Source organism: Notolepis coatsorum (assembly GCF_963971535.1).
Source record: "Notolepis coatsorum genome assembly, chromosome: 18".
Taxonomy (NCBI): Eukaryota; Metazoa; Chordata; class Actinopteri; order Aulopiformes; family Paralepididae; genus Notolepis; species Notolepis coatsorum.
Window position 1 is genome coordinate 35,812,231 of NC_140182.1, and position 72,089 is coordinate 35,884,319.

The 72,089-nt window shown below is 44.6% G+C and overlaps 2 protein-coding genes across 4 annotated transcripts; both read left to right on the forward strand.

Annotated features, from left to right (window-relative positions):
* Positions 1 to 2,734: 2,734 nt before the first annotated feature.
* Positions 2,735 to 26,131, forward strand: selenoo1 (selenoprotein O1). The gene is made up of 9 exons (XM_084334538.1): positions 2,735 to 3,386; positions 3,920 to 4,123; positions 5,463 to 5,640; positions 7,272 to 7,402; positions 13,690 to 13,967; positions 19,249 to 19,417; positions 21,747 to 21,932; positions 22,599 to 22,755; positions 23,852 to 26,131. The coding sequence occupies exons 1-9, from the start codon at positions 2,842 to 2,844 to the stop codon at positions 24,092 to 24,094; spliced, it is 2,091 nt and encodes a 696-aa protein (XP_084190664.1). The 5' UTR covers positions 2,735 to 2,841; the 3' UTR covers positions 24,095 to 26,131.
* A 2,747-nt stretch (positions 26,132 to 28,878) lies between these two features.
* Positions 28,879 to 57,511, forward strand: mapk12a (mitogen-activated protein kinase 12a). Of its 3 annotated transcripts, XM_084334627.1 has the most exons (12): positions 28,879 to 29,126; positions 32,742 to 32,871; positions 35,087 to 35,145; positions 38,890 to 39,001; positions 39,227 to 39,256; positions 41,965 to 42,012; positions 45,715 to 45,829; positions 47,700 to 47,771; positions 51,181 to 51,260; positions 51,357 to 51,435; positions 51,654 to 51,827; positions 55,942 to 57,511. In XM_084334627.1, the coding sequence occupies exons 1-12, from the start codon at positions 29,008 to 29,010 to the stop codon at positions 56,007 to 56,009; spliced, it is 1,086 nt and encodes a 361-aa protein (XP_084190753.1). In that variant the 5' UTR covers positions 28,879 to 29,007; the 3' UTR covers positions 56,010 to 57,511. The 3 variants fall into 3 exon arrangements, with proteins under 3 accessions (XP_084190753.1, XP_084190755.1, XP_084190754.1); XM_084334629.1 differs by lacking the exons at positions 28,879 to 29,126; positions 32,742 to 32,871 and adding an exon at positions 33,913 to 33,958; XM_084334628.1 differs by lacking the exons at positions 28,879 to 29,126; positions 32,742 to 32,871 and adding an exon at positions 33,976 to 34,016.
* The last annotated feature ends 14,578 nt before the right edge of the window (positions 57,512 to 72,089 follow it).

The window sequence follows — 72,089 nt, forward strand, 5'->3', positions numbered from 1 at the left end:
TCATGTCATATAGACCTTTACACTGCGAGGGAACAGCTTGGACCCAAGTGTATCTCCTCTCATGTCATATAGACCTTTACACTGCGAGGGAACAGCTTGGACCCAAGTGCATCTCCTGTCAGCTATGGATATTAGCACCCCCTACCCCCAGAGGTCCACAATGGAAATAAGCCTTTTGGCTTTATTGTGTTTTTAACCTCGATGATTTTTTACAGCCAATTTTTTTTTTTTTTTTTTTTAATGTATGTATTCCTGCTGGACAGTTTTATATGTATCCTTTATGAATGATCTAATAAATTCAATCAATCAATCAAACACTGCAACAGGGAATGAACTTGGGCCCATTTAGAACGTTTACGTTTGGGGGGGGGGAAAGATTCATCATGTGTGTCGACACTTTGTTGAGCGGCACCTCTGCTGGAGGCCGGACCGCCGAGCTCCTGCTTTTACAAACCGACGCTGTTGGTTTGTGGACACGGTTGTTTTGTACCTCTGTCTGTCACGAGGCAAAAAAGCAGCAGTTTGTGGAATCCCAGCAACGCGGTCCGGTCTCCCCAACCTCCTCCGCTTTCCTGTTGCCGCAGCCATTACGGCTCCGCCGATGAAACGTTTAGCGCCGGTGGCTGTGTATCCTAAAAAAATATCATTTTGGAAGCTTACAGTGGCAAACATTGCTGCAGTGCCCTGCTTTCAAACACACACACACACACACACACACACAATGCCATGTTTGGGCACACAAAGCCGCTTTACATGGTCGGGATTACATAAAACAAGTAAAAACATCACTTTAATAATGATCAAATGATTCAAATAGAGGCTTAAAATGGATTTGTGTCAACAAGGGAGTACAAATATAGGGGGGGGGGGTAATGGCAATTAAGGTGGGGAAAGCCTGTGTGAAGAGGTGGGTTTTGTGGTCCGTTTTGAATGTTGACATTTTCTATGTGGATTGGAAGAGCATTCCACAAAGAGGGGGCAGTGACCTGTCACCTCGGGTTCCACAGAGAGGGGGCAGAGACAGAGACCTGTCACCTCGGGTTCCACAAAGAGGGGGCAGTGACCTGTCACCTCGGGTTCCACAGAGAGGGGGCAGAGACAGAGACCTGTCACCTCGGGTTCCACAGAGAGGGGGCAGTGACCTGTCACCTCGGGTTCCACAGAGAGGGGGCAGAGACAGAGACCTGTCACCCCAGGTTCCACAGAGAGGGGGCAGTGACCTGTCACCTCGGGTTCCACAGAGAGGGGGCAGAGACAGAGACCTGTCACCCCAGGTTCTACAGAGAGGGGGCAGAGACCTGTCACCCCAGGTTCCACAGAGAGGGGGCAGAGACAGAGACCTGTCACCCCAGGTTCCACAGAGAGGGGGCAGAGACAGAGACCTGTCACCCCAGGTTCCACAGAGAGGGGGCAGAGACAGAGACCTGTCACCCCAGGTTCCACAGAGAGGGGGCAGAGACAGAACAACTTGTTGCTTCAAGCCTTTCAACCTGGATCATCCCTGGCCGTAATGCAAAGCTACGCTAGCCAGGCACTTTCACACTAACCAGGCACCTTCACACTAGCCAGGGACCTTCACGCTAGCCAGGGACCTTCACACTAACCAGGCACCCTCACACTAGCCAGGGACCTTCACGCTAGCCAGGGACCTTCACGCTAGCCAGGGACCCTCACGCTAGCCAGGGACCTTCACACTAGCCAGGCACCCTCACGCTAGCCTCCTTCCTTTAAAGTGACATTCTATTTTTTAAAGTGACATTTTGTTTACGTGGTTGTTTTAGCGGTTGCCGCATGAGTGTTGTGTATGCTCATGTGTACTTGTGAGTGGAGAGTTCAGTGTTCAGTGTTCTGATGGCCTGGGGGAAAAAGCTGAGCCGGAGTCTCTCTGTTCTTGCAGCGTGTGACCATAGGCGCTTGCCTGACCGCAGCAGCTTGAACAGGCTGTTGTTGGGGTGGTGGGGGTCTTTCATAATTCTGCAGGCTCTGGATTTGCACCTCCTGTTATATAAGTATAAGATAAACGTAATGGTTTGAAAGCTCGGCGTTGCTAATAAACATTTAAATTTTTTTTATAAACTGGTCAACACAGCTTTATTTCCGGCATTGGGTGCCTGATGCGCATGCGCTGTGATCAGGCAGCTAGAGCCGTTTTGAGCAGTGTTGACCAGTTTATAAAAAATATTTAAAATGTTTATTAACAACGCCGAGTTTTCAAACCATTACGTTTCTCTGTCCAAGACCCTCGTGCAACTGTGAGTACCTTTGACATTTCTCTGTGATACTTGTATAACGAACGGTTCGGGCAGGACCAGCTCTTCATGGTAAATCTAGGTTGGTTTCCTATCGAGGAGCAAGGGACTGTGGATTCACTCGGCCAAACCTTGTTGGCGTGCATCACAGTCACGAAAGGGGCTACTGTAACATAAAAGCTGCATCCAAGTTCGCTGACAACTTCAGGGTTAGTTTTTATTGGGGTCAACATAGCCTATGTATATGAAAATACCAAAACCTACAATGCATTTATTCTACACTCAGTATTCGTAATCTCCTACCACATTATATGCTAAAATCATTAAATACAGCTCGCAAACGCATATTTCCAGCTTTAAATATCCCAGAGCATTATCATGAAGAACAGGGGCATTGCATTGACTACTAGCACACACCTGGTATCAAACACATGAGTTCCGTTGTTAACGTTTCCTGTAGGACCCATAATAGTGCAACACAACACCCCTCACAACATCCGCTGTTATGAAAGCGTGAGTCGGGTTTTAATGTCTCCGTGCAGGTTTCTTTTGCTGCACAAGCAAATCTAAAAACACAAATGGCCGTATTTGAATGGCTTCTCTAGCGCGTCTGACACTACCAAATATCTCTCGCAACGCGGCTTTCAGATTGTTCTGCGCTGTTGGGATGGACGGGATGGGTCTGGCGATGAGTCGTTCGCCGCTGGAACGGCTCGAGTTTGACAATCTTGCCCTCAAGAAACTCCCCCTGGATTCGTCGGAAGAACCGGGCGCGCGATCGGTGAAAGGAGCGTGTTTCTCCACGGTAACACCACAGCCGCTGACCAAGCCCAGGTTCGTGGCCGTGTCCGGTGCAGCCCTGGCGCTGCTCGGGCTCAGCGGGGAGGAGGTGATGCGCGACCCTCTGGGCCCGGAGTACCTTAGTGGCTCCACGGTGATGCCCGGCTCCGAGCCCGCGGCGCACTGCTACTGCGGACACCAGTTCGGACAGTTCGCCGGGCAGCTGGGCGACGGTGCAGCCTGCTACCTGGGGGAGGTGAAGGTCCCAGAGGGGCAGGACCCGGGGCTGCTGCTGGAGAACCCAAGCGGCCGGTGGGAGATCCAGGTGAAAGGAGCTGGACTGACGCCCTTTTCCAGGTACGGTTGTTGCACTCACTCGTGTCAATCACCCTGAGCTGTGTATGAAGCTATAGCCTTAGATTGTGTGATACTTTTGTCCATTGGTTGTGTGCCTAGGCCATGATTCTTTACACCATTTTTTGGAACTGTACATATCCAGTTTGTTATTTAAATTGTATAATATCTACATCTTGTTATCTGCACTGCACACGTTTTAGAACTGTATAGTCATCTTTATTTTAGTCATATTTTATCTTATTTTATTATTATTCTATGCAAACTTTATTGTATTCATATTATTGGAAGCTGCTATGGTCGAGGGACCACAACAAATAAAATTTCAATTTTTTTTTGCTGTAAGGTACTGAAAATACGTGACAATAAAGGAATCTGTAATCTGTAATGTAGTTTTGTAAGCAACCACGCACTGTTTGCCAATTGTAATGCTGAACATGTAAACACGTGTGAAGTGCATGCATTTCCTGTAACGGGTAGAGTAACCATAGATATCTATAGAACACTGCACTCTCTCTCTTCCCCCCCCCCCCCAGGACAGCCGATGGCCGTAAGGTCCTGCGCTCCAGCATAAGGGAGTTTCTGTGCAGCGAGGCGATCTTTGCCCTGGGCGTGCCCACCACCAGGGCCGGCTCCGTGGTGACGTCAGACAGCAGGGTCACACGGGACGTGTACTACAGCGGGAACCCCCGCCGCGAGAGATGCTCTGTGGTCCTCCGCATCGCTCCCACCTTCCTCCGGTTCCTACATCTCTTAACTAAAGTTTAAGATTTTGCACTGTGTGTTTTGTGTTTCATACCACGGAAAGACTATATATAATGGGGTTGTCCTCAAATTCGTAGTCAACTAATAGTCATAGGAATTTGTCCACTAACCCGATTTTGATTAGTTGATTCAATCGACAGATCTGTAAAAATGTGTGTCCCACAATCACTCAGAAGGATCTCTTTTCTAGTGCTTATCAGAGATCTGCTTATAATATCTAATATCTATATATAATATAATATCATTCAGCACGGGAAAAAGCTTTGAAAACTACTCATTTACTAAGCAAGCCTTGGTCGACTAGGACCAAACTGACCGATTAATCGACTAATTGTACATTCAAATGCAATGTAAAACGACGTTTAGAGGTGGCACGAATGCATACAAAGTAGGGGTGTAACGATTCGACCTCACAACGATTCGATTCGATTATGATTCTTCAGGCAACGATTCAATGCATCATGAAATCTCTTCATTTGACCACGATTTGATTTGATTAATTTTCGATAAATTTTCTATCAGTTAATTCCCCAAAAGATGTTGAATACACAAATGTGGCTGGGGGAACTGATTCACTCAGCATGAATGGACTATAGGTCAATAAAAACAATACACACACACATAAAATCGTTTTTTTTTTATTTAATTTTTTTATTTAGATTATAATCTATTCTAACATTTTCAAATCGATGCATCGAATCCAACACATTAGAATCGATGCATTTCGATTAATCGATGCATCGTTACACCCCTAATACAAAGTCAGTTGAAAGACACAAAAGAAGGTGCACACTAACAGACGCAGCTTTGCTCTGGGCGGATAGAACGGTGTTCACTCCAGTTGAATATGTTTTCAACTTGAGCGATAAATTCGCCAGGCGTGATGGAGCAAATACATCCATAAATGGTCTCATTTTTGTAAACGTCAACAATGCTACTGTTGAGACCAAATGCACTAGCATGTCTTCACGCCAACGTTGCTAGTTACCAACTGTCAAACTGAGTAAAGTGAGACAATATTTCTCTGCAAGTTGTATCGGAACGTACTGGAAGTGGGGTTTGTCCTATGACCATCTCTTTAAAACCAGCGTATATGGATCAGAAGTAAAACTATCTCACAGTGCACTGTAAACATGGCAACCACAGGCTCATAATAGTATTTTGACATTCAAGTTTCTTTAAATAGTAGCTAACACCTTATACAACAGCTAGTCCTATTTGCCTTAGTATTCTAGAATTCACCAGCTAATTTTTGTAACATACTATCACCATAACTGTGTGTGTGTGTTTGTGTGTTTGTGTGTGTGTGTAAAGGTTTGGGTCCTTTGAGATCTTCAAGCGGGCCGATGAGCAGACGGGCAGACAGGGTCCCAGCTATGGCCGCGACGAGATCCGAAGCCAGATGTTGGATTACGTCATGGAGATGTTCTACCCCGAGATCCAGCAGAACTACCCAGATAGAGTGGAGAGAAATGTGGCTTTTTTCAGAGAGGTGGGGGTGTCGGATCGGTCCCAGGCTTTTCATGCACAACACTTATGTCTGAGTGCAACATTCAATATAGCACTCTAATAATTATTAAGACTGACATGATTCAAAAGACTTGTCATTACTCAACTCTAAAAAGCACTTTTTAAACTTAGTTTACAGGTATGATTTATGTGTGCATAACTAATTATAGATGTCATACGGTAGGCGGCTAAGTGGCGCAGTGGACAAGGCGCTCGCCACTAACGCAGGAGATGCTGGTATCGAGCCCAGCTCTCGGCGTTGCTACCGGCTTGGCCGGCCGTCGTACTAACACAATTGGCAGTGTTAGAGGGTGGGAAAGCCGGTGGGTGGGGATTGGACGTTGTGGACAGCGACTCCTACAGGTCGGTTTGGTGACGCCGGTGCGGCGGAAGCAGGAAGTAGCGTGGGCAGCGTGAGCCTCCCACGCGTTACTCCTCGCCACTGAGAGATCGAGCTGCTGCGGTGAAAAGATGCGACAGGCTGCCTCCTCGTGTACCGTGATGCAAGGCTTCTGTCCTCACTACAGCCGACCAGTGGGAGGCATAGTCTAGCAACGTTCAAGACAGGGGAGGGAAGAATTGGAAATACGAAATTGGGATGGGAGAAAAAAAATTTAAATGGGGAGAAAAAGTGGATAAAAAAAATATGTCATACAGTAATTCAGTCATAATGCTCTTTAAAGTATTTGTATTTGGGGGCGACAGTGGCTAAGGAGGTAGAGCGGTCGTCTGGTAATCGGAAGGTTTCCGGTCCGAGTTCCGCTCCTCCCGGCAGTGTGTGGAAGTTGTAGAATAAAATAAAACTGACAAAGTGTCCTTGCCTTGAGCAAGACACTTAACCCTTAACTGCTCCAGATGAGCAGGTTGGCACCTTGCATGGTTGCCTCCACCGTCAGTGTGAATGTGAGGCATGAAATTGTAAAGCGTGTTGCATAAAAGCGCTATATAAATGCAGTCCATTTACCTTTTTTTAAATGTTTTTTTAATTAATTTTAATTTTTTTATTATACTTAAACCAACATGTAGGGTATTGCAAGGTTTCTAGCCTTGTCCTTTTTGTTTGGAGCCAAGAACATTGGGATCCTCTTATCCTTATAATCTGCTGTCGCAGGTTGAGGCCGCCTGGCTGCTGCTGTGCTGTGTGACACGCTGAGTCATTCTGTTTGTTCTGTTAAATAAAAAGAAACCAAATCACATAATGTACGTCATGTTATTGCCATAAGTAGTATAGTTACGCATTGTATGGAAAATGTAACATGTGTACGTATTACAAATAAGTACACATTCAAACATTTTGAACCTTTTATGGGGATCAAACCCTAACCTTAACCTTAACTTCATGTCTTAACCATAACCGCTAAGCGGATGTTAAAACTAACCTCAACTCTAACTGTAGTCATAGTTAGATAGTGGTGAGAGCACTCGTCCACGACTGCAATGATTATTGGTTCAACTCCTGGTTGTGGTGTTTGTTTTGGACTTTTGCCAATACTATATGTCAAAAATATGGCTTATGGCTATACCTCCTTTTTTTCCTGTGGTCGATTAGTACTTTAGTTACGTTTTCCGATGAGACCGGTTTGGCCCCCCCCCCCCCCCTCTTTTGTTCTCTAGGTGATGTTGCGTACAGCTCGAATGGTGGCCCAGTGGCAGTGTGTCGGCTTCTGCCACGGAGTCCTCAACACGGATAACATGAGCATCCTGGGACTCACGCTGGACTACGGTCCCTACGGCTTCATGGACAGGTTAGACATTTTGTCAGATAAGGAGTTTCCTTTCCCCCAGTCACACACACACGGAAAATCAACTAACGAAGCCAGAAGGCATCTAGCACGACATAAAACACAAGCAGGCATAGATAGGGTTACACATTAGAAACACATAAAACACAAACAGACATAGACAGGGTTACACATTAGAAACACATAAAACACAAACAGACATAGACAGGGTTACACATTAGAAACACATAAAACACAAACAGACATAGACAGGGTTACACAGAAACACATAAAACACAAGCAGGCATAGATAGGGTTACACATTAGAAATGCATAAAACACAAACGGGCATAATATAATAATAATAATAATAATAATAATAATAATAATAATAATAATAATAATAATAATAATAATAATAATAATAATAATAATAATAATAATAATTGTAACTGAGGGGTTACAAAACCCTGACTGTATTAAAGATTGTGATAGATTAAACCACTGCTAGTTATGTACTTTAATTACTGGCCAGACAGTACATCGAATATAGATGGTGAACACCCACAAGAACACGGCATTGACAAAGAAATAGTATTTGAGGGTAATTTATTATTATTAGGCAACATTAGGTTACAGAATGAGAATTAGGGTCGCGCTTGTATGGCGAAGAATATACGTAAAGTCAGTCAATAGCATGAGTCACTAAGAATAGCAGGAATCCTACGATGGGTCTAAGTTGACACCACTTGTCGTATAGTAGCAACTAGATAGGGCAACACTGGTACCGCCTGGAGACAATGGGTTCCCTCCGGGGGTGTAAGGCCTGGAGGGTAGAGGAATGTTCGGGTACTCCGTCTGATTCAATGAGGAATAAAGAGACTCCAGGTACAGGAGTCGGTCCTTGTAAACTCCCTTGATCAGCAGCAAAGTAATAATTGTAATCCAAATGCTAGATAGCATTGATGACAGCTAGCCAGCCTTCGTCCACGAGGCCGGCCCGAGTTGTAATCCTCACGAGGTTGAATCCCAAACGACAGTGGAAATCAACGATGCTCTTCTCCGGGTACCACGTTCCAAATCAATATAATCCAACCAGTAATGGTTCTGCAATCGCCGACGCCGATTCTCCTGTGTACATGTCCAACGGTTCTCCGCCTAGGACTCCTCGGGTCTGGGCGACGTATTTAGGCCACACACCCTGGCTAAGTACACTAGCTAAAGACACGACGAACCGCTGGGTAATGCTACACACGAACGAACTGTGGCCGCACGATATACAATAAATGAACGACTATTTACTTCACATTAGATTAGGTCGAACTCGACGTTACTTCATTAAACTCTGACACTTTTACTATTCTATTCGCACGTGGTTCTCAATGCTCTGTTAGACGCAAGGTTGCTCACTTCACTGCACGTTGGCTCGTGGTGAAGGTGGGTAAGGTACTGAACGAGGCTGAACTGAACTACTGGTGTGCGCACCTTGCGCTGTATTTATACTTAAGTGAATATCTAGTCCCAAACCGCAGTCTTTGTCTGGTATCAATACGCTGACTCCGGGCATGTTCTGACATGCCTGAACTTGTCTTTGAACCTGCCGTTGGGGGCTTGCGCGCTGGCGCCTGGGGGCGCTGTCCAATAGGAGAGCGAATATTACTCTGGTTTGAACGCAGGTAAAGGGATATTCCGTGTATATATATAAATAATATACAAAGTATATCAAACAATAAAGGTAGATTCTCAGTTTAATCTGGCCCTTCACAACAATAATAATAATAATAATAATAATAATAATAATAATAATAATAATAATAATAATAATAATAATAATAATAATAATAATAATAGATTTAATTTATATAGCACCATTTAAACTCAGTGAGCTCTCAAGGTGCTTCACAGCAGAAGGAAAATTAAATAAAAGGTTTAAAACAAGAAAACATTCAAATGAATAAAATAAAAAGATAAGACTAAAAAGGTTTAAAACATAAAAACATTTCAAATGTATAAATTAAAATAAAACAAAATAAAAAACTAAACATAGGAGCAGATTAAAAAACAGGCCCTAATGATGGGCGGTTAGGTGGCGTAGCGGAGATTGCGTTCGTCACCAACCCCGGAGCTGTGAGCTGGACGTCACCAGCTTGGCTGGCCGTTCACACTAATACAATTGGCAGTATTAGAGGGTGGGAGAAGCTGGCGGGGTGGGTCCGGGTCGTTGTAAACAGCGACTCCTACAGTTCGGTCGGGGCGCCTGCTAAGCGCGGATGGGACCTGAGTGGGATAGTGTGATCCTTCCACACGCTACGCCCTCTCGGAGAATATCCGCGCTGCCAGGTGAAAAGAAGCGGTTGATTGGCTGGACGTGTGTCGGAGGAAGCACGTGATAGCCTCCACTCTCCCAGATGATCTGACTGTGGGGGGTAAGTGCGCAGCGACCAGGAAGGGGATTGGGAATTGGCATAACGACTAACATTGGGATGGGAGAAAATCGGAGAAAAAATGGAGGGGGAAAAAAATATATATAAAAAAAAAAAAAAAAGGCCCTAGTGGAAGGCAGAGTAAAATAAATGGGTTTTATGGAGACTGGGGCCTTTGTGGACCCCGGCAGCTGATTCCACAGGCGCGGCCCCAGTGTGGAAAAAGCACGGTGCCCCATGGTCGACAGCCTAGTGTGTGGGATGGCGAGGAGGTTTTGGCTGCCAGACCTGAGTGACCTGGACGCAGGTTGAGGGGAGAGGAGGTCCTGGAGATAGGTCGGGCCGGAGTGGTTTATGGCCTTATAGACCAGCAGGAGAACCTTGAAGCTGATCCGCTGGTTAATTGGCAGCCAGTGAAGGGAATGGAGGACTGGGGTGATGTGTTGTGTTTTCCGGGTTTTGGTGAGGACACGGGCGGCACTGTTTTGGACGTACTGTAACCTCTGGATGGTTTTGGAGGGAAGGCCTGCCAGCAGAGAGTTACAGTAGTCCATGCGGGAACTGACAAATGCATGGACCAGTTCTTTGGCGTCAGACTGGGAGAGTGAGGGTCTGAGTTTGGAGATGTTCCTCGGGTGGTAGAAGGAGGTTCGACAGACTGTTTTTATGTGTGCATCAAATGAAAGTGAGGAGTCCAACACCCAGGCATAGACCGGGTTACACATTAGAAACACATAAAAAACTGTTCATGTCTGTGGCTTCCGTCTTGTTGGTCACTTTGCAGAATTAAGGATGCTAATGGCACTTGGAATGAAGGACTTCTTGAATATATTCCTACTTGCCAGGGGGACTCTATAGCGCCTCCCAGAGCTCAAGAGCTCAACCTGGCTGAATAAAGGATGGGAGCTGTCTGCCAAGATACTCCTTGCCTTCTTCCATGTTCTTTTTGTGAGGAGTATCTCTGTAAATAAAGTTAGTATTACTGAAGTATCAGGACTAATATGAGGATCCATGTAGAAACTGAAGTAGCAGTCCACTACTAGGACTAATACGCGGATCCACGTAGAAACTGAAGCTCCCAACTAGCTACAAACGTGGGCAGCTTGCCAGCTGGAAACAGAGTCCCTGTCATCCACTGATTGCATTGGAATCTATTCAATTTCAAATAGTAGGAAGCTGAGGTTGCCCTCATTTACAGAAACAATGGGTTTACAATTAAGAAAAGACAAATAAACAAACAAAGTTACATAACACAAAGGCAATTAAAATAAACAACTAAATCAGTTAACGGTCACAAGTTGACACAGTGAGTGGAAATCATACTCTCATTGTGAATGTTGGAAGAACCTCATCAATTGAAAAGGCTGATCTTCCAAGTTCAGAGCTCGTGCTTGAGGGACCTGGCAGCCAGTCGCTAATCCGGTCAAATAGGTTCCAAAATTCCATTCAACAACATTGAGAATAAGGAGGTAGCTTACGAATAAGAGCTTTAAAAATAAACAAATAGTAATGAGTGTTGCACTTGTCAGAAAGAGAAGGCCAACCTATGATATTGAAGATAGTTGTTTATCTACTGTTTATGTGTAGGCTAGTCTGTTTGTGTTTATAACTGTCTATTTGTGTTGTAAAAGCACAGCCCAATGCCTATTGATAATTTCCTATGCTGTAACATAATAGCAGATAAAACACACAATGAACTTGTTAATTCTAAGCACTCTATGCCCTGCTTTCTTGTGGTAAAATGTAAATTTAAATATTTTATTAGATTTTGCCCACCTTCATTCAATACATAGTCTCATAGATGAGTTTTGAGACACTATGCAAATAAAATAAAACTAGTAAATGAAACAACATTGATCTGGGCAGATTGTAGTCAACATCATCGATCCGTTTACAGTTGATGCAATATGCCAAACTAGATCATCACTACATATGTGATTGATGGGTCAAATTAAGTGTTGAGCTGTCCTGTGGTGAATGAATAGGTTCTTGTATCCAATCCATGCCAACACTCAGGGACTGAGCTGACGTTGTCACTTTGTATCCAGATTTATTAGATCATTCATTATGTCCGGCAGGCAGAGTCTCTCTCGCTCTCTCGCTCTCTCGCTCGCTCTCTCGCTCGCTCTCTCGCTCTCTCGCTCTCTCTCTCTCTCTCTCTCAGCCAAATGTTGCACTATTGGGGCGGCTTTGGCTCAGGGGTAGAGCGGGTCGTCCAATGATCGAAGGGTTGGTGGTTCGAATCCCACTCAAGCCCATGTCCATCCCATTGCCGTTGTGTCCTTGGGCAAGACACTTAACCTACTTGCCTCATATGCATGTGAATGAATGTTGGTGGTGGTCGGAGGGGCCGTAGGCGATGATTATTCGCCACGCTTCCGTGAGTCTGCCTCAGGGCAGCTCTGGCTGCAATTGTAGCTTACCACCACCGGTATGACTGTGTATGAACGAATAATGGACTCTGTGAAGCGCTCTGGGTGTCATGAAGAGTGCTATATAAATCCAAGACATTATTATTATTATTATTATTATTATTATTATTATAATAACTAACTGGATAGTTGTTGATAATAATAATAAATAGTTCCGTTCATTAGCTACAGTATATAGTCTGCTAATACGCCAGTGTGTGTGTTCCACGTGGAAGATACCGCTTTTCATTTGCTTTATTAGATCCCTTCCCCCCTCAGCCCCCTGCCTTGTCATAAAGCATCACTGCCTGGTATGGAAACAGCACGGCACAGGACAAGAAGGCCCTACAGAGAGTGGTGCGCTCAGCCGAGCGTACCACGGGTATTGCACTACCACCCCTGCAGGTTCTATACAACAAGAGGTGCAAATCCAGAGCCTGCAGAATAATGAAAGACCCTCACCACCCCAACAACAGCCTGTTCATGCTGCTGAGGTCAGGCAGACGCCTGCGAACACCAGCTACTAGGACAGAGAGACTTCGGCTCAGCTTCTTCCCCCAGGCCATCAGAGCCTTGGCTTGAACACTAAACTCTCCACACACAAGCACACATGAGCACACACACGACACACACACTGTACACGCTCACACACTAGCAGCCACTTTAACATGAGCAAACACACACTCATGCTGCACACGCTCACACTTATGGTCACTTTACAAAAGGAAAGGTCACTTTAAGAATAGTATAGTATAACTTGAGATTGTATAATATTGCATGTACATAAAGATCCAGTGCCTCATCCGTAGCTAACAGTGTATTGCACTACCACAGGACCTAGCATGTCCTACCATGCTCTGTAAATAACTCATGTACATATACCGATATGCCCTACTCTGTTTACTTGTTTTATTGCACAATGTCGTTCTATTGGATTCTTATTATTGTATTATGCACATCGTTGCGGGCAACACCCCCCACATTTCATTGTATACTTGTATGCCGTGACAAATAAAACTCTTGACTTGACTTGACTTGAACCCCATGCAACCCCAAAACATTCTCATCAGATGCCCCCTGCCTTTTCATAACGCCATGCAACCCCAAAACATTCTCATCAGATGCCCCCTGCCTTTTCATAAAGACACTCAACCCCAACATATTCTCATCAGATGCCCCCTGCCTTTTCATAAAGACACTCAACCCCAACATATTCTCATCAGATGCCCCCTGCCTTTTCATAAAGACACTCAACCCCAACACATTCTCATCAGAGCCAGGGAGAGTAGAGCCGGTGTACAACCGGTAATCACATGCAGCGCTACTCTTCTGTGGCTTTAGATTGATGTTTAACATACATCTGCATTATCATTAGGCCATGCTGCCCTTCGGAGATGTGCACTCTACCGAGTGCAGCTTTCTAGTTTAATTTCATTTTGTCAGCACATTATTCACGTCCTCTTCTCGTCTCCCGCAGGTTCGATCCAGAATTCGTCTGCAACGCCTCGGACAACTCCGGCCGCTACTCGTACCAAGCGCAGCCGGCCATGTGCCGGTGGAACCTGGTGAAGCTGGCAGAGGCGCTGGAGCCCGAGCTGCCGCCGGACCGGGCCGAGGCCGTCCTGGAGGAGTACCTGGACCTCTACAACGGCTTCTACCTGGGGACCATGAGGAGGAAGCTGGGCCTGCTGAGGACGGAGGAGCCCGAGGACGAGACGCTGATCACGGAGCTGCTGCAGACCATGCACAACACGGGTATGAGGTGGAGGGAGAGGAGAGAGCTGGGGCTGAGGTGGAGAGAGAGGAGAGAGCTGGGTATGAGGTGGAGAGAGAGGAGAGAGCTGAGGCTGAGGTGGAGAGAGAGGAGAGAGCTGGGTATGAGGTGGAGAGAGAGGAGAGAGCTGGGTATGAGGTGGAGAGAGAGGAGAGAGCTGGGTATGAGGTGGAGAGAGAGGAGAGAGCTGGGTATGAGGTGGAGAGAGAGGAGAGAGCTGGGTATGAGGTGGAGAGAGAGGAGAGAGCTGGGTATGAGGTGGAGAGAGAGGAGAGAGCTGGGTATGAGGTGGAGAGAGAGGAGAGAGCTGGGTATGAGGTGGAGAGAGAGGTGAGAGCTGGGTATGAGGTGGAGAGAGAGGAGAGAGCTGGGTATGAGGTGGAGAGAGAGGAGAGAGCTGGGTATGAGGTGGAGAGAGAGGAGAGAGCTGGGGCTGAGTAACTATGAGGTGGAGAGAGAGGAGAGAGCTGGGGCTGGGTGGAGAGAGAGGAGAGAGCTGAGGTTGAGGTGGAGAGAGAGGAGAGAGCTGGGGCTGGGTGGAGAGAGAGGAGAGAGCTGGGGCTGAGGTGGAGAGAGAGGAGAGCGCTGGGGCTGGGTGGAGAGAGAGGAGAGAGCTGGGGTTGAGGTGGAGAGAGAGGAGAGAGCTGGGGCTGGGTGGAGAGAGAGGAGAGAGCTGGGGCTGAGGTGGAGAGAGAGGAGAGAGTTGGGGCTGGGTATGAGGTGGAGAGAGCTGGGTATGGGGTGGAGAGAGAGGAGAGAGCTGGGGCTGAGGTGGAGAGAGAGGAGAGAGCTAGGGCTGAGGTGGAGAGAGAGGAGAGAGCTGGGTATGAGGTGGAGAGAGAGGAGAGAGCTGGGTATGAGGTGGAGAGAGAGGAGAGAGCTGGGTATGAGGTGGAGAGAGAGGAGAGAGCTGGGGCTGGGTATGAGGTGGAGAGAGAGGAGAGAGCTGGGGCTGAGGTGGAGAGAGAGGAGAGAGTTGGGGCTGGGTATGAGGTGGAGAGAGCTGGGTATGAGGTGGAGAGAGAGGAGAGAGCTGGGGCTGAGGTGGAGAGAGAGGAGAGAGTTGGGGCTGGGTATGAGGTGGAGAGAGCTGGGTATGAGGTGGAGAGAGAGGAGAGAGTTGGGTATGAGGTGGAGAGAGAGGAGAGAGCTGGGTATGAGGTGGAGAGAGAGGAGAGAGCTGGGTATGAGGTGGAGAGAGAGGAGAGAGCTGGGTATGAGGTGGAGAGAGAGTTGGGGCAGGGAGGTGTATAGAATAATGAAGGTACACCATCATGCATCCATGTTCTCATATCGTAAAAAATATATATATTATATATTGATATAGTATATTTTTAAGTTGATTTAAAAAAGTTAAAGAAAATATACTTTTTTTAAATTAAATAGCATAATGACAATTGTATTGTACTACTCCCTATCTCTGGTCACATTATCACCCTGTTAACCACTACTACACCACTCTCTAGTCACATTATCACCCTGTTAACCACTACTACACCCTATCTCTAGTCACATTATCACCCTGTTAACCACTACTACACCCTATCTCTAGTCACATTATCACCCTGTTAACCACTACTACACCACTCTAGTCACATTATCACCCTGTTAACCACTACTACACCCTGTCTCTATCACCCTGTTAACCACTACTACACCACTCTCTAGTCACATTATCACCCTGTTAACCACTACTACACCCTGTGTCTAGTCACATTATCACCCTGTTAACCACTACTACACCACTCTAGTCACATTATCACCCTGTTAACCACTACTACACCCTGTCTCTATCACCCTGTTAATTACTACTACACCACTCTCTAGTCACATTATCACCCTGTTAATCACTACTACACCATGTTAACCGTGTCTGGGCACATTAATGTATTGGCATATGACTCTGTGAGTTGTTGTTACTGCATGTTTTGCTATGTGTTTTTAATGTTTGCTTTGATCTTGTTTACAACACTATCCTGCTCTCCTAGACAGGGCTCCCTGGAATAAGAGACCTTGTTATCTCAATGGGACTCACACTCACGGTCACTCACCTGGTTAAATAAAGGTTACAAAAAGCTTAGGTTGAAAGAATGTCCCAATTGCATCACCTCTATTCAACACAGAAGCTGCTGCTTACCTCTCTTCCTCTTTGAAATCATCGTACACATCTCACCACCACACCTAGTGCTGTAGCTCTTATAGCTCAGTATTGTGAAAGGAGGCTGTCTCACGCAACCTCTGTCTGCAACCAAGGGGCTGACATTTCTTCACTGCGTCTAAGCCAAAAGATTATGTTACAACTTCCATTCCTGCTACTGTATGTAGTAGCGTTTGTGAAATTGTTATCAGGAGGTACAACCGAGTGTATGGATGGATAGAATAGTGATTCTTGTCAAAGGAGGGAAGTTTCATAACACAATTACATTTGATACATACATTGGGGCCAGTTTCATTACAATGTGAAATCTGTTCCCTACCCTACGTCTGGTTTTTAAGGAGTTAATCTTTTTCAAAACGGTCATGTCAATCAGTTTATAACATGTATACAATAATTTCCACGCACCTCGTTTCGGTTTGTCAACTTGATGTTGTCGTACCATTGTACATGGCTAGCTAGCCAAGATGGCCAACATTCGCTAGCTGATTGATTGATTGATTGATTGATTGATTGATTGATTGAAAATGTTATTAACAGATTGCCGAATGGGTACAATACAGTACGGCTCAATACACAATTGTTAAGGGGATGCAGACCAGAGAAAGACTTTCCTCTTGTTTACATCAGGGTCCCCCATTTTCAATTCATCATGACATTTATGACATACACGACATACAGATATACAGGACTGTTACATCCCGACATTTATGACATACAAGATATACAAATATACAGTACTGCGATCATAAAAGAAAATATATACATTTGAGGGGGAAGAAACTGTACATTGGAGGGGGTTGGGTGGGTGGGGGGGTTTGCTAACGTCAGCCTCTCTTGTCAAGAGAAAGAAGCCGATTGTACATAATGACAGATTGACATTGCCGTTTTGAAATGCAAATGTCAATTTAATATATTGTTCGTTTATCACGTCAGTTTGCGCCTGGATGTAGCGTAGGAACAGATTTCACCCTGGAATGAAATTGGCACCACAACACTATGCATCAGCAGACCAATGCCACAGTTTACTATGGAGTTGGAGTGTAGCCTGCTCACCATGTTCCTAAAATGGAAAACCGCTGCGACAGATAACGCTCTGTGAGATTTATGAGCTTTCTGTGTCCCTCTCATCTTTTTACTTGCTAATATAATCAACTTTATTTTATTTGTATAGCACTTTTCATACAGAAATTGCAGTTCAAAGTGCTTCACAGCAGTAAAAAATACAGGCATAAGCGAGCATAAAAAGGTAGCAAGGTAAGGTAAATCACAGTTTTTCACATTAGGATCTAACATCCCAATAGGCCTCTCTGTTTACGGTTTCATTCAGTAATAAAAATAATAAAATAGAATAGACAGAGTAAAAAAGTGCGGTTTGATTCAGTTTAAAAATAGGCAATACTAAAAGATTTTTTTTATAAAATAGAATAGACAGAGTAAATATTTACAACAGAGCATCGCTCATAACACTTAATAGAACAACAGAGCAGTGCATCGCTCTTAACACTTTGAGTTTCTTTACAAAGTTCAGTTCTAAATTACCTTATAGATATAATATAGAACAACAGAGCAGTGTGTCGCTCTCAACCTAACAACAGAGCAGTGCATCGCTCTCAACTTTGAGTTTCTTTTTAAATTACAGTTTTAAATTACAACAGAGCAGCGCTCTTAAAATGACAGTGCATAAGAGGTAGTGAGATCAAATTTGCATAGAACTGACACATGAATTTGATAGGAAGTGAGCACTTCCTTGATCTGTTAAAGGTGGTTATATCAAAGAGGCTGGATATAGGAAGAGGGAAGACAGATGGGAAAATGAATGGGAGGTGATGTTCTCACTGAGAACTCAACGCACGTCATTCATGTCGTTAATGAAACTGACTTGTGCAATACCAATCAACTGTCAATTTCAATATTGTAAATAAAAAAAATCTCAATTTGATGTCAAAACTAGGCAAACCGTTAGTCTGGTTTAACCTAGTTTTTTGTAAATCATCAAAAAAGGTGATGTACATCAGTTTGTACCAAAACTATAACGAAAGTCCAGTTAAAGAAAAAAAGATCTGCCAGGTGCAGCTGGGTAGCGCAGTGGACTAAGCACTCACCTACCACCGCAGAGACTCTGGGATCGAATCCAGCTGTCAGCAGTACCTCCGGCTTGGTCAGTCGTCCCTACTAACACAATTGGCAGTGTTAGCGGGTGGGAAGCCGGTGTGATGTGTATCCTGGTCGTTGTAAACTGCGACTCCTACTGGTCGGTCGGGGCGCCTGTTCAGCAGGGAGGAGATCTGGGGAAAATAGCGTGAACCTCTGCACGCGTTACATTCCCCCAGTGAAACTCCTCGCTGTCAGATGAAAAGAAGCGTCTGGCGACTCCACATGTATCGGAGGAGGCATGTGGTAGTTCTACACCCTCCCCAGGCTGACAAGTGGGGCAATGCACGCAACGACCAGGAAGGGAATTGGCATAACGACTAAATTGGGGTAGGTGAAAAATACAGAAAAAGCCCAAAAATAAATAGAATATATATATATATTTTTTTAATAATAAATTTCATTCCATTCATTTGGTAGAGTCCCTTGCCTGCTTATCTTCCCAGAGCTGGTGACGGAAGCAGCTGGTAGGGAGTGCCACGTCTCGGTTCCTTCCCGCCTCTGCTTATATAGGGTGTACTTTGTTATCGTGCCATTTTGATCCTGGAGTTTGGATCAAAGCACTTAGTTACCTAATCGTATGGACGGTTTCAATGGACTTGTGTTGCTATGGGAGAACAGCTTGGACCCGTGTTCATTTCCTGTCAGTTACTGATATCAGCAAACGCTGCGACAGGAAGTAAACGTGGGTCCATTTTGGAGCGTTTACGTTGTCGAGACGAAACCGCCTGTAGGAAAGGCATTCTATAAATAATAATAATAAACTTTTATTTGTATAGCACTTTTCATACAGAAATTGCAGTTCAAAGTGCTTCACAGCAGTACAAAATACAGGCATAAGCGAGCATAAAAAAGATAAAAGAGGTAGCAGGGTAAGGTAAATCACAGTTTTTCCACATTAGGATCTAACATCCCAATAGGCCTCTCTGAAATAAGGATTTACTTACTTTCAGGCGCTGACTTCACCAACACGTTCCGCAGTCTGAGTCAGATCCCCTGTGCGGCCGGAGGGGCTGCTGAGGGAGAGGAGGGGGTCGTCCAGCAGGCCACGGCGCTGCTGCTGGAGCAGTGTGCCTCCCTGGAGGAACTCAAGGCCGCCAACAAGCCCTCCATGGATCCACGGTGAGGGAATCACCAAGGCTGTGGTGTAGTTCGCTTTTAGTTTTAGAATCCAAGCTGCTCTTATCTGAGACTCTCTGCCGTTTTCTTTTTTATTATAAGATAAATTAAGATAAGATACGATAAGATATTCCTTTATCGATCCCCTTGGGGAAATGCGGGGCGTCATAGCAGCACGGGGGAGGGGGGAGGGGAGGTACAGGTATGGGCATGGTAATAGTAGAAGGACATAACTATAGCCAATACAATATAATTAACTCTGAATATAAGAATATGAGAAAGTAAACGGTGTAATCAAAGTTGCAGATGAGGGTCTGTATATCAGTTATGTTATTTGTTACAATAAATATGGGCAATAAAGAATTAGAATCTGAATATATATATACTATGAGTAAAGTAAACAGTATACACAGGAGCATCAGAAGTCCATAAGATGTCCACCAAAATTGAGAGGTCAATACTTAGATGCAACACTTAGCTTGGCACTGGAAAGAATCTGAGCACAAAGCTCGGTTAATCCACAAGATAAAGAAGAGAGTCGTACGCACAGTCACCTGAGAACCGTTTCTTTCTGTCAGCGTTTTGGTCTAAATTCTTTCTTTTTTTTTGGTGACAGAATAGTGCAGAGCTGACTTTAGATATGGTTTACAATGTATTATTTCAATGGGATCTATTCATGATGTTATGAGGTTTTATTGCCGTGACACACACGTGACCTTTAGACTTTTAACAATGGCTTGTTATGAGATCTCTGTTTAATCAACCTACTGCTACATCCTCATCATAGCAGACACCAGCGCAGTGCAAATAACAAACCCGATCTTTCCACATTTATAATGTCCCAATTGCATCACCTCTATTCAACACAGCAGCTACTGCTTGCCTCTCTTCCTCTTTGAAATCATCGTACACATCCCACCACCACACCTCGTGCTGTAGCTCTTATAGCTCAGTAGTGTGAAAGGAGGCTGTCTCACGCAACGCAGAGCTGACTTTAGATATGGTTTACATTATTATTTACAGTATTATTTCAATGGGATTCAATGGGATCTAGTCATGATGTCGTGAGGTTTATTTGCCGTGTGTCCACACGTGACCTTCAATAATAATAATATTATAATAATAATCCACCTTATTTGTATAGCACCTTTCATACGAACATTGCAGCTCAAAGTGCTTCACAACAGAAAAAATGAGCACATAGAGTGCAGACATATAAAATCAGTTTTTCACATTAGGATCTAACGTCCCAATAGGCCACCTTGTTTATGTTTTGATTCAGTTTTAAAAATAGATAATAATAAAAAGAGTAAGATAGAATAGACAGTAAAATAGTGCAATTCAATGTCCATATGTGTCTTCAGACAGCTTTGCACACCATTGAGTCAGGTTGGGCAATATGTTTATTGGCTTTCAATGCGACTCGCATCCTGATGAAATGAGAGGTTTTGTGATGTCGTGATACACATCTCTGATGTCAACGTTTATTGTAACTGGCAAATTATTAACAAAGATTTCTCACTAAATTAGATCTGAAATCTGAGTTTTGGTTTGATATCACGCTTTATTCTAATTACTATGGAGGTCATTAGGATGAACATCAATTTGATAAGCAAATAGTGAACGTTTTATTAATACCTGGGGAAGAAAATCTTTATAATTATTGCAATATTCATTCATTCCTGTCACCCATTCCTTAGCGTCTGGGCTGTGAAGAAGTATGCTTGCAGTACACTTGAGGATGTGGTCTGGCTCCTCAGATCACAGTGGGAGTTAACTCTCATATGGAGTGTCAATGTGTCCCAGTGTGATCAAATGATAAAACATCGACTTTCGTCTTTACCTTGTGTATGCATCCGACTACCCAGCTGTTTAGGTGAAAATGAGGATAAGTTCCATCTTTGCAGCTTGAACAACAAGTGACGACCTTAAAGGAACACGCCAATATTTTGGGAAATGAGCTTACCGTCTTCTCCAGAGAGAGACAAGAAGATGGATACCAGTTTCCTCTCTGTGCGTTCAGTAGAAAGCTATCTGGCTGCACATTAGCCTAGCTTAGCACAATGAATGGAAGCGGACAGTGACAGGTAGCCTTCAGGAGAGGTGTTAGTTGGACAATGCCTAGCCTAACCGGCACTGTCTGCTTCCATTCATTGTGCTAAGCTAGGCTAACGTGCAGCCAGATAGCTTTCTACTGAACGTGCAGAGAGGAAACTGGTATCTATTTTCTTGTCTCTCTCTGGAGAAGACGGTAAGCTCTTCCAAAAATGTTGGCGTGTTCCTTTTAACAGTGTCTTAATTAACAGTGTGACCTTCCGTGTCGTCTTGGCAGTGAGCTGGCCATGCTGCTCTCCATGGCGCAGAGCAACCCTGCTCTATTCCACATGATCTCTGACCGGAGGAGCGTGGCCCGGCAGCTGGAGAAGCTCAGCAGACTCAAAGAGCTGATGGAGAGCAGCCACGAGGACCTGAGGGCCAAGCAGGCGGAGGACTGGACCTGCTGGATCACCTCCTACAGGTAAGGGGGGGGGGGTCTGTGGTTAAGCTAGCGTGAAGACACTGGTATCATATGAAACTGGAGACCTCGAGGAATCCAAAGGTACCAGTCGTGTCGTGCTAGCTCACTGGCGAAGGGGGTAGGCTTTGCTCCAAAGTTAGCTTAAATTTGATATCTGAATGAAAATGGGCTCAATAGAACCAAGACTCCTCTTTACAGCCAGGCTGATTCATGCTAGTCACATGCAGAATTAGGCCCAAACCAGGCAATAAAACAACAGACAGGACCACAAGGAAGGAGAGAGCAAAGAGAGAAGTCAACTTGATATGTAAGAAAAAAAAGGGGGGGATAAACTGCCAAATGATGACAAAATAAATTAGCCTGCTGGATAGAGAGAGAGAGAGGGAGGGAGAGGAAGAGAAGGAAGGAAGGAGCTGAGTTAGATTAGGATGGACGGAAGTGTGACTGATGTAAGAGCAGACAGATACAGAGAGAGGGGGGAAGAGAAGGAAGGAGTGGGGTTAGATTAGGATGGATGGAAGTGTGAGTGATATAAGAGCAGACAGATACAGAGAGGGAGAGAGAGAGAGAGGGGAGGAAACAGGGTGTTGACTCTGGTGTGTGTTCCCTTTTACCGGTACTTTTACCCTTCTGGCTGGGTCTCTGACTGTGTTATCATTGCCACAGGAAGCGTCTGGCCCGGGAATGCGAGGGCCAGAGTGACGCTCAGGCCCTGCAGGAGGAGAGGGTGAGGGTGATGGACGGCACCAACCCCCGCGTGGTGCTCAGGAACTACATCGCCCAGAATGCAATAGAGGCTGCTGAGAGCGGAGACTTCTCTGAGGTCAGGTTCTAAATGACCCATGTTGTGTTTCTCTTGACTAGCTGGGTAAATTCAATTAGGCCTAGACAGTTACAGTGATTGTGATAAACATGCCATTATATGTAGAAATGGCCATTCCCTGTATATCCCTCTTGCCCCCATGCATGTGATGATGTCATTTTCCTTCCATTTCAGTTGGAAAATGTAATATTAATAATATAAAATTGTATTGAAGATGAAAATATACAGTATAATGAAATCTGATTTAACAACCATATACAATTTGTATATCTATTCAGTAGCTCAACTTTCACTTTGATGGACACCTTAAACCAACATTAAAGGGACATATTCTAGTAAATATGTAGGTCTTTGAGGTCCCCTAAACATCTCTCAGATGATGCATTCTAGCAGCCTCTATACCCTGTACAAATATGGTAATTTTCGTACATCTAGCAGCAGTGCACCGTCGAATGAAATTCAGATCAAACTGTCAAACTAGACATTGCAGATCAAATATGACTCAAGATCCAGGAATAGCGTATTAAACTTTAGGTTCAACTTTAGGTAGAAAAGAGAAGATTTACGAGGAAGCTGCCATTTTTTACACGCCCATTTTTCCAAGATCTCTTTTACTCGCACGTTATTAACTATGGCGATTGTGGCTGCAATTCTTAAGATTTCATGTCAAGAGGGAGGGTTCTTGTCACACCTGAACTGCAGAAACAGCACTATGTACATATTTCACATTTTCTCACTCTTTATGCAAAAACAATGCAACACACAGGAAAATATTTTCACAATAGGTGGGTGAGAAAATATATAATATAATATATTAGATTATCTATTATAATGTAATAGGACATTACATTTTGTCATTGCCACATCGCAGTGGTTGCATAAACACTGACCAACACAACACCATCCTTTTAAATTAGAAGTGCAAGATGACTCAAGAACCCTTCACACCTAGCAATATACATCCTGTTGTTGCTCTGCAACTCCGAGGGCAACTTCCTCATCAACCCTCAACCTGATCCTCTGGTTACTCGTTTCACTTTTTTTTTTACTCTTATTGCTTTCCTCTTTTTTGTTTTCTCTCTATGCTGCGCCGTAGGTCCAGCGGGTCCTGAAGGTCCTGGAGAAGCCTTTCACTTCACAGCCGGGTCTGGAGCACCCCGCGTGGGTGGGCCGAGGTGGAGCCGGGGAGCGGGCCGAGAGAGAGGAGGAGGAGGAGGAAGATGAGGAGGAGGAAGAGCCAGAGGCAGCGTCGGCATTGACGTCCATGGCGGCCGTCAGACCGCCTGTCCCCTACGACAGCAGGCCACCGGTGTGGGCCGGCGAGATCTGCGTCACCTGATCTTCGTAGCGCCTTCCCGCGACACGTCCGCTAGCCTAATCTCAACGCGACGGAGAGAGTTTATCTGTCTTTTCTTTCCTTCTGTCTGTTTCCTAACACCCTCCCCTCTGTTCCCTTCACTGTACGCCTCTCTCTGTCGCTATCTATGCTAGCAGCGTCGCGCGGAAAGGCAGCGCGAGGAGACACTCCAGAGGCAACCGGACGAACGCTAGACGAACAGAGAGGGGGATTCATTGAGACGTATATATAGCGAAATGATGACATCCGTTAAGAATTATTAGATTGTGGAGACGCAGTAGGTGCGGCGAGCGAGACACGCGACTGTAGGACTGTGCGCGTAACGCAATGCGGGTCTGTCTGTCGCCGTAATTTACACATCGATGTGGGGAAAACCGGAGATATGTCGGCCTACTGTACGTTAACCCTTTCACTGCCACGCTACCAAAGGGTTAACCCTTTCACTGCGACAATACCGAAGGTTAACCCTTTCACTGCCACACGACAAAGGGTTAACCCTTTCACTACCACACTACAGACGGTTAACCGTCTGTAGTGTGGTAGTGAAAGGTTAACCTTCTGTAGTGTGGTAGTGAAAGGGTTATTAAGCCTCTGCACTGAGGCCTGTGTGTTTAACGAGTTCCCCTCTCTCTGCCTCTCGTGTTCGTCTGGTTATTGATGACGGCTCAGACAACCAGTCCCACGGTGACATGTCTGAGCCTGATGGCCGATGGAGTGTCGCCTCCTTCTAGAACTTCTACCAAATAATTTGATGTGAGAGTGAGATATTTGAGAGTGAGAGTAGATGACGCCCGTGTGTGTATTTTTTGGTGGGGTGAGAGAAAGGGAGCGAGAGCACTTCATAGACTAAGCCGCGGTGGATTAACACGCACAATAATACTCGTATAATTACATTTACATTTTACATTTAGTCATTTAGCTGACGCTTTTATCTAAAGTGACTTACAAGTTCTGTACGACAAGTCATCAGGAAGGGCACTATAATAAGAGGACATTACATTTAGTCATTGCCACATAGCAGTGGTTGCATAAACACTGACCAACACAACGCCACAGTATGCAAGTCATGTTAAACCCAGTTCACATGTTGGATATACAATGTGGAAATATAATATGAATATCATTTGTAATGTACTATATAGCCGAAAGCCAAGAAAAGAAAATGGAAACCTGTGATTTTTTACTTCAATTGTACAAACTTCTATGGGGCTGAGGGATTTTTCTCAAGGGATATTGCGATGGAAAGGTGATGCTCTGAAGTAGGAATCGGCAATATATTGACATTTATCGTTTTTAACATCTGTTTTATGTGACGCACGTCACCGACAATGACACTAACTCAACTCGTTCAGTTATTCATTAACTCACGGTTAGCCACACTGCCCCTAGTGGCGGCTCACAGCCAAGACCGTTTGTGTTCAATCAAAGAGCCCAGAAGGCATGGTGGAGGCTTCGCACTTTTAAGTCCTTATTATGTTGTGAATTGGGACAAGCTTTTATCGTCTAAATGAACGATAAAAAAATAAAGCCAATATTAACTCGGGATTTCTCAGTCATTTCTGAAATATTTGAGTGTCAATTGAAAATTCCAGTTTCAGCTCAATACTTATCATACTTGCCATTGCTATGCAGACCGGTATGATGAACATGGAGTGGATTGTCTAACGTGATCTTCTATACCTAAGCAGATATAGTGATTTTTATTTCTTCCCATATTGCTCCGCACTATGATGAAACATGCTTTTTGTTTTATTTTTATAAAGCTAGGGCTGCTCTATTATGGCAAAAATCACAATCATGATTTTTTTATTGATATTAATTAAAATCACGATTATTAAACACGATTACTCATTGATTTGAGAACATCATATGACGACGACTTTGTTTTACCTTCCTTGTCGACCAAAGGCTGCCTTTCTGTCATCTTCTACAAGTTACCAAAGACGTTTAAAAAAATATTAAATAAAAAATCACTGGAGAAACGCACCATGGCTCCCTCCTCCCTCTCGACACCAGCTGTTTGGGTTTGGGCGGGGGGGGGGGGGGGGGGGTGGTAAGGAAGGGTGCGCTGCATTTACAACACAGGACAAAATGAGCATGCGGCACAATAATCGTTTTCATTCGATGATCTTGTTTTCATGGTTGTGGGGGAAAAAGTGAATTGAAATTGAAACTCAATTCATCGCCCAGCCCGATAGGACAAACATTTATTCACTTCCTTTTGACAACTTGAATTAGTGAGATAACAACATGGTATCGACCTGTACTAGTTACCACTCCTTTCATCAGCCTTTAGGAATGTAGGGATCTTTTCTGGATCAGAAACAAGCCGTTGGTCTGACCAATGAGTTTGGAGACTGGTAATGCATCAATCATTGTTTCTTAAGACTACGATATCACTGTCATGAAATGAGATTACATTCGTTGTGTGTAAATCTACAATATGAAATGTGGAGATTTGAGGGCTTCCTTGACCTTTATACATAAATAATAATGATAAAAGTAATAATAAAAAGCAGTAAGTAAAGATGCTATCTGTGTTGTGTTCTTATTTTAAAGCTATGTCGTTTTTGGAAGGAAAAATTACTTCCTGAATAACTAGTTATAAATGTTTAAAACCTGTTAATTATCTCAACACGCATGCAACAAATGACCTATGGAAACCAAGCTGACCCAACATTAACCCTAGAAGATGCTTATTTGTATAAGTGTGGTAAGTAGGTCTACCGCAACCACATTATTCCTTGCTTGATACTGTGTTCCAGTGATTCAGTTTTCCCTTCTTGGGATAATGTATTTATTCAGTAGTAAAATATTTTGTATTTTACACACTTTTCAAAGTTTTAAAACATATGGGTTCACATTTCTATCCTAAAACTACACAGTGTAGCTTTAAAGGTAGAATCTGGAATGTTGTCAAACAGCGACCTCTTGGCAAAAGATTACAACATGGTACTTAGCTTTGTTACAGTTTTTGTTTTTGTCTGATGTGTGGATTGGATTTCAGTGGGTATTATCGGGAAAGGGTTGCTACTCCTGGCCAGGCACTCAGGCTCTGCCAAGAGGTCTGGAGAAATTCAGGTACAATAAGTTGCTAACTCCAACCCACATGTCAATAGAAATAAACGGCATAATACCAAGTGGGGCTCTTTTGCCTAGAGGTCGCTGTTTGACAGCATTACAGATTATACCTTTAAATGTGCTTTGTGCATAATAACTGCCATAGCTCGCCTTGTAGGGACTGAATTCCTCGTGTCTCTTCATGTCTGTGTTGCATAATGTTACTTACCTGTTGTTGACGTTGGTCCTCAGATAAGATTCTGCATGCCTGGAGAGCCACTTTATATTGCCCTCTATTTGTTGAAATGTCAAACATTTAGGCCATTCAGTGCGACAGACCACGCCTCAAGGAATGCTGCCTATTTGCATCAGTATTATTGTGACGTGTTTGTATAAATATATATTGTGTCTTAGATCTGTTCCCCAGGTACATAATACACAGTGTAGTCAGTCTCCAGAGAAAGCTGTGTGGAATGTCTACACCCCTCCGACTCTCAGTGCACAGGTCCAAGCAAGCCCAAGCCCTACTTACAGAGTAGGCTACCCAATAAAGAAGCATTCTCTATACATTTACAATTCGTGTTAATACTTTGCTATATACTGGATTCTTTAATTCAATTAAAGGTCTACCTTGATTGCAGAACAGACAAGGCATTCACCTTTACATACGTGTGAATGAATTGATTGATTGATTGATTGAAAACTTTATTAACAGATTGCAGAATGGGTACAGTACAGTACAGCTCAATACATACAATTGTTAAGGGGATGCAGACCAGAGAAAGACTTTCGTCTTGTTTACATCAGGGTCCCCCCCCAATTCATCAGGACATATATGACACACACGACATACAGATAGACAGTACTGTTACATCTATACATTTATGACATACCAAATTTGCAAATACAGTACTGTTTGTGATACAAAAATAGTCCAGAAAAGAGAGTATATACATTTGACGTAGAAACTGTACACTGGAGGAGGTTGGGTAGGTCGGGTGGGGTGGGGTTGGGTGGGTGGGGGGGGGGGGGGGGGGTGGGGGGGGGGGGGGGGTTGGGTAGGGGACACTGCACTGTACATTGGAATATTGACAAAGCCATACTTGGTAATTTACTGTACATTGGAGGGGGTTGGGTTAGGACATTTGCAGTCTCCCGTAGGTGTTCTTTGGGAGTGTTTTTGAAAGTGGGTAGTGATTCACATTCCTTTACACCTGCGGATAGGGTGTTCCACATTGATGTGGCATAATTGCTAAACGTGTTTAGTCCCTTGTTTGAGCCGAATCTGGGTTTAACATGATTTGTGGAGCTCCCTCTGGTGTTGTGGTCGTGGTATTCACTGACCTTTGGGAAGTATTTTGACATGTACAGGGGGTACCTTGGTCGTGTAGTGTATCTTGAAAACTTTATTTAACAGATTGCAGAATGGGTACAATACAGTACGGCCAAGGGGATGCAGACCAGAGAAAGACGTTTGTCTTGTTTACATCAGGGTCCCCCATTTTCAATTCATAATGAATTGGCTACTGTCAATATGCGCTTTACTTGTGCAGTGGGATGGACCAAAGCACATCCGGTTGTTATCCAAACTGCACTCAACAGAATCAAATGCCCATCGTATTATTCGTGCATTGTGTGAGTGTGCGGTATGTGTCACATTGTTCTTTATAGAAATGATTCGGGAGTGGCTTTAGTGACCTCGGGATGCGCCCTGCGCCGCTGACGCGCTGCGCAAGTGTCGAGAAAGCGAGAGCGCATAGGTGTGCGGCAGCAGGAGGAGCAGGACGGAACAGAGATTGTCGCCAAAACAGAATATTTGGCTCAAATAATATATCATGTCGGGTCGCGTCAGACCGGGCTATTGCCGCCAGGAGGTTAACAAGACCACATGGGAGGTGCCTGAGCGGTACCGGGACCTGAAGCAGGTGGGGACCGGGGCGTACGGGACGGTGTGGTGAGTATAGCCACAGCTCAGCCAGCAGCAGCACGCAGGGTTATAACGCAGGGTTAGAGCACAACAAGGGGGCTTGAGTAGAAGACGACAACAAAGACAGATGGTGCCATTGATGGGTGGACTGGTGTGGTGTGCAGCTATACTGGGACAGGAGGAGTGAAACAAAAGAAAAGTAGCTTTGCGCTCAGGCAGCGCGCCTGCTGCTTCACTTCCTTATAGACGATGGGGTCACTTGACCTACCATTTCACTCTATTAATATATAAACCCCATACTCATATTCATACAAGCATGTACATTGTCTGATACTGATATTCTGGTATTTAAAATGGCTTAGTTTATAAGGAACGCACGGATATGTTTATTATTATATAAGTGTGGGCTGCATAAATATATATGAACACGATGGACAGCTGTTTAAATACAAAATAGTGCTCTACGGTTACTCCTCCAGGCACGCCACGCTATTGCGCGTTACCTTTGTGTGTCTCGCAGCGTGACGTCCCCCATTGTTATCAATGATTAACCCGGTGGGCGTGGCCTCAGCTGTGGTGACGCGCTGAATGCCACCCGTGCTTTTCAGGGTAACCTAACCACGGTCTACCAGACGCTCTCTACCCTTCAGCTTCAATAGTAACATAATGTGTGTGATTGAATGGAAGCTGCTGGGGCTGGCACTACTGGGTCCTAGCTTACATGTGGGGGTTAGGTTACTGTATATACTGTACATACTGATACTGGACCTGGAGACAGGAGATGCCTTTTGAGGCACAACCTCCTAGGGGTTCGTGGCCCCTAATTAAGCATAGGAATGCCTATTTGTGACCCTCCCTCCCACACACACACATACACTCACATATTAATTGAAGGAATGATGAAGTTTGACACCAAATAATTATCTTTATTTAACTTGTTGTCCATACTATTTAACCCTTCCACTACCACACGACAAAGAGATCATAAAAAAATAAAATATATACATTCGAAGGGGAATAAACTGTACATTGGAGGGAGTTGGGTGGGTGTGGGGGGGTTTGGACATTTACCGGGTCCAGTTTCTAATTGCAGCCACCTGTAGGTGCTCTTTGAGAGCGGTTTTGAAGGAGGGTAGGGATTCACATTATTTTACGGCTGTGGGTAGGGCGTTCCACATTGATTGATTGAAACATAATTGTTGTGGCATAATAATTGCGTAATTGCGAAACGTGTTTAGTCCCTTGTTTGAGCCGAATATGGGTTGAACATGATTTGTGTTACTCCCTCTGGTGTTGTGGTCATGGAATTCACTGACCTTTGGGAAGTATTTCGACATGTACATGGGTATCTTAGTGGTGTAGTGTATCTTGTAGACCAGTCCCATTGCAAGTTGCTGTACTCTGTCGTCTACTGACTCTTATGTAGTAGATTGCCTATTCTGTGTCATGCGCACTGGGGTCCCGGGACGGGGTTCCGTTACGATGTCAACAACAACAAGCAGTAAAGTGTTATTGCGTTAAGTCCGGTGTCCGTCTATTCTAGAATATTACACTCTAAGCCATCCTAGGTTGTCAAAATGGGCAGGGCCCAGGGTAAGGTGGGTTTTAGGACTAAGGTCAAGCAGTAGTCTGACCAGTTTATTTTGTAGTCTTGTTTTTAGGGCCTTTGAGGTGCTTTGGTACCATGAGGTGCAAGCATTGTTGTAGTAACTTTGAATGAGTGCTCCTGTTAGTCTTCAGGGTATTCTTGTTTACCAGAGAGGAGATCCGGTACAAGAATCTTGTTCGTTGGTTGACTTTTTTGATTACATTGGTTGCCATTTTGTCGCAGGAAAGATTTGCCTCTAGGATGGAACCTGTTACGATTAGACATGACGGTGGTGGACAGAGTAAAACCCAAGCGCAGACCAGCAGAGGATAGACAGGAGGCAGGTGTTGAATCTTGAAATAAGAGCACTGCTCCTTTAATGTAGGTACGAGTGGCTCAAAAACAAAGAGAGAGGGCAAGTCTCCAAACGTGCTAAATGCCCTACGAATCATAAACACAATAAATAATAATATCCTCTGTGACAAGGAGCGATAAAGACTTCCACAAAACAAGTTATGCTACTTACAAAAGTGTTCAGCGAACAGCTGACAAACACACAAGCAAAACACAACTGGAACCAGGGAACACAGAGTAATGACGCGACAGGGAAGACAGGAAGTAACAGGCATATATACAGACACTGATTGACACAGGAGGGTAATTAGGTGATTAGACTCAGCTGGGGAAACAGAGTGACACATAACATTACCAAGTTGAAATATAAATACACACAAACACAACACTGACCAGATCACAAAACCAATACAGATAGGGAAGACATTTAGACCAGGGAGTGTAACATCACAGATAAGACAGACATCAAATGTATAGACAACAGATTGATAAGGACCACATGAAACACATTAATAAATAAACACAAGAGCTGCACCACCTGAATTAGTCCACCGGCTGGCGCAGCAACCTGGGGGGCGTTACAGGAACCCAGGTAGGTAATTTCATCTTTCCTTGTGACAATATTGTCACCGTGACCCACTGTAACAGAGAAGCCGTTGGCCTTGCTGAGTTTGTTATTTGATCCAAAGAGAATGGACTCTGTTTTACCCAGATAGTTTGTTATCAGCGAGCCAGGTGCAGATTCTGCCGAGTTCAGAGCTGAGGGCTTTTTCAACCTGTAACTTGTCCCTGTCAGAGACCAGCAGGGCTGAGTCGTCCGCGAACAGGAACAATGACAAAGAGGCTCCTGGTATATATATACACAAAATATATGATCATAATGGACTGCATTTATATAGTGCTTTTATCCAAAGCGCTTTACAGCTTATGCCTCACATTCACCCACCGACGGCAGAGGCAACCATGCAAGGTGCCAACCAGCTCATCGGGAACAGTTAGGGGTCAGTCAAGTGTCGCTCAAGGACACTTCGACGCGCTGCCGGCAGGAGCCGGAATCGAACCAGAAACCTTCCGATTACCAGATGGCCGCTCTATCTCCCTGAGCTGCTGTCGATCACGTCTGTATCTTTTCCTAATAGAACTCTTTTGGTCTTCTCACGAAAAAAGCCCCAGAATTATCTCGCGACCCCCCCTGCATGTCCAGAGACCCCCCCACCGCTCTATTGTACAGTGATATCAAATATCGCCTGCCAATATTCAAGTGAGCTAGAATGTCTGAGAGGACCTCGTTGTTTCCCTCTGACTGTTTTCCTCATCACCGTGCCTCTTCCTGGACACTTTAATATTTTTACACTTCTCACAATCTTCCTGGACACTTTACATTTTACACTTATATTACTGTACATTTTACTGTATATTTCTGTATATTTTTGGCTGGATAGTTGTATATTTAAGATTTTAGAATGTATATATACATACAGAATGTATATCCCGGACCGTATTTGATTCTTTATTCTATTTTATTCTTATTTTTAATATTATTATATTCTTATTCTTATTTTAGTCCTATTGACTACCTAAATGTTTATTGTTGTTCAATGTGAGCGATCTGTAGTGCCGAATTTCCCTCAGGATTATTAAAGGATTTCTATTCTATTCTATTCTATTCTATTCTATTCTATTCTATTCTATTCTTCCAGCTCTGCGGTGGACTCCAGAACAGGAGGCAAGGTGGCCATCAAGAAGCTCCACAGGCCCTTCCAGTCAGAGCTCTTCGCCAAGAGGGCCTACAGGGAGCTGAGGCTCCTCAAACACATGAAGCATGAGAACGTGAGTCAAGAGGGCCTACAGGGAGCTGAGGCTCCTCAAACACATGAAGCATGAGAACGTGAGTCGAGCTGAGGCTCCTCAAACACATGAAGCATGAGAACGTGAGTCAAGAGGGCCTACAGGGAGCTGAGGCTCCTCAAACACATGAAGCATGAGAACGTGAGTCAAGAGGGCCTACAGGGAGCTGAGGCTCCTCAAACACATGAAGCACGAGAACGTGAGTCAAGAGGGCCTACAGGGAGCTGAGGCTCCTCAAACACATGAAGCACGAGAACGTGAGTCAAGAGGGCCTACAGGGAGCTGAGGCTCCTCAAACACATGAAGCACGAGAATGTGAGTCAAGAGGGCCTACAGGGAGCTGAGGCTCCTCAAACACATGAAGCATGAGAACGTGAGTCAAGAGGGCCTACAGGGAGCTGAGGCTCCTCAAACACATGAAGCATGAGAACGTGAGTCAAGAGGGCCTACAGGGAGCTGAGGCTCCTCAAACACATGAAGCACGAGAACGTGAGTCAAGAGGGCCTACAGGGAGCTGAGGCTCCTCAAACACATGAAGCACGAGAACGTGAGTCAAGAGGGCCTACAGGGAGCTGAGGCTCCTCAAACACATGAAGCATGAGAACGTGAGTCAAGAGGGCCTACAGGGAGCTGAGGCTCCTCAAACACATGAAGCATGAGAACGTGAGTCAAGAGGGCCTACAGGGAGCTGAGGCTCCTCAAACACATGAAGCACGAGAACGTGAGTCAAGAGGGCCTACAGGGAGCTGAGGCTCCTCAAACACATGAAGCACGAGAACGTGAGTCAAGAGGGCCTACAGGGAGCTGAGGCTCCTCAAACACATGAAGCACGAGAACGTGAGTCAAGAGGGCCTACAGGGAGCTGAGGCTCCTCAAACACATGAAGCACGAGAACGTGAGTCAAGAGGGCCTACAGGGAGCTGAGGCTCCTCAAACACATGAAGCACGAGAACGTGAGTCAAGAGGGCCTACAGGGAGCTGAGGCTCCTCAAACACATGAAGCACGAGAACGTGAGTCAAGAGGGCCTACAGGGAGCTGAGGCTCCTCAAACACATGAAGCACGAGAACGTGAGTCAAGAGGGCCTACAGGGAGCTGAGGCTCCTCAAACACATGAAGCATGAGAACGTGAGTCTCGGAGGGGATTCACTGAAGCGCTATCCATTATCCAAGGTCAGGGGTCCACGAGACCGCAGCCAGGACTGCAGATCTGCTGTCATTCCAAGTCAAGTCTGATTGATTGTTTGATTGATTGATTTTTATTGTGGAGTAAAAGACAGCATCCAATGGATAAAAAAAACATGAGAAAGTGCAAGCACTTATTTCCACCATGGTCCCTGTGGAAATGTGTCTTTGGTCTCACCATTGAACAAACAAATAAAACAACATTCAGTTTATGAATCACCTTGGGGAAATTCAGGTGTCATGGCAGCATGGGGGGGGGGGGGGGGGGGGGGCAGGAGGTCCAGGCAGAAGAGGTAATAATAAACATAGAAGGTAATGAACATAGTGATACAACATAGTAGTAATAGTGATGATGGTATACACATGGTCCATAACGTATAGCACACTGCAGTCCGTGCAGTTTTTAGTATTAAGAGTCAGACAGTCCTAACAGTTCTCAAGTTCTCCTGCCGTTAGCTCTCCAGCTATTGGCATCAGTCCTTTCTCAGACTTACATAATAATCAATATAGGGCTATGCTGGATAGTGTCCAGACATCCGGGGTTGAAGGTGTTTTTAGTTTCTGATGAATGAGCAAAGACAAAATGAGAAGCAATGTCTGTGACCTATAGTATGCTGTGATGAGCTTACTGCAAAAGTCTTTCTCTCTAACGTTATTGATTCTTCTCTTATCAGCCAATTAGAAATTCAGATGTGATCAAATTCCAAAATTCTGACGCAATGTAAATAAATACCAAGATGATAATAAGATAGTCTTTGTGTGATGGTTTTTCTCTTTTTCTTTGATCAGTTTTACTTGTTTTGTGTAGGTTATTGTCAGGTGATTGGCCTGTTAGATTTACAATATTTAATTTTTCTCTTCAGTGCAGGTGATTGGCCTGTTAGATTTATAATATTAAATGTTTCTCTTCGGTGCAGGTGATTGGCCTGTTAGATTTACAATATTAAATGTTTCTCTTCGGTGCAGGTGATTGGCCTGTTAGATTTACAATATTTTATTTTTCTCCGGTGCAGGTGATTGGCCTGTTAGATGTGTTCACGGCTGATCTCTCTCTGGACAGGTTCAATGATTTGTAAGTACAACTTATGTTTCTGGCACTGCGGTATGCATAATAATCAGGATTCAATCATTCTATTGATTTGTACTCTAAATCATGCATTTGATTACACCATTATACCTCTCCAAAACTCTTGTCAAAACAGTTTGTTTTAATCGGTACTAGTTTGTATGCTAGTTAGCTCCATCTGGGTGCTTGGGGCAGAATTTACCAATTTTAAATCCCGCCCTCTTTTCTTGATCCTCTGATCACAAGTGTTGTCCGAAGGGAAGCAACAGTTGTGATTAGAGGATCAAGAAAAGAGGGCGGGGTTTGAGATAGGTCCATTTGCAGTCTGCTGCCCCTGAATTGTAGTATGATTGTCCTATTACAAAATGTCATATTTACCATTTGAAAGTTTGACATCCATTCTGACAAAATTTTATTTTTAGTCAAACAAAGCATCCATTCTTTTCTTTATAGATATTAGCTGTCTTTAGACCTTTGCTAACAAAAACGAAAAGTCATATGGATGGATTCTCTAGTTGATTAACTGAGAGCTCTTGCTACAAGGACTAACACTAGACAACAGGTGAATATGAGCTTTGTATTTATTAATAATAATAATTTCTTAGATTTATATAGCGCCTTTCAGGAGACCCAAGACGCTTAACAGAAGAGGGGGACAAACTAAGGGGAAGGAAATCAGAGGGACAATTGGGTAAAGGAGGGAAGTCGGGCAGTCATTAATAAATTGTGAGAAACTGAGATTTAAGTAGTGATTTGAAGGGAGTCCAGGGATGTAGCGTTGCGGATATCTGGAGGGAGGAAGTTCCAGAGGGTGGGTGCAGCAACACAGAAGTCTCTGGGACCGACAGAGAGTCAGAGGACTGCAGCCTCCAGGGTGGGATGTAGGGATGGGAGTTCTGAACATATTGCAGCCTGTTGAGGGCATTGCTGGGTAGCCCTGCAAGGACTGCATTGGAGTCCAGACGGGGGTGATGAAGGAGTGAATGTCTCTGCTACAGAGTCAGGGAGAGATGAGTGTCTCTGCTACGGAGTCAGGGAGAGATGAGTGTCTCTGCTACGGAGTCAGGGAGAGATGAGTGTCTCTGCTACAGAGTCAGGGAGAGATGAGTGTCTCTGCTACAGGGTCAGGGAGAGATGAGTGTCTTTGCTACGGAGTCAGGGAGAGATGAGTTTCTCTGCTATACGGAGTCAGGGAGAGATGAGTGTCTCTGCTACGGAGTCAGGGAGAGATGAGTGTCTCTGTTACGGAGTCAGGGAGAGATGAGTGTCTCTGCTACGGAGTCAGGGGAGAGATGAGTGTCTTTGCTACGGAGTCAGGGAGAGATGAGTGTCTCTGCTACAGAGTCAGGGAGAGATGAGTGTCTCTGCTACAGAGTCAGGGAGAGATGAGTGTCTCTGCTCCAGAGTCAGGGAGAGATGAGTGTCTCTGCTACAGAGTCAGGGAGAGATGAGTGTCTCTGCTACAGAGTCAGAGAGAGATGAGTTTCTCTGCTACGGAGTCAGGGAGAGATGAGTGTCTCTGCTACAGAGTCAGGGAGAGATGAGTGTCTCTGCTACAGAGTCAGGGAGAGATGAGTGTCTCTGCTACAGAGTCAGGGAGAGATGAGTGTCTCTGCTACAGAGTCAGGGAGAGATGAGTGTCTCTGCTACAGAGTCAGGGAGAGATGAGTGTCTTTGCTACAGAGTCAGGGAGAGATGAGTGTCTTTGCTACAGAGTCAGGGAGAGATGAGTGTCTCTGCTGCAGAGTCAGGGAGAGATGAGTGTCTGCTACAGAGTCAGGGAGAGAGGAGTGTCTTTGCTACAGAGTCAGGGAGAGATGAGTGTCTCTGCTACAGAGTCAGGGAGAGATGAGTGTCTCTGCTACGGAGTCAGGGAGAGATGAGTGTCTCTGCTACAGAGTCAGGGAGAGATGAGTGTCTCTGCTACAGAGTCAGGGAGAGATGAGTGTCTGCTACAGAGTCAGGGAGAGAGGAGTGTCTTTGCTACAGAGTCAGGGAGAGATGAGTGTCTCTGCTACAGAGTCAGGGAGAGATGAGTTTCTCTGCTACAGAGTCAGGGAGAGATGAGTGTCTTTGCTACAGAGTCAGGGAGAGATGAGTGTCTCTGCTACAGAGTCAGGGAGAGATGAGTGTCTCTGCTACAGAGTCAGGGAGAGATGAGTGTCTGCTACAGAGTCGGGGAGAGAGGAGTGTCTTTGCTACAGAGTCAGGGAGAGATGAGTGTCTCTGCTACAGAGTCAGAGAGAGATGAGTTTCTCTGCTATACAGAGTCAGGGAGAGATGAGTGTCTTTGCTACAGAGTCAGGGAGAGATGAGTGTCTCTGCTACGGAGTCAGGGAGAGATGAGTGTCTCTGCTACAGAGTCAGAGAGAGATGAGTTTCTCTGCTATACAGAGTCAGGGAGAGATGAGTGTCTTTGCTACAGAGTCAGGGAGAGATGAGTGTCTCTGCTACAGAGTCAGGGAGAGATGAGTGTCTGCTACGGAGTCAGGGAGAGATGAGTGTCTCTGCTACAGAGTCAGAGAGAGATGAGTTTCTCTGCTATACAGAGTCAGGGAGAGATGAGTGTCTCTGCTACAGAGTCAGGGAGAGATGACCGCAGTCTGGAGATATTTCTGAGGTGGAAAAAAGCAGATTTGGTTATTGATTTAATGTGTGAATGAAATGAGAGGGTGGAGTCCAGTATGACACCCAGGTCGCAGACTTCTGGGGAAGGGTGGTTGGAGCGACTTCTAGAAGGTTGCCTGGCCACAGCCATGAGCTCTGTCTTCTTGCTGTTCAGCTTGAGGCAGTGGGATGACATCCAGGCCTTGATGCCGAGGAGGCAGTTGACGAGGTGCTGTGTGGGGGGAGGAGGTGCTGATGTAAAGATGAGTCTCATCAGCATAGGAGTGGAAATTGAGACTGTTTGCTGTATTCTGCTGTATTCTGCTGTATAATGTTTGTAAACACTGAAGTCAAACTGATCTATATTCACAATGGGTTAAGAAAGTTCCAAAAGGCTTATTTTCCATATATTAAAAAATAACAATTCTTTTGTGAACCCCACATTTATTTGGTCTGAAAAATACCAGCTTTAAAGGCCAAATCTGGACTTCTTTTGACCATATAAATTAGGGTTATATTCCCATATATATTTATTGAAGCAATTCGAGTTTTTAGATGGAAAATACCCCATTATAAATCAAAATATAGGTTGTTTTACTGCAATGTCAACAAACATTACCAAAAAACAAACAAACAAATGTATTACAGCGCCTAAAATACAGCAAATGCAGATTAATGGCCCAGGCCACACTGACCCATTGTGTTTGTCCATCTGTTTTTAATTACTTCTCAACGAGGAGTAGGCTATCCGTATGTCAGACAGCTGACGATCAGTCCGTCTCCGACCAGATCTGTCTCTGTTTTGAAAAACAGAAAAGTTCGGGGGATGAACTTTTGGAACCGACGGATAATATGTCATTATCCGCAGCAAAGCTGTTGTTTCTGCAAACACACCATTACGCTAGCTGGGTTCTAATGAAAAACAAACCCTCTGAGAGCGATACCTTCCGTCTGTTTTATCCCTCTTCTGTGATCAGTGTGCTTGCTCCCTTTTAGGCCTTGTATCAAGAGCTCAGCCCATCAGCTAGAGAATGAAAACACGTCTCCATCCATATATATATATATTTACTTTTTTATTTTTAAATTTGTATATGTCTGGATTGTGGATTGGGCCTTTAAATCGGGTATGTTCTTTAATCTCAGCTACCTGACGATGCCCTTCATGGGGACGGACCTGGGGAAACTAATGAAGCTACAGAGGCTCTCGGAGGACAAAATTCAGTACCTGGTTTATCAGATGCTCAAAGGACTTAAGGTGAGGGACTCTTTCAGCATATGGTCTCAAAAGAAAAAAGGAAAAGAAAGTATTTAGCATGTTTTTTATGTTGAATAATTCATCACTCTCTATGCCAGCTGATTACGGGTTAATTACGGCTGGTTAATTACACATTAACATATGTTTTGGGGGTGGTTTGGGGGATGCATATTGAATAATTAACATGTTGATGGAGAAATCTCTGCTTTCTTTTGTCCTCCACAGTATATTCATTCTGCCGGTATTATTCACAGGGTAAGTGACACTTTCACAAGGTTTAATTGTGTGTCTCAAGTTCAAGTTTCTTTATTAGTTGTCCTACAGAAGTACAGAATACTTTTATACAAAATGCTTCTTTCTGTTACGCTCCAGAGACTGTGCTAGACAAAAAAGATAAGTATAAAATAGAATAAGTATAGCAGTATAAAATAGAAGTCACGTACGTAGACACAAGTGTTCAATATGTACATATGGTCAATGTTCAATGCAAAGTAGAAGTAACTGAGTTACCATACAATATACTAATATACAATATACTATATAGTGCAAAGCAGAAATGGGATGAGGTACAATTTAGGTACAATTTACAGTAAGGTGTACTGAGGTTAGGGGTGGGACGATACATCGATCCAGATCGATACATCGATGTAATTATCAACAATCGAATCGGATCGATGCAATGTAATAAGATCGATTCATATCGATACTCTTATTTTGAAAATCCTGTGGCGAGTCTCATATCCACCCAAGAACAACAGCAGTAGCTCCGTGTGTGTAGACGTTACAGCATAGCATTCTCCCTTTCTGTGTGTGTGTGTGTGCGCGCGTCTTTGGAAAGACCAGATGAGGTCAGAGGAGTTTGATGTTTAAATGTTATTTAAACATAAACAATATAATACATAATAAATGTAGGCCTATACATGATCATGCAACATCAACAAATTGTTGTAGGAACGGTTTGGGAGAGGGAGGTAGGGAGGGGTTTTAGGTTGAGTTTTGAGTTCCAAAAAATGGAGCTTAAAGTTTAAAGCTCAATATATCAAAACGTGGCACTTTACAGTGAACAGGAGGTCTATTTGTATTAAAAACAATAGATTGATTTTCCTTTAAATGTCTGGAAGAGCTCAAAAATACAAATGTCAAATGATATTTGTGTTACCTTTTTTTAGTTGATCTAAATGTTACTGATTGTGTTAAATGGGCATATGATATCATCTCCTATCGATTGCAGGCACCTGAATCTAATCTAATCGTATTGTATCGTGAGAGACTTTGTGATATCGGCAAATATCGTATCGTTGTCCAAAGAATCGATATCGTATCGTATCATGATGAAACTGGTGATTCCCACCCCTAACTGAGGTATGGGTTGTAGTGCAAATTCTCTGCCAATAAATATAAAGTGTGTTTAGGTGTTCTAAAGTGTGTAAGTGGGTGCTGCAGTGAGTTGTTTGTTTAAAGTGAGTGTGTGCGTGTGTGCTGTGAGTGCATTTGATGGTTGTTGTATTGTGTTATTGTTCGTTGAGCAACCTGATGGCCTGGGGATAGAAGCTTCTTCTGAGTCTTTCTGTGCTTGCCATGAGACTCCGGTATCGCTTGCCTGACCGCAGCAGTTCAAAGAGGCAGTTGTTTGGGTGGCTGGAGTCTTTGATCATTCTCTTAGCCTTACCCATGCACCGCTTGTTGTAAATGTTCTGGAGAGTGGGAAGCCCCCCTCCAATTGTGCGTTCGGCTGAACGGGCCACTCTCTGTAGTCTGCTACGGTCTTGTGCGGTGCTATTCCCAAACCAGGAGGTGATATTGCCAGTCAGGATGCTCTCTATTGTACATGAGTAGAAGTTCTTAAGGATCTTCTGACTGACTTGGAACTTCCTTAGGCGCCTGAGGAAGTATAGGTGTTGCCGTGCCTTCCTCACAACACTGTCAAAGTGTGTGGTCCATGTCAAATCCTCGGATATGTGGACTCCGAGGTACTTAAAACTGTTCACTCTCTCAACCGGTGCCCCGTCGATGCTGAGGGGGCTGTAGTCCCTGACCCCCGACCTCCTAAAGTCCACAATCATCTCCTTTGTTTTGCTGACGTTCAGGGAGAGGCTGTTCTCTTGACACCATCCCGCTAGGACCTTGACCTCTTCCAGGTAGGCCCTCTCGTCGTTTGCAGAGATCAGGCCCACCACTACTGTGTCGTCAGCAAATTTGATGATTGTGTTGTTGTTCCGCTGTGCCACACAGTCATGTGCGTACAGGGAGTAGAGGAGGGGACTCAGAACACAGCCCTGGGGGGCCCCTATGTTGAGGGTGATGGATGAGGAGGTGCAGTTGCCTGCTCTCACCACCTGGGGTCTGCCCGTCAGGAAGTCCAAGACCCACTGGCAGAGGTCATAGTTCAAGCCCAGGTCCCTGAGCTTGGCTATGAGTTTGGAGGGGACTATGGTATTGAATGCTGAGCTGTAGTCGATGAACAGCATTCTCACATAGTTCCCCTGCCTCTTGTCCAGGTGTGATGCTGCTGTGTGCAGCACATGGGCTATGGCGTCCTCCGTGGACCTGTTGGGGCGGTATGCAAATTGCAGGGGGTACAGGTTGATGGGGAGGGAGGAGCAGATGTAGCCCTTTACTAGCTTCTCAAAGCACTTCATGGCTATAGAGGTGAGAGCTACAGGGCGGTAGTCGTTGAGGCAAGCAGGCTTGGATTTTTTGGGTACAGGGATGATAGTGGACTTCTTCAGACAGGTGGGGATGACAGCCTGTTCCAAGGACAGGTTAAATATGTCAGTGAATACCGGGGCCAGTTGGTTGGCACAGACTTTTAGGACGCGGACGGGGATACCGTCCGGTCCTGCTGCCTTCCTGATATTATGTGTGCGCGTGTGCGTGTGTGTGTGTATGTATGTGTGTGTTAGTAAGTAAACATGCATCATTCGTGTTGTCATATAATCTCATGTCAATATCAATATTTGCAGGATCTCAAACCAGGAAATCTTGCCATCAACCAAGATTGCGAACTCAAGGTACAGTTGAGTCTAGGCTATGACACATCCTACACACACACACACACACACACACACACACACACACACACACACCTACACGCACGCACGCACACACACACACACACACCTACACGCACGCACACACACACACACACACACACACACACACACACACACACACCCATAACACACCCAGCCTGTTCTATTTGAATAATGCTGTTGAAGTGTTACAGTCTACGTCTTATGACTCACGAGTTACACACGCTGGTACGCAGCACTAGAGCAGCGGTTCTCAAACTACGGGTCGCGTCCCAAAGTGGGGCCGTGGGCGCATTGGCAAGTATTTTTTAAAATCTTTTTAAAATTTGTATCTACATTTTCTCCTCCATTTTTCTCCCATCCCAATTTAGTCGTTATGCCAATTCCCCCCTCCCCTTCCTGGTCGTTGCGCGCATTTGCCCCCCACTTGCCGGTCTAGGGAGCCCTGAAGTCTATCACATGCGTCCTCCGATACATGTGGAGACAGCCAGCAGCCTCTTTTCACCTGACAGCGAGGACTCTCACTGGGGAAGTGTAACGCGTGGGAGGCTCACACTACCTTCCCCAATTCCCTCCCTCGCTGTGCAGGCGCCCTGACCGACCTGTAGGAGTCGCTGTTTACAACGACCAGGATATAACCCACCGGCTTCCCACCCGCTGACACTGCCAATTGTGTCAGTATAACGACCGGCCAAGCCGGAGGCTGTCAAAGTTAACGTGTTATTAATGCGTTATCGCAAAATTCTTTTAACGCCACCATTTTTTTATCGCAAGATTAACGTTTAAAAAAATAAAAAAACATTCTTTTTATAAAGAAAATTGTACTTTCATTTTTTTTACTAGACTTCACTTTTCTTTTTATCCACTTTTTCTATTTTTCTCCCATCCCAATTCCGCTGTGCCAATTCTCCCCTGTCTTGAACGTTGCTCGCATATGCCCCCCACTGGCCGGTTGTAGGGAGGATAGAAGCCTTGCATCACATGTCCCCTCCGATACATGTGGAGGCAGCTTGTCACATCTTTTCACCTGCCAGCGCGGACTCTCATTGGTGAGGTGTAACGTGTGGGAGGCTCACACTACCCCCGCCATTTCCTGTCTCTGCTGTGAAGGCGTCCCCAACCGACCTGTAGGAGTCGCTGTCCACAACGTCCAGATTACCACCCATCGACTTCCACCCGCTAACTCTGCCAATTGAGTTAGTACGACGGTTGGCCCAAGCCGGAGGCAATGCCGACAGCCAGAGTCGAACCCGGTGTCTCTTGCGTTGGTGACGAGCGCAATGTTCGCTGCGCCACCCAGCCGCCACTCAGGTGTATTATTGATACTCTCATTGATACTATGTTTGTTTCTGACAAAACATTTTTTAATTATTTTTGTATTTCAAAATCTTTAATTTCATGCAAATTTGCAATGCATGAGGGTCATCCTTTTGTGTTAAATGGCTGCATAAAGCAAGCATTTGTTGACTCTCATGTTGATAAGAGTATTCAAACTTGAAAAAGATCCGTTTAAGGTAGATTTAGAACAGATAAAAAATATGGACAATCATGCGATTAATCAGATTAAATATTTTAATCGATTGACAGCCTTAATATATATATATATATATCACATTTTATTTAATTAATTTTTTTATGTTCTTTCAACATATTTAGGCTAAATATGCCTCGTTTTTATAAATGTGTATATGCATATACGCATGATCAAGTTCAACAACATGTGCTTTTATTTTGATATTCCTTAATTCCACGTTGAAATTACGCAATACATTAACACTTTGATTACCACTGGTGAACATGGTAAAACATGGTTAAATGCCAGCACCCACTTCAATGATAGCGTTGTGAACGCATAATCTCTGTCTTAAATTATGGCTATATGTCTAATCTGCCCGTCGCTTATCAATGACTTGTTTGCACTCAACATTGTCGAAACGGATTGTTTTTAATCGGTTCATTTCCGTTTTATAGCATTTTGAAAAGCCCTTGTTTTTCAGGAAAATATATAGATTCCCTGATAAACGGCATTTACTGGAATATTCTGGCATACACAAAAACGTTGTCATTTTTCGGCCTATTTATGAATAGTTTTCAAATAAATGCTAGATTATCGATAGTATATGTGTACTTATGCACGCTATAGAAGCGATCTGAAAAGTATATTCTCTCATTTCCTGATCAGCGAGCACACACACACACACACACATATGGGACACATTGATATATCTGTGAAAAAAGCTCTGATTACCCCAAGACTGGTAAAATAGATTCCTTACCTCAGATCAGATGTTATCCAAAAAGATTATTCCAATTCCTGATCGCCATTCCAAATATCGATCGCGTTTATTGATGCAGCGTTGGGTGCTGGAAATACATAATCAAACTTGGACGGCGATCAACTTGGGTCTCTTCAGTTGGCTTGACGGAAAAGTAAAATGAGGAAACTGGCCCCCCCCCTTCATCAGTTTAAACTAATGGGGTGCATTTACACAGGGAGAGACGATAGGGGGCGGTATCTTCCCAATTGAGCTCAGAGGGACTCTGCAACACTAGCGTGAGGCTCGATTGATGAAATATGAATTCAATTCGCCAATAAAAAAAATGCGACAAACAAACGCCATATAGCGTTGCCGGCACTCAACTGGCAGCATGAACTAACGACAAAACGTGTCGCTGGCATCCAAAGTGTTAAGTGTGGGGTTGCCAAAAAAAATCCTAAATAAAATGGGGTTGTGGTATAAAAAAGTTTGAGAACCCCTGCATGAGAGAATAGAGACAGCACTTCTTCACTGCCGATGCACATCAGAGCAGCAATACATCAATCGCCACGCCTCTATTTTGGTCACATCACGCCCCTTTTGAGGGAAGTAAACTACAACTTCAGGACACAACATATGGATATAAATCATGCTGAAAACCATTGTTGCCCAGGAATAGTCTTGGGTTAGGTCACTTAGAGATTCATAAATTAATATTAAATGTCCAGGTATGGAAATATCCTGCAGCTGACTGGGGAAATAGACCTGAAAACAGATCAAACCTTACTTTTCACAATGGTGCGAACGCTCAATTGGTGGCCAGTGTATTAAGTAATTGCTTGACTTAGTATGATGCACTAACAAAATAAACAATTTTGTTCCTCACATTTACCACTCACTCACACATTCACACACTGACGGCGGAGGCAACCATGTAAGGTGCCAACCTGCTCATCGGGAGCATTTAGGGGTCTTGCTCAAGGACACTTCGACATGCTGCCCGGGAGGAGTGGGTATCGAACCGCTCTACCTCCTGAGCCACTGTCGCTCCCTGTGCCCCCCTGTGCCCTCTAACAGTAGTCTCCTGCTACCGGACCCACTAGTGTCGTCGCACGAGAAGAGAGCCGGGGCCAGAAGTTATATCACTGGTTCAGTATCAGTACTCAGATTAACCCGTTCACTAACCACACTACCAAAGGGTTAGCCCTTTCACTGCAACAATACAGAAGGTTAACCCTTTCACTGCCACACGACAAAGGGTTAACCCTTTCACTACCACACTTAACCGTCTGTAGTGTGGTAGTGAAAGGGTTAACCTTCTGTAGTGTGGTAGTGAAAGGGTTAACGTCCCTGCATCCAATGAGATATTTAGTCTTAAATAAATGCCCCATGATCCCCTGCGTGTTATTTCCCCCCCTGTCAGATCCTGGACTTCGGTCTGGCGCGGCAGGCAGACAGTGAGATGACCGGCTACGTGGTGACGCGCTGGTACCGGGCCCCGGAGGTGATCCTGAGCTGGATGCACTACACACAGACTGGTGAGGAACTAGTTAATAACACTACACAGAGACTGGCGAGGAACTAGTTAATAACACTACACACTGACTGGTGAGGAACTAGTTAATAACACTACACACTGACTGGTGAGGAACTAGTTAATAACACTACACACAGACTGGTGAGGAACTAGTTAATAACACTACACACAGACTGGTGAGGAACTAGTTAATAACACTACACACTGACTGGTGAGGAACTAGTTAATAACACTGACTGGTGAGGAACTAGTTAATAACACACTGACTGGTGAGGAACTAGTTAATAACACAGACTGGTGAGGAACTAGTTAATAACACTACACGGAGACTGGTGAGGAACTAGTTAATAACACTACACGGAGACTGGCGAGGAACTAGTTAATAACACTACACACTGACTGGTGATGAACTAGTTAATAACACTACACACTGACTGGTGAGGAACTAGTTAATAACACTACACACTGACTGGTGAGGAACTAGTTAATAACACTACACAGAGACTGGTGAGGAACTAGTTAATAAGACTACACACTGACTGGTGAGGAACTAGTTAATAACAAGGTGTGGGGGAACTAACACCAGCCAAGGTGCTGCTTGTAAACAAATCTATTCTACCGGGCACTTTATCTAGGTCATAACTAGCAGTAGGAAGTTATTTCCTATTATAAATAATACACTGGGCTGGCATGATAGTGAATATGGCCGGGGGGGGGGGGGGGGGGGGGGGTTACCAGCTTCTGTGGACAATGGATCAAGAAAAGCTATAACTTCCTTCCCGACAGGTCAAATCATCAAGTGTTCCTTTATTAATCCCCTTGGGGAAGATTCAGGTGTCGCAGCAGCACGGGGGAGGGAGGAGGAGAGGTACAGGCAGAACAAAATAGAAATAATAATAATAATAGAGTAGAATATAGTAATAGTATTGGAATGGCAGAATTCAATCAACAATAATAATAATTGTCTATGCAGTGTTTAGTATTAAAAGTCAGACAGTCCTAATAGTTTAGGGCTCAGTTGAGCTTTTATTGATTCATATCAGCAGTCCCAGAATGGGTTACAACAATAAGGATCCAGGACAGGTCCAATTAATTAAATACATTTGGTGAATCTCGCTTGATTTGGGGTTAGTCGAGTATAAAGGTCAGGCAAATACAACGGCAAATCTTACCATCTGTGGAACTGGAGGTGAAGAATTAGGATGTTCCACTAGGTGGTGCCCTGTCATTGCCAGCATCTGATATTGTGAGTATGTTTGTGTGTGAGGGTTTGACTATTTCTAGTCCTTGAGTTAGAATATCCTTTAAAATGCATAGTGAACTCCTATATAGACTGTCGCTGGAAGTTATTGCCATCAATGTGACTTGTACCGTGTCCTCTTCTCTGTCTCATCAGTGTAACTTGTACTGTGTCCTCCTCTCTGTCTCATCAGTGTAACTTGTACTGTGTCCTCCTCTCTGTCTCATCAGTGTAACTTGTACTGTGTTCTCCTCTCTGTCTCATCAGTGTAACTTGTACTGTGTCCTCCTCTCTGTCTCATCAGTGTAACTTGTACTGTGTCCTCCTCTCTGTCTCATCAGTGTAACTTGTACTGTGTCCTCTCTGTCTCATCAGTGTAACTTGGACTGTGTCCTCTCTGTCTCATCAGTGTAACTTGGACTGTGTCCTCCTCTCTGTCTCATCAGTGTAACTTGTACTGTGTCCTCCTCTCTGTCTCATCAGTGTAACTTGGACTGTGTCCTCCTCTCTGTCTCATCGGTGTAACTTGTACTGTGTCCTCTCTGTCTCATCAGTGTAACTTGTACCATGTCCTCCTCTCTGTCTCATCAGTGTAACTTGTACCATGTCCTCCTCTCTGTCTCCTCCCCAGTCGACATCTGGTCGGTGGGCTGCATCATGGCCGAGATGCTGCAGGGGAAGCCTCTCTTTAAAGGCAACGACCGTATCCTTTAACCACCCGACCCTCTCCCACTAGCATCACACAGACACACAGTTGAATGACTTGTGTTTTTTATTTAATATTTTTTTGTCATCGTCGAATCTGAGCCTGTTTGGGGTGAAAACATTGTCTTTTCTTAAAATCTTCCAGAAGGCAGGGAAAAAAACTACCATGTCGTCAGATTAATGATTACATTTATAAACGTTTACAATGTGTTCCAAGGCCAATGAAACCCAAACCGGCACATAAAAGCCCCATGTAAATGTTTAATTGCGGTCAAATGTTGAGGAAATAACACCAACATTTTATGCATCAACAAAGATGCAGACGGGTGACAAATTAAAGGAAACAGTAAGCTGTTGGGCCACGAACCGCCAGAGCCGAGTCAGCGCCTTTTGGCATAGATTCTACAAGTCTCTGGAACTCCACTGGAGGGATGGAACAACATTCTTCCAAAATATATTCCCTCATTTGGTGTTTTGATGATGGTGGTGGAGAGCGCTGTCTAACACTATCTCCCATAGGTGTTCGAATGGGTTGAGATCTGGTGACTGCGAAGGCCAGAGCATAATGATTCACATAATTTTATACTCGTCAAACCATTCTGTGACACTACATGTTCTGTGGAATGGTTGGGGTTAGTGTCCTGTGGATGGGTTAGTGTTAGTGTCCTGTGGATGGGTTAGTGTTAGTGTCCTGTGGATGGGTTAGTGTTAGTGCTCTGTGGATGGGTTGGGGTTAGTGTCCTGTGGATGGGTTAGTGTTAGTGTCCTGTGGAGGGGTTGGGGTTAGTGTCCTGTGGATGGGTTAATGTCCTGTGGATGGGTTAGTGTTAGTGTCCTGTGGATGGGTTAATGTCCTGTGGATGGGTTAGTGTTAGTGTCCTGTGGAGGGGTTGGGGTTAGTGTCCTGTGGATGGGTTAGTGTTAGTGTCCTGTGGATGGGTTGGGGTTAGTGTCCTGTATCTGTATGTTGTGTATGTCATATATGTTATGATGAATTGAAAATGGGGGACCCTGATGTAAACAAGACGAAAGTCTTTCTCTGGTCTGCATCCCCTTAACAATTGTATGTATTGAGCTGTACTGTACTGTACCCATTCTGCAATCTGTTAATAACGTTTTCAATCAATCAATCAATCAATCGTTAGTGTCCTGTGGATGGGTTGGTGTCCTGTGGATGGGTTAGTGTTAGTGTCCTGTGGATGGGTTAGTGTTAGTGTCCTGTGGATGGGTTAGTGTCTTGTGGATGGGTTAGTGTCCTGTGGATGGGTTAGTGTCCTGTGGATGGGTTAGTGTCCTGTGGATGGGTTAGTGTCCTGTGGATGGGTTAGTGTCTTGTGGATGGGTTAGTGTCCTGTGGATGGGTTAGTGTCCTGTGGATGGGTTAGTGTCCTGTGGATGGGTTAGTGTCCTGTGGATGGGTTAGTGTCCTGTGGATGGGTTAGTGTCCTGTGGATGGGTTAGTGTCAAGTCAAGAGATTTATTTGTCACGGCATACAAGTATACAATGAAATGCGGGTGGTCTTGCCCGCAACGATGTGCAAATAACATATAATAGAATCAACATTGTGCAATAAACAAGTAACATTGTGCAGTAAACAAGTAACATGTTAGGGCATATCGGTATATGTACATACGTTATTTACAGAGCATGGAGGACATGCTAGGTCCTTTGGTAGTGTCTTTCTGTACATGCTAATTTATACAATCTCCGGTTATACTATACTATTTTTAAAGTGACCTTTCCTTAGTGGCCATAAGTGTGGGCGTGTGCAGCATGAGTGTGTGCTTGCTTATGTTAAAGTGGCTGCTAGTGTGTGAGCGTGTACAGTGTGTGTGTTGTGTGTGCTCATGTGTGCTTGTGTGTGGAGAGTTCAGTGTTCAGGGCTCTGATGGCCTGGGGGAAGAAGCTGAGCCGAAGTCTCTCTGTCCTAGTAGCTGGTGTTCGCAGGCGTCTGCCTGACCTCAGCAGCATGAACAGGCTGTTGTTGGGGTGGTGAGGGTCTTTCATTATTCTGCAGGCTCTGGATTTGCACCTCTTGTTGTATAGAACCTGCAGGGGTGGTAGTGCAATACCCGTGGTACGCTCTGCTGAGCGCACCACTCTCTGTAGGGCCTTCTTGTCCTGTGCCGTGCTGTTTCCATACCAGGCAGTGATGTTTCCAGTCAAGATGCTCTCTACAGCTCCGCATTAGAAGGACTGGAGTATCTTCCCAGATACTCTGAACTTCCTTAACTGTCTCAGGTGGTAGAGGCGTTGCTTCGCCTTTTTTACGACTGATTCTATGTGTGTTGTCCATGTCAGATCCTCTGCGATGTGGACCCCCAGGTACTTAAAGCTGCTCACCCTGTCCACGGTAGCCCTGTTTATCCTCAGTGGTGTGTGTGTCTCCTGCTGTCCTCCTATAATCCACGATCAGCTCCTTGGTTTTACCAATGTTCAGGAGCAGGCTGTTGTCCTGGCACCAGCGTTCCAGTACCTCAACCTCCTCCCGGTAGGCCTTCTCGTCGTTGTCCGAGATCAGCCCCACCACCACTGTGTCGTCCGCAAACTTCACTATGGAGTTGGAGCTGAACTTGGCCACACAGTCATGTGTGTATAGTGAATACAGCAGGGGGCTCAGGACACAGCCCTGGGGGGACCCGATGCTCAGGGTGATGGTGTTGGAGGTCTGACCCCCCACCCTGACCGCCTGGGGCCTTTCACTCAGAAAGTCCAGTATCCAGGCGCTCAGAGCGGAGCTCAGACCTAGCTCGATCAGCTTGTCCACCAGTCTGGTGGGGACTATGGTGTTGAACGCTGAGCTGTAGTCAATGAACAACAGTCTCACATAGCCCCCCTTCTGACGGTCCTGGATGGGTTAGTGTCCTGTGGATGGGTTAGGGTTAGTGATCTGTGGATGGAGGCATTGTCATCCTGGAAGAAACCACTCCCATCAGGATAGAAATATTCTTCTTGAGCTTCTTGTCACTGAAGCTCCTGCCATCCATGCCCCAATAATGAACCCTCTTTCAAAGTAACGTTTCATCCTGCCATCTTGATCCAAAATCCAGGTCAACTGGGCCTGCTCAGCATATGTATACATTATGTATGAGCATGATCGGATGTTATGCTTAATTACATCATGCAGTTCACCTGTATGGAAACGTCTGCATTTGTTATGTTTCTCCACTCATGTATTCAGGTTTAATTTGTCACCCATCGGCATGTTTCTCTCGCTCTCTGACAGTAACACTGTAAACACCGCTATCTTGACGTGATAATACATTCGTCATCCCTGATTATTACCGTAGGCCTATTATTAAAGAATGTTATTTCCTCCAAACAGGTCGCGTTAAGCCAAAATGTGTGACTTTATGTAACGGGTAACTCTAGAATATGACCTTTGACCTTGACCCCCATTTGTCAGACCTGGACCAACTGACTGAGATCATGAAGATCACAGGAACGCCCACTCAAGAATTCATCTCGAAACTACAATCTCAGGATGTGAGTTCAGCTATGTATTAAAGAACACAATGTTGTTTGTTTGTTTTTTTGATAAAAGAAAAAAGGGAAATCGAATGCATTTATTTCATCCCTCAGGCCAAGAGCTACATCAAAAGCCTCCCCAAAGTGGAAAAGAAAGACCTTCAAGCGGTGTTTTCCAAAGTCAACGCGCAGGGTATGACATCCCGTCTTTTCATTCTCAAAGAAACAACTCTTTGGCCTCACTTACACTCCCAGTTGACCTATCTCAAACCCCGGCCTCTTTCCTCGACCTTCCAATCAACTACTGTTGCTGAGGGAAGCAACGGGGGTTTGCGATAGGTCGATTTATATTTGATTGTCCCGTTTCCACTCCTTTCCCCTTCACCAATCTCCTCCCTCCTCCTCCCCCAGCGGTGACGCTGCTGGAGCGAATGTTATTGCTGGACCCGGAGAGCAGGGCGACCGCGGCCGAGGCCCTCACCCTGCCGTACTTCTCCGACTTCCGAGACCCCGAGGAGGAGACGGAGGCGCAGCCGTACGACCACTCACTGGACAACACGGACCTCCCCCTGGAGCAGTGGAAACGTAAGAGGGTGGAGGTGGAGAGAGAGAGAGGAAGGGGTGTGATGGGAGCAGCAGGGGTCACACAGGGCCCGGGGCGTCGGATGGAAGTATGAAACATTGGGACCCTGATTGGACTCTGAACTGAACTCTTACCTTAACTCATTGGGCGCCAGACCCGAGTAAAGTCGGGTTATCTCACCAGCGGTTGAGCGCCATAGCCAAGTATAGTCGGGTTTTCATCGTTTTTTCTTTTATTCGATTTTTTTATTCTATGCAATGTCATGGACCTCTGTGTTACCATAGGAAATCATGCTGAGATCCCTAGAATGCAATAGCGGCCGCATCCTGCTAGGTGGCAGTATCGCCCACCCTTTGAAACCTTATTTCACACTGTGTGTCACATCTAATTTCGTCCGGGCGGAGAATTTAGATCAAGCCAAGTAAATCGCTTCATCCGACCACTTCGAAACGCGTTCAGCACATTTGAGGCATATCTTGTGCCACTTCATGTCAGGGACCCGATCGACATCAATACTGGAAATCGCGATCAGACAATTGGAATATTCTTTTTGGGATACCTCCTAGTAAAGGTAAGGACTATATGACATCAATCCTATTTTGATCCAACAATGATTTCACATCGATCGCAATGATCATATTCGTTAGCCTCATAGCATAATTGCCTAAGTAATTTTTTGGCCAAATTGATATTTCTGCCTAACTCTACTCTCCTCACACTGCTGCACCACCCTGGCTTAGTGGCTGTGTCCTCAGCCAATCAGAACCTTGTTATTTTAAGAATCCCTTTCTGCCTAACTCACTCGTGTGGCTTGTGCCAAAATGAGTTTTTTCTTCTTTTCCGAAAGTCTTGAAAAATTACTTAGGCAATTATGCTATGAGGCTAACGTATGTAACATACTCCAAAACGTATGCTGTTGCTGACGATCAAAGCATCAATTATATAGGGCTGACCTTTGATTTTTTTTGGAATTCGAAGCTTCGGGGCCGAGATTCGATTTTAATTCGAAGCTTCGAAATAATAAAAAGAAATTAAAATTATTACAATTTTTTTTTTTATGTTGTGGGACTTGTACAGCACTTTGTTCAACTTTGTCAGTGCTGTAAAGTTTAAACCTTTTTAAATCTTAGACAAACTAAACACTTTGCTTCCATGAAATATTGTAAGCCGTCATTTGAGGCTTTATAAAAGCAGCACAATGAACACAAATCTGTCAGTGCCGAGTCCGACCTCATCTTAAATAACAAACAGCATAGAACAAAGAGAGGCAGAGTTGATTTTGCAAAAAAAAATTAATAAAATTAAATTAATATTTTTCTTTTTTTTACATAATTTTATTTTCATATTCGAATCCCATGCCCATCGAACGAAGCTTCGAAGTATTTAAGACAGCCCTACTATTATATACCTTTGATTTCGAAATAGTAGCGTGCCCAGGCGGCGTCTATGCCAAATACAACGCAGTTCGGTTTCCGGGTTCCTCTGATTGGCCACGACGCCCACGTGACCCCGCGCTAGCACGCCCCCTTATCCACGGCTGCCGCTACGCCGCGCCAAGCTCCTCTGTGTGTTGCAGCGAGCGGCAGAGGTCCCTGTGTGTTCTCGCTTCCTCAATTTATACGCATGGAAGTATTGACTACGCCGTAACGAATAATTAAAAACATATACCGTTAACTGGAATATGTTGTTTCTTTACACATATGTTGGATTATGTAATTGGTTTGTCAAAATCGCTACTTTACATCAGGGTGAACGCTGTTGGTAACACCAACCACTTCAATGACAGAGCTCTTGACTCAGAGTGGCGTTGCGCGTGATGTGCGACAATATTATAATATACAATATTATAAAGCACTTAGCAGCACTTAGCACTTTAAACTTACTAGAACTTTAGCATGCGGAGGCGGAAACAGGCTTTGACAGCGACTTTAGAAGCGGCTGATTAACACTATGGTCGCCAAAAACGCCTTACCACGTCATTCCCCGCCATGCTCATTCTGCCAAAGACGCCGTACCACGTCTTTGATATCAATATTGCAAAAATCTGTGATCGAAATCATATTTCTCCCCCGGAGACTTGAGATCTACTGTTGATCCCCTCTCAACTCTCCAACGGTTCAAGAGCGCCATCTGGTGGCCGATCGGCGGATCGCCCAGAGCGGAAACAGGAAATGGAAGCTGGTGCTCATTCCAATTCGGTCCGATTACTCGCTAATAGTCCCAGGACTCGAGCTAGACACAACGGATAGCAATCCGTTACCAATAACTCGATAAACAACATGATTTGGACGTATATATACTATTATACAACCTGGAAATGGATCGCATATTTCTACATCCCATAATAGGAATATTTCTGCTCCACGCTCATCGCCCAACGCTATGAGGAAGCTACAGTAAGATTCAGCGTTATTTTTTAATGTGTTCGATACTAACTGCTCTAATGATCATATCACCCACACTAGATGAATCATCTAACGTTGGCCACGGAATTATAAACGACCCCCCCCCCATCCGGTCAACATCAGATGATCAGTAGTAACTTCTAGAAGCACGTCCATTTGAATTTTTTTATCTCGCGCAGATTCCTATCAAACTGTATTTGATCATCAATATAATGCATTTGGGGCTATAAATCACGTTCTGGAGAAAGCTGCAGAAAACGATAAAAACATACTTATACTTTAGACCGTATTTTAGTATGAATATGTGAATGAAAAAGTATAACGTTGCTACACCCTGAACAATAGATACTTGATGTTGAATGGGCCATAGTAATGTCAATTTAGCAATACAATTTAAAAAGTTATAGCCCTGCAAAGAAGGGGAACTTCTCCATAGACAAATAGAGCTGGCATGGGATGGTTTATTCTGAATTTAAGCCTGGCGACCAAAGTGTTAAACAAGACGAAAGCGAAATACGAAAGTGAAAGTCAAGTCGTCGCCACTCATAGCGGTTTGTCATGACAAACCAATTACATAATCCAACATATGTGTAAAGAAACAACATATTCCAGTTAACGGTATATTTTTTTAATGATTCGTTACGGCGTAGTCAATACTTCCATGCGTATAAATTGAGGAAGCGAGAACACACAGGGACCTCTGCCGCGCGCTGCAACACACAGAGGAGCTTGGCGCGGCGTAGCGGCAGGCGTGGATAAGGGGGCGTGCTAGCGCGGGGTCACGTGGGCGTCGTGGCCAATCAGAGGAACCCGGAAACCGAACTGCGTTGTATTTGGCATAGACGCGTCCAGGCGAGCAACGCCAGCGCCAATCCCTATCTCTTACAGCGATGGCGCAGTGAGTACAAGGATAGCTAAAGCGGCTGGCGCTGAAAGAGGCTCTCATAAACAATGCTGGCGCTGAAAGAGTTAAAGGGGCTCTCATAAACAATGCTGGTTTATTTTGCACATAATCTCACACCCCATCCAAAAACTCTAAACCGTTTTGGCACACTTAGTTTGACGGTTATTGAGAGTAAATTAGTTTGAATATGGCCACCAGTGATGTCATCTGGGACATTGGATCCTTGTGCTGTGTTAATTACAGCTCAATGTAATTATAAGGTAGCAGTCCCTATAACAAAAGGTATTGCTATTTTTTCATCTACATCATTTCATGGAGCTGTAATTAACACAACACAAGGATCCAGTGTGCCAGAGGACATCACTGGTGTCCAAATTTTTTGTCAAGTGCCCCTTTAACCTTAACCTTAACTTTACTGGAGACCTCGCGCCACCACCATAACCTCAACCAGAGATGTGAATGGCATCCAGAATATCCCTGGTGTCTCTCCCTGGGTCGCGCGTTGGAGGAGGGGGGGGGGGGGGGGTCCGGTGGCAAACCCACCCCCCCTGCCCTTTTTGTGTCGGTCCCAGACTGCCCTGTTCAGATCCAGTAGTGGATTCTGTACTAGACATTGATATTGTGTCCTAAAAAGACTTTCAACTTGCAATTATTTTGTGTTATAAGAGAGCAAAGACCATGCCCACAGTCACCTCTCCTGTAGGTAATTTCCCAGTGCAGTAGGCAACTACAAGTAATGAAAAAAGTACTCTGAAATAACACAACACTACAAGTACTGAAATCAATTGTACTCTTTTCTTTCCCCAGGTCACACCTTCACAGAGATCTTGACCTTCCAGCCTGTTAAGTTGGAGTCGAGGGAAACTGCACTGTAAAACACCAGGGCTCAGTTTGACAAGACGTGGCTTAAGTTTAGTCCTAGATGAACATTCTTTTTTTTCTTCTTTTTTTTAAAGTTAGATCTTGGAGAAAATAAATTACTCTGGGACTAAGCTTAATCTACGTTTTTTTAAATAACCTAAACTGTTGCATACGACCAAGCTGCTTCTCTTTGAATTCTCCCAACCATTTTTTGTCCTTTCACGTGAGATGTTTAGATTGTGTGATCAGTACGAGCTTTAAGATCACGCGTGTGTGTTCATTGTATGTGTGTATATGTAAGTCTTGAATGTATAGAACTCTTTGGTCTTGAACCGTCTACTCCCTATATCCTGCCTCCTTGGTCTCGCAACGGTGCTTTTAATAAAGACTGCTTGCTGTATCTGAGGTAACTTTGTATTTAACTATTAACCCTTTCACTACCCCCCTACAGAAGGTTAACCTTTCACTACCACACTACAGACGGTTAACCAGTGTGGTAGTGAAAGGGTTAACCTTCCGTAGTGTGGTTGTGAAAGGGTTAACCCTTTGCCGTGTGTGGCAGTGAAAGGGTTAACTGTCTGTATTGTTGCAGTGAAAGGGGTTAACCCTTTGGTAGTGTGGTAGTGAAAGGGTTAAGTTACATAATACTATCACTTTAATGGGTAACTAAGTGATGTCACGCATTACTTCTTAGGTAGTGAAGCCTAAAAAAATTATTGTTCAAATAACGCAAAGGTACTTTGGTGTTCAACATATTTCGAGCAGAGCACTACCAGACACGTTTTTAAATACCACGTTGTTTACACACTTCTAGTGGCTCACTTCCTGTGACAAAGCACAAATCGAAGAAAGATGCGAACTGTCTCTTCAGCTAATCATTCCCTTGTGGAAATACACACGTGACCTTTGAGTTAGTTAATTGAAGTGGAAGGGAGAGAAACATTGTTGCCGAATGATTCATATCAAGAGTAATTTAAAAGTAAAATAGCATAACTAGTTATAACATTACTCTATATACTCTACTACTCTCTGATTGAAAGGTAATATTTAATGTGTTACTTATATCGAGGTCACTTCTCCAAACACCGGCTACGTGCCCTTGGAAGATATTTGACTGGAATTCCAGGGACTAGGGTGTCCTTGTGTGTGTATGTGTGTTGTCTATGTGTGTGTGTTGTCTAAGTCTGTGTGACATTTTACATGTTTTTTATATCCATGTCATTCCTGCCAATGGCCTTAAGACACAAAAACAATACCAGTGAACCTAACACCATATAAAAATAACTCCCGATAGGGAATGCACAAAACAGTCTTTCCGTTTTGATTTCATACCAAAAACAAAAAAAAACGTATAACCTACTGTAAATCAATTAGTTGTTGTTATTGATGTTCTTTTGTAAAAGTGTAAGTTGCACACAGTACACTTTTATTTTACTACTTGTACTACTGAAATAATGTTTTGTATACCGGATATGCTTTAAAAAAAAATATTATTATTAAAGATTCTTTGTAATAACGATAAAGGAGTTATTGTCTTTTTATTTTTACTTTTACTCAGTCACTTGACCATAGTAGTAATTTGTTTAATATTTTACCTGTATATTCTTTCTATTAAACCATGGCTCACTATGTAGTGTCTTCATGAGACGTCTTGTTATCTTACAATAGTCAAACTAGTTATTGACCTGTAGTATGTTTTGCATTGTATTTCCTTTGTGTCATAAACAGCCCAATGCAGCAGCATATACATTTTTGTTCTCCTCCAGGAGATCTTAGTGAGAGAAATAAGTTGGAAGTACTAGTTGTTGTTTTCACTTATTTTCCAAACGTCTTGCGTCGGACGAACGCTGGGCTCTTTGAGGACGGCTGTATCTCCTCAAGACAAGCTGCTTTCTCTTCCAATGCATTCTCCTCTGTCACTTGTAGAATGTAACAAGCTTGTCTCGGGTGACCTCCAGAACTGTGACCCCGCAGGGGGCCACTGACTCTCCTCCCCAGGGGAAGGGCTTCCTCCCTGGGTCAGAGCCACTCCAAACTCTGGGTGCGTGTTGTGTCCTCCGCCTCCCCCAGGGTGCTGCTGCGTGGTTCACTCAGAAGTCACAGAGTTCTGATCCTGATGCTGCAGACAGGAAAACAGTGGAGAAAGCACATTTTTCAACCCAGCTTACCCTCCTCCCCTTTAATACACAAGAGATGGATGGGTTTGCTCCTCTCTTTCTCCCTCTCTCTGTGTCCCTCTATCTCTTTCTCCCTCCCTCTGTCTCTTTCTCTCTATGTCTCCCTCTCCATCCCCCTCTCTCTGTCTCTTTCTCTCCCCCTTTCTCCCTGTTTCTCCCTCACTTTCTCCTTCTGTCTCCGTCTCTTTCTCTGTCTCCCTCTGCCTCTCCCTCTGTCTCTCTTTCTCTCCCTCCCTCTGTCTCTCTCTCTCCCTCTCCATATCTCTCTCTGTCTCGTCTGTCAGCCCTGTGGTTTATTTTCAGAGCCTGTTGGATTTTGAGCAGCACATTTCATAACTTCCCAGTCGCAGGCGCACAAACACACAAGCCGCGCACGTACCGTACACGCCCGTATGAACTGTACAGAATCACACGCACACAGTCCGGACGCATCACACATTCACGCACTGCCTCTGAGGTGGGGGGGGGGGGGGGGTAGTAATGTGTGGAATGGCAGAGATGCCCAAACACTCAGTTGACCCGGGTCACTCCGGTTTCTCAAAGGGGGAATGTCAGTCGGTTAGAAGTGTGTTTATTTCATGGAGGGAGAGGCGCGTCACTGGGGATCACTACCATGGTACCAACACTCTTTCGGGACGTCTATAAATACCTGGGATACTTATAGTGGCATTCTCACTGGCCGGGTGCACATTACACCAACGCTACAAGGTAGATCATAGCCGTGATGTCTCAAATGAAAGCGCTCAGCCGGTAGTGCATGTAGTCTTGTCTTAGAATCTTATCCGTTTGTCTACCTTGTCTCCCAGTGGGAACTCAGATCAGCTAATGAGTAGATACAAAGGAGCTCACTGTAACAGCCGAATCAGTGCAGTATCCATGTACAGTATCCAGTACTCCATGATCAAAACAGCAAAAAAATAATCATCAATGACAAAACCGAGGAAAACAAAAACAAACCACGTGAACTTTGGAAATTACTCAATAACCAACTAGGCTGCAGTAAAAAAAACTTTAAACCAGATTCTCAAACATAAACATAAAGACGGACAACACGCTCATCACAGACAAGCTGGATGTAGCCAATTACTTAAACAGTTTCTTCACAAACATAGCCACAACACTGGTAAACAAATTACCCTCCCACTCAGGGCAGTATGGGGTAGAACACATAGTAGCATACTACAAGAACCTAGGGCTCCACAAAGACGACTTCAAACTGGAAATGGTAACAACAGATGAGGTACTCAAAAAACTGAGTGCCCTCCAACCTAACAAGGCCACTGGCCATGACAACATCCCCTCCAAATTCCTCAGAGACTCAGCAGCTGCCATAACCCCAGTCATCACACACATAATAAACCTCTCCATAAAACAGGGACACGTCCCCAAGGACTTCAAAATTGCGAGAGTAACACCCCTGCACAAAAAAGGCAGTAAATTAGACCCTGGCAACTACCGCCCTGTTTCTATCCTTACCTCCATCTCGAAAGTCATGGAAAAAATTGTATACGAACAGGTCGAAAAATACCTCGCGGGAAAAAATCTAATCTACGAATTCCAATCTGGCTTCAGAACATCCCACTCCACTGACACATGCCTTCTCTATTTAAACGACCACATCAAACAAGAGGTGGACGCGGGCAAATACTGTGGCATGGTCATGCTGGACCTACAAAAGGCCTTCGACACTGTCAATCACACCATTCTGATTGACAAGCTAAAAGCAATTGGTTTTGATAGTCTATCAGTGAGCTGGATGCAATCCTACGCTGGAGAGGGGAGAGAGCAGATGGTGGAGGTAAACGGTACCCTATCCCCCCCCCCCTCACAGTGAGCTGTGGTGTTCCACAAGGAAGCATACTAGGTCCGCTACTGTTCCTAATTTATGCAAATGACATGTCGTCAGCTTGTGACTGCAACTTGTTCCTGTTTGCGGACGACTCAGCCCTGCTGGTCTCTGACAAGAACAAGTTACAGGTTGAAAAAACCCTCAGCTCAGAACTAGGCAAAATCTGCATATGGCTCGCTGATAACAAACTATCATTACACATGGGCAAAACAGAGTCCATTCTCTTCGGTTCAAATAACAAACTCAGCAAGACCGACGGCTTCTCAGTTACAGTGGGTGACAATATTGTCACAAGGAAAGAAGATATTACCTACCTGGGTTCCATCCTAGAGGCAAATCTTTCCTGTGACAAAATGGCATCCAATGTAATAAAAAAAAGTCAACCAACGAACACGATTCTTGTACCGGATCTCCTCACTGGTAAACAAGAATACCCTGAAGACTCTGGCAGGAGCACTCATTCAAGGGTACTACGACTATGTTTGCACCTCATGGTACCAAAGCACCTCAAAGGCGCTAAAAACAAAATTACAAACATCTCAAAACAAACTGGTCAGACTACTGCTTGACCTTACTCCTAGAACCCACCTCACCCCTGCCCACTTTGACAACCTAGGATGGCTTAGAGTAGACGACAGAGTACAGCAACTTGCAATGGGCCTGGTCTACAAGATACACTACACAACCAAGGTACCCATGTACATGTCAAAATACTTCCCAAAGGTCAGTGAATACCACGATCACAACACCAGAGGGAGCTCCACAAATCATGTTAAACCCAGATTCGGCTCAAACAAGTGACTAAACACGTTTCGCAATTATGCCACATAAATGTGGAACGCCCTACCCAAAGCTGTAAAGGAATGTGAATCACTACCCACTTTCAAAAACACTCTAAAAAAACACCTACAGGAGACTGCAAATCGAAACTGGCCCCTGTAAATGTCCGAACACAACCCCCCCCCCCCCAATGTACAGTAAATGACCAAGTATGGTCTTGTCAATATTCCAATGTACAGTTTTGCTTGTACAGTTGTACAGTGTCCCCCACCCACCCCTCCTACCCAACCCCCCCCCCCGCCCAACCACCTCCAATGTACAGTCCCCCCCCCCACCTACCCAACCTCCTCCAATGTACAGTTTCTACGTCAAATGTATATACTCTCTTTTCTGGACTCTTTTCGTATCACAAACAGTACTGTATTTGCAAATCTGGTATGTCATAAATGGCACAACGACTAATTGGGACGGGGAGAAAAATCAGAGAAAATAAAAATAAAAAAATAAAACTCCTCAGTATGACTGCTGAATTAGTAGTGGAATTATTTAATCAAGGCTCTCTTAGTTATTTAACTGGTTGTAGGGAGAGCGCCCCCTCAAAACGGCAATCATGTTAATCATAATTTAAACCGACCAATGAGAGGCTCCCTCCAAACGTCACTCATCCTGTCAAACATTTAAATCGAATGGCAAATTGTCACAACAGCTGTACCCACTCTGGTGCGCAGATCTGATTTAATGTCAAATGGAAGGGGCCCCCCGAATAAATGTTTGCCCATGGGCCCCAAAAGTGTTGAATGAATGAATGAATGAAAACTTTATTTAACAGATTGCAGAATGGGTACAATACAGTACGGCTCAATACATACAATTGTTAAGGGGATGCAGACCTGAGAAAGACGTTTGTCTTGTTTCCATCAGGGTCCCCCTGTTTCCATCAGGGTCCCCCTGTTGGAAACCAGTTACCACCTGTTACCACCAGCTCATCAGAAGTCGATGACACCGCTCGTTCTCCGAAGAATATGGCACGTCCTGTCCTCCCGGCGTAGTTAAAACAAACAGTCAAGGACTCCACCGAGATAAGCAGTCAGTTAGATTGTCAGGAACGATAGACAAGAACGTGAAATGTATACACTCACCAAAAGAAACCCTGTCCAACTCTATTTCCACATTTCCGCACGGAATCCGTTATGTAACTGTGTCTTGTACGACTCAGACATTACAGGAGCAACAAACAGCGTGGTATTTGTGTACTTGATGTTCACCATGTGACCACCTTGCCTGCTTCCAGATGTTAAATCTAAAAACCCACGGGTTGGGATCTGCTGTTCTGAGGTCAGTTTACAGCGGTCTGTGTTTCCTCTTACTAGAGTGCATGTGTCATGGACGTTTGCTTTGGGTGAGAGTGATTGATGCTCTGGGAGAGAGAGCAGAGATTATTTTTTGCACACGCTTGCTTACGTGGCCGTGGAAAAAAGGCTGCGTTTAAATCGACACAAACTATAGGCCTATAGTGGGTTTATTGTTATTTTTAGTGGCCTACCGGTGCTATCAGCTTAGGGAGTCAGTAGATACAATACGGCTTCTATGGACTGTCTGCAACCGCTGTGATGTTTTTTAACAAGTCCAATTTCAAAATAGATTTTCCAGATTTAAAAGAGGGGAAAGAATGCTCAGTCATTTCCCAGGCTTGGCTTGTTTATATGGTGTTTTCTATTTATTTATTTATTTCAGAGAGCGAATACTTCACACTCTGTGTGTGTGTGTGTGTGTGTGTGTGTGTGTGTGTGTGTGTGTGTGTGTGCCTATTGAGTGGGTGTTTGTTTTTCCGGTTTCAGAAGTGTTTTATTTATGTGTTTGGGCATATGTGTGTGTGTGTGTGTGTGTGTGTGTGTGTGTGTGTGTGTGTGTGTGTGTGTGTGTGTGTGTGTGTGTGTGTGTGTGTGTGTGTGTGTGTGTGCGTGTGCGTGCATGCATGCATGTGTAAAAGGGTCGATTATCCCTACTTTATGAGAGTGGATATGAACTGTCACCAGGTAGTGGGAACACAGCAGATCTGGGTCCGGCTGCGCCCCCGACTGTAGTGTAAGAGTATTAGAATTGGGATTTAGCAGCGGGGCAGATAACCTAGGGGTTCTACGCTGGTCCTTCTTGCCCTCCAGGGTGACCGTAGTATTTCCTCCAACACCCACACTTCCCTTAATACGTCCCACACCCTCTCACACTCGGTGGCAGTGATGGTAGATAATACAATTTCTCCCCAAAGCAGTACCTTTCCTTGTTGACTGGTGCAGACCTGTACAGAGCACCTGCCCCAATTGCACATAGGCCGTAGGGAAGGAGGGGTTAAACGATAATGCACATTAATGGGAAGAAAAGGTTTAAACAATAAAGCACAGTAATTCACTCACACATAGTGGTCCCATGTATACGCCTCTCCTTTTACTGTTAATTGGGTATTTACATGAACAAGTCCCCGTAAGGGTTAATACTCTTTTCATTGAATAGTACGGAGGGAGGTAGGCTGCAAGCTCCGTGAGCTATGGAATTGGAACAATCATTAAGGTGCATAAGTGCTGTTTACACAACTCGATCACACAACACATGTAACCAGAAAATTAAGTGGGCCCACAGTTGAAACAAAAAGCCTATCTAAGCCGGCATTACCTAAAACAACAAACGTTGGGGCGCCCCTAGTCACTGGTGCACGTGCAAGCTCAAAGTATTTATTCTCTTCGCCCTTAGAGGGCATGCTCTCGAAAAGGAGAATGTTCGCCGATAATGTTCCAGAGCGCTGGGAGCGCTAACTACCTGGTGTGAGTGTACCAACCGAGTGCTGGCCTGCTCCCGCAACGAATGTCTGTGACGCGAGATGGCCGTCAAACGGTCCCGTTGTGGTCACCTGTGATAGCAAGGGGGCTGGCTGAGCTGACGTTAGGCAGGCGAATATCTGGAGAATGCTGGAGGCGGGTGCGGTCCAGCGCCGTCTGCTGCAGTGTCTGCTGCGGAGCTGGGAGATGGTGGAGCGACGCGTGAGCTAACTGGGCTAACAGGCCTATACTTGAAGCTAAGCTGTGGTCAGTGCGACCCCCTAGTCTTTCGCCTATACATTCCTAAACGCAGCGCGTGGAATATCCACAGTACAGTCCGGCAGTCGAACGTCTTCTTCTTGGTTCAAACGTACCCTAAGCACTATACTGGGAAGCTAACTCGCATACGACGTTACTATCCCACCCCGTGGCAGGACTCGTATTTCGCGTGTCTTTCTTATCAGGAGCTCTTGGTCCACACGTCTGCTCGCTTCAATGGAAAACGACGAAGAGAGAGTCCCGTGTATCCAGCTCCTCCTTCCTACCAACCTCTTCCTCACCTGTTGTCACCAGCCCAACGTCGCACCAGCTCCCCCTGGCGACAGTCCAGCGCTATGTCCCACTACTAAATGTCAATATTAGGATATGGAGAATCAAGACGGGTCAGCGAGTTACACAACGTTATCATGAACACAGTAGAGTACAAGGAATTAGAGTTAGACACATTGAATTACGGTTGGACATATTCAAATCACGTGTCTACACATGCATGCATGATTGAGTGTGTTTCTCTATATGTGTTTGTGCAAGTGTTTGTGTGTGTAGTATAATGTGTGTGTATAGTGTGCATATGCATGTGTGTGTGTACTGCATGTGCACGTGTATATCTGTCAAGCAGTTCTTGAAATGATGTGTACTATGGAAAAAACCCTCTCTCTGTCTCTCTCTCTAACTCTCTCCCTGTCTCCAACTCTCTGTCTCTGCACGTGCCTGAATCCCATCTCTGGTCTGCTCTCCGTATAGATGTATATACAGAAGCACACGTGTCTGCTGGTTCCTTGCTGGAGAAGGGATCCCTGCGTATAACCAGGCGGCGCAGAGAGAGAGAGAGAGGAAATTCCTAGCGTCTCACATGGTGCTGGTGAGACCTGCAGCGCACCTCCGCAGAGGCTCTGGGGATCCTCCGGTTCTCCCACCTGTGTGTGCGGGTGGGTGGGTGGGTGGGTGCAGGGGCGTAGCTGGGGGGGGGTAGCTTAGGATGATTCCAAGGGCCCAGCACTGAGGGGGGGCCCCAAAAAAAAAAAAAAAAATTTTTTTTTTTTTTTACTAGACATCACTCAGGTGTATTATTGATGCTCTCATTGATACTATGTTTGTTTCTGAAGTGTGTGTGTGTGTGTGTGTGTGTGTGTGTGTGTGTGTGTGTGTGTGTGTGTGTGTGTGTGTGTGTGTGTGTGTGTGTGTGTGTGTGTGTGTGTGTGTGTGTGTGTGTGTGTGTGTGTGTGTGTGTGTGTGTGTGTGAGATATATAGAGAGAGAGGGGGGGCTTTGGTAGACTATTGCATTGGTCCATTCATTGAAGATGAACGCAATGCGACATCCTTTACTAGGCTCACCCACCAACAGTGCAGGTGCTGAACTGCTGATCCGAATGTATAGGTAAAAACCATATTATGCGTTTTCATCAATAAAAAAATGGGCAAAAAAAATTCGCTTGCGCGCGCTCTCATACAATGGGGGCCTACAAATACATTCTTTCATGGGGCCCAGAATCTGGAGCTACACCCCTGGGTGGGTGAGCAGGATGGAGGGGGGTAGGAGAGAGGGATGTGGACAACAAGGGAGGAACAGAAAGAAAAGGAGGTAAATATGAGAAGAGAGACAAGGGTTTGAGGATAAGAGGAGGGGAAATAATAACCAAACGTTTGGAGGGGGGCAGGAGAGAGGGATGTTGACGAGGCGGGAACAGAAAGAAAAAGAAAAGGAGGTAAATATGAGAAGAGAGAGGGTTTGAGGATAAGAGGAGGGGAAATAATAACTAAACGTTGTTTATAAAGTACGGTAATAAAAAAGGTAAAGTCTTAACAAATACAGCGGTAAAGTAGGAAAACAAAACAAGATGCCAGAACACGTGCTATGGGTTGAGTGGGAATATAAAAACCACAATAACACAAGTGGAAGAAATGACCCCCATGTTACAAAAATACCTTTTTATTAGAGAAAGGGTTTTTAGGTGAATCAAAATGAAGGCGGTTTGGGTGGAAGAGCGGATAGAGATCTGGGAAAGAGGGGGGAGACAGCGGAGGAGGACAAACATGGGAGGAATAATATTGTAGAGAGGGTGATTATCAGGGGAGAGACGGAGAGGAGGGGAAAAGCAAGGGGGGAGGTGGAGAAGGAAGAGGGGGTACACAGGAGAGAGATGAAAGGGAATTGATGGACAAGAGACAGAGGGGGGAGGGAGGGAGGAGACGGGAGAGAGGGAAGAACAGATGTGGAACATGACAGAGCAGAGAGGGCAGAAAAGGAGGAATAAGAGGGGAGAGGAGAGGGAAACTGTGAGGTGGGGTAAGGTTACAGTAGAGGTCAGTTCTAGACAGGCAACTAGACCGGGGTTAATTCAGAGGTCCAAGTCTCCATACTGAAAGCCTCTCGTTCATTTCCTACATCGCTGTGTGAAACGCGAGCGACGTTTGGAGTTAAGAACACTCTCTCTGCGGGGCGTATACACTTGAAGACCTCTGTTCGACGGAGCGATACGAGAAGTGAACCGGAGCTTGTTTTTTTTTTCAGTTTGTTTGGACTTTTACCACTAGATTAGATTAGATTCAAATGTCAAGTACAGTACAACGAAAATAAGTTGGCATCTAACCAGAGTGCAAAGGTAACAGTAAAGTGCACTAACAATGTCCAAGTGATTCAAATGGAATATATATAAATGACTAAGTCAATATGCTATGATCTGATGTATGTTACAAGAGATTAGAGAGAGAATAGAGAATCAATGGAAGAGAGATAGAGAAAGAGGTAGAAAAAGGGGAGTGTTTTAATAATAGATGAATAGGAAGAGAGAGAGAGAGATTGATTGATTGATTGATTGAACATTTTATTAACAGATTGCAGAATGGGTACAATACAGTAGAGCTCAATACACACAATTGTTAAGGGGATGCAGACCAGAGAAAGACTTTCGTCTTGTTTACATCAGGGTCCCCCATTTTCAATTCATCATAACATACAGTATATGACATACATGACATACAGATAGACAGTACTGCTACATCTATACATTTATGACATACCAGATTTACAAATACAGTACTGTTTGTGATACAAAAAGAGTTTGAAAAAGAGAGTATATACATTTGACGAAGAAACTGTACATTTGAGGATGTGGGGGGGGGGGGGGGGGGGGGTTGGGTAGGTGGGGTGGGGGGGGGGGGGGGGGGGGGGGAATGTATTGAACCCATTGAACTGTATTGAGCCGTACTGTATTGTACCCATTCTGCAATCTGTTAAATAAAGTTTTCATTCATTCATTCATTCATTCATTCATTCATTCATTCATTCATTCATTCATTCATTCATTCATTCATTCATTCATTCATTCATTCGTTCGTTCATTCATTCATTCATTCATTCACATTGGAGGTGGTTGGGTGGTTGGGGTGGGGGGTGGATGGGTAGGCGGGGTGGGGGTAACTGTACATTGGATTATCGACGAAACCTTACTTGGTTCCAAGAAGAGGGTCTCGTGTATTACTGGGTTAGGACATTTACTGTACATTGGAGGGGGTTGGGTTAGGACATTTACAGGGGCCAGTTTCGAATTGCAGTCTCCCGTAGGTGCTCCTTGAGAGTCGTTTTAAAAGTGGGTAGTGATTCACATTCCTTTACAGCTGCGGGTAGGGCGTTTCACATTGATGTGGCATAATTGCGAAACATGTTTAGTCCCTTGTTTGAGCCGAATCTGGGTTTAACATTTTTTGTGGAGCTCCCTCTGGTGTTGTGGTCGTGGTATTCACTGACCTTTGGGAAGTATTTTGACATGTACATGGGTACCTTAGTCGTGTAGTTGTAGACCAGGCCCATTGCAAGTTACTGTACTCTGTCGTCTACTCTAAGCCATCCTAGGTTGTCAAATTGGGCAGGGGTGATGTGGGTTCTAGGAGTAAGGTCAAGCAGTAGTCTGACCAGTTTGTTTTGTGATGTTTGTAATTTAGTTTTTTAGCGCCTTTGAGGTGCTTTGGTACCATGAGGTGCAAGCATAGTCGTAGTACCCTTGAATGAGTGCTCCTGCCAGAGTCTTCAGTGTATTCTTGTTTACCAGAGAGGAGATCCGTTACAATAATCGAGTTCGTTGGTTGACTTTTTTTTATTACATTGGATGCCATTTTGTCACAGGAAAGATTTGCCTCTAGGATGGAACCTAGGTATGTAATTTCATCTTTCCTTGTGACAATATTGTCACCCACTGTAACTAAGAAGCCGTCGGCCTTGCTGAGTTTGTTATTTGAACCGAAGAGAATGGACTCTGTTTTACCCAGGTGTAATGATAGTTTGTTGTCAGCGAGCCAGGTGCAGATTTTGCCTAGTTCCGAGCTGAGGGTTTTTTCAACCTCTAACTTGTTCTTGTCAGAGACCAGCAGGGCTGAGTCGTCCGCGAACAGGAACAAGTTGCAGTCACAAGCTGACGACATGTCATTTGCATAAATTAGGAACAGTAGCAGTCCTAGTATGCTTCCTTGTGGAACACCACAGCTCACTGGGAGGGGGGGTGGATAGGGTACCGTTTACCTCCACCATCTGTTCTCTCCCCTCCAGGTAGGATTGCATCCAGCTCATAGATAGACTATCAAAACCAATTGCTTTTAGCTTGTCAATCAGAATGGAGTGATTGACAGTGTCGAAGGCCTTTTGTAGGTCCAGCATGACTATGCCGCAGTATTTGCCCGCGGCCACCTCTTGTTTGATGTGGTCGTTCAAATAGAGAAGGCATGTGTCAGTGGAGTGGGATGTTCTGAAGCCAGATTGGAATTCGAAGATTAGATTTTTTTCCACGAGGTACTTTTCGACCTGTTCGTATACTATTTTTTCCATGACTTTCGAGATGGAAGTAAGAATAGAAACAGGGCGGTAGTTGCCTGGGTCTAATTTGCTGCCCTTTTTGTGCAGGGGGGGGTTACTCTCGCAATTTTGACAGAGAGAGAGAGAGAGAGAGAGAGAGAGAGAGAGAGAGAGAGAGAGAGAGAGAGAGAGAGAGAGAGAGAGAGAGAGGCAGAGAAGAACAGAGGAGAGGAAGGATAAAGAGGGACGGTAGATGAAGAGAGCGTTAGAGGGTGGGGGGGTATATAGGCCAGCAAGCCCTGGCCCTGACGGAAAGCCTACCTCTACCACAACAGGGGACGTCGTATTTACATGATCTCGTTCATTATCTCTCCACCCTCTGTTTATTGGCCTCCTCCTGTCAAACACGGTTGAGAGCACATGCCACTACTCATGACATAGTGCGTCTCGGGTCGGTCCTCTTTTGGGACGCCTTTTTAATGCGTCTCGGGTTGGTCCTCTTTTGGGACGCCTCTTTAGTGCGTCTGTCTCGGGGCGCCTCTTTATCCTCTCGCGGCATCTGCGACATGTTGACGTACGATTGGCGTTCACTGTCGAGGCGCACTCCGACCAAAAATCCCCCCACCCTCCCCTGCTCCGACTCGTGAGAGCAGTCGCTTCTGTGTGGCCCACTGTTGGTGGAAACATATATATGGTCTGCTGTAATTCTCTTCTCTCTCTTTTTTTTTGCCGAAGGACGGAAAGTGTCAAGGTTTAAACCACAGCTCGCCTAAATAAGAGTCCGTGTTTTAAACCCTGCCTGCCCTGGGATTCCACGTCACTTAACACGCGAGGGGGGTGTGCAGAGGTCAACGCCTCGTTGGCTTGAATAAGTTACGATTCCGATAACCCGGATCTGTTTCCTTGTGGCTATTAAATGAAGGGGAAAGTGTCTTTACAACTGAAAGCAGCAGTGGTTTTGGGGGCGGCTTCGCTATTACAGGACCGCGGGCCAGCCCGGCCAGGATGCCTCAGCATCGATCATAAAGACAGGAGCTTGTTTCCGTGACGCGCTCTCCGTCAGCCGTCAGAGGAAACAGTTTAGTTTTGCTCCATAATTACATCTCCAACGCCCCCCTTCACACCTGGGACCATAGCTATAAATATTAAAGGTGCACTATGCAGTTTCGGAGGAGGGGGATTTGTTTGCAGAGCCTTCGAATTACATTTACTTGTAATTCTTAGAATTGAGAATGATAGAATCATTATCATAAATGTGAACCCAACCTAAGCCTGAATTTGTTTGTTAAATATTGCGGGCCCTGCCTTTGTAACTGCTTTCTAACTTCAAACAGTGTTCCAGGGATCCGATTTTCCTCTGAGGGCAGTTTGTTTGTTTATTTAGTTGTGAAAATATACCTTACAGATTATCCACTTCTCTGACTCTCACAAAACTACATAGCGCACCTTTAAGATTAAAGTCCATGTCCCCATCACAACAATAACTCTGAACGCAGACTAAACGTTATAGTGTGTATGCTCTTGAGAAACGATCTATCTTTATAGGTAATGCTAGGGTGTGACAGTAGTGTAAAGGTGATGATAGTCTACATGCCAGAAGGTTTGGAATGTGCTATTTTGGAACACCATTATTTCAGCACATCCGTCTATGTTCCACAATAAACTATTCCTGGTGACTTCTTCCCTAAAGGCCCGTATGCGACGGAGAAGTGTTTTTATTCTCTAGTTTATCGACTAGAGCTCTTGATACAAGGACTAACACTAGAGGGAAATTTACTTTATTATAATGTGAAATATGAATCCCGCAGGGGAGAATTGTTTGGTCATAGCACGGAAAGAAAAACAAAAGAATAAACAATAACGCTCACAATGATAAAAATTTTAACAAATCAAATTAGATAAACAAATCAAAGGCGCAGACGGAGCGTAACTGCGTTCTGTCAGCTTCTAGCAGAGGTGCTCTCATGCAGCAGTCCTATTGCCGTGAGGACCAAAGACCTATGGAACCCGGCTGCTGTAGTAATCGCTCATTGTAAAAATCTACCACTTGACCTGTTGCTTAGTTGGAATCTCGCGTGCGGGAGGGTGAGAGGGGTCATCGAGGATGCGCTGGGCGTTTGTCCACGATGAGTTCTGTGCACAGCTGAGCATATCAGATCACCTCCAATGACTTCGACGTCTTACTCACCCATTGTATGATCTTAGGCACACATATCTCCAAAAACACATATCAGGCCAAAGGATAGAACACTTTGTAAAACGGATTCATAAAATGATTGGAAGATACGGTTATCAACATTAAAATGCATCACATCCGATGACTTCACTCTCCGTCTTAATCACCCGTTGTATGATCTTAGGCACACATATTTCCTAAAACATATGTCACACCAAAGGACAGAACATTTTGTAAAACTGATTTATAAAACAGTTGCAAGATACGGGTATCAAGATTAAAATGCTCTATTTCCGCTGTTGCATGTTCTTGACCTTTGTAATAGTTTGAATTCTGGTTCAGACCTGTTAGCAATACCAGAATATAAACGTCATTGGGGTGTGAGAAAGTCGACGACCATCAGAGCAGACACTTAAAGAGAGTTAAAGGAGCACTCCGACATTTTGGGAAATGCACTTATCTGCCATCTTCCCCCACAGAGTCAGCCAAGAAGATTGATATCAGGAAGCAGTAGGGAGCAACTAGCCTAGCTCTGTCAAAAGAAGAAGAAATACAACTTCCAAACGACTCCAAAACTGACGCACAGAGATTCAATTGATATCAATCTTCCTGTCTGACTCTGGGGAAAGATGGCAAATAAATGTGTTTCCCAAAATGTTGGAGCGGTCATTTAAATTGATGATTAGATTGGACACAAGAACATACAGTAGAGTAGAGCCTTCCTGAGGTGACATGAGCCTGGCTCAAGGAAACATCTGACAGGAGGTGCTCACTTGATAACCCCAATGACATACCCTTATCCCCCTCTACCCTGTGTAGCTCAAACAGAATAATAATAAACTAGTTGTATAGCACTCATCATTCATACAGAAATTGTAGTTCAAAGTGCTTCACAGCAGTAAAAGATACAGGCATAAGCGAGCATAAAAAAGATGAAGAGGTAGCAAGGTAAGGCAAATCACAGTTTTTCACATTAGGATCTAACATCCCAATAGGCCTCTTTGTTTACGGTTTCATTCAGTAATACAAATAATAAAATAGAATAGACAGAGTAAAAAAGTGCGGTTTGATTCAGTTTAAAAATAGCCAATACTAAAAATAATAAAATAGAATAGACAGAGTAAAAATAGTTCAATACAAATATACAATAACATTTACAACAGAGCATCGCTCATAGAAGAGTATGGCACTAACACTGCCCACTCGGGCCACCCATACTGAACATGTATGCAGTCA

Coding starts and splice junctions, on each gene's coding strand:
- mapk12a (XM_084334627.1), top strand. CDS start 29,008: ATGTCGGGTCGCGTCAGACCGGGCTATTGCCGCCAGGAGGTTAACAAG. Junction 42,013..45,714: donor ACCAAGATTGCGAACTCAAG/GTACAGTTGAGT, acceptor CCCCCCTGTCAG/ATCCTGGACTTCGGTCTGGC. Junction 51,436..51,653: donor TTCCAAAGTCAACGCGCAGG/GTATGACATCCC, acceptor CTCCTCCCCCAG/CGGTGACGCTGCTGGAGCGA.
- selenoo1 (XM_084334538.1), top strand. CDS start 2,842: ATGGCTTCTCTAGCGCGTCTGACACTACCAAATATCTCTCGCAACGCG. Junction 5,641..7,271: donor ATGTGGCTTTTTTCAGAGAG/GTGGGGGTGTCG, acceptor TTTGTTCTCTAG/GTGATGTTGCGTACAGCTCG. Junction 7,403..13,689: donor CCCTACGGCTTCATGGACAG/GTTAGACATTTT, acceptor CGTCTCCCGCAG/GTTCGATCCAGAATTCGTCT.